We start from the raw sequence: 72,089 nt of genomic DNA on the forward strand, positions 1-72,089 counted from the left end.
GTACTTCAGTGAAATACAAGATAACACTCATGCTAAAAGATTTTCCATATTCTTGATAGTAGATTTCCTGTGTAGTAGTTTTACAGAATGTATTAAATGCCACACAACACCTTAAGTTACCAACCCTCTAAAAAAAGCTATTAAGACTACAATGTGAAATACATGAAAAAAATAACATTTCAGAATTCAAGAGGATTATGAAACCCTAACAGGATATCCCAGTATGTGGCATGATCCTTTCCATTATTTTCTTGTCTTTTCCTTTCTCCTCTCCTTATTTCTGCCTTATTATGTACTTTCTGCGAAAGGTTAGAGTGCTTTTTTTCTTTTCTTCTTTCAGTGTGTGGCCATGTGCATTATCAACTCCTTGTTACTCCAACCCTACAATAAAAAGCCATGTTAATGTGCACCTAGACTTCTGTATGACACTGTCATCAATTGTGGTATTGTGACAAGTATTAATGAATTCATCTTTAAATCAGATCTATTACAGGAGACTCTGTGTGAGAGGGAAAAATGTGTGTGATTAGATATAGATACCATCCACATTTCATATGGGAGGCTGCAAAGTGCAAGGCTAATACTATAAAATTCTCTGACATTGAAGGCTCAGTTTGGAAATAGTCTTATTTTTCAAGTGTATGTTAGGAAAAACATTTTTCTTAATCATTAGGTGAGCGTTTGAGTGCTTGTCACTAATGGAACTCACTCTGTGGGTATTGGAGTTATTCAGTGTCTGTAGGTGTAGCTGGTGCACACAAAACATTAAAGGAAGGAAGTTAGAGGTGCATCAGTGCTCAGTGGTCTGCTCCTGATGGATTAGTGCAGGGCATGGACAGCAAGCTGGGATAAATAAACTCCGTAACAGACGGCTCTAGAAGTTTGGTGCTGTGCTTAAGCATATGCATTAACCTACCTTGAAGCTATAGCTTGTTTCTGCCTGGTATGGAGTGAAGGCAGAGGTAACCATATGATTAAGAGCAAGGCTGTAATTGCCCGAGCAATATTATCCTGCCTGCTGTTCACTTTTAAAAAATGTGCTAGATTTGCATGCTCTTGGATAGAACTTCTGAAATGATAAACTCCTAAGAATTTCTGTGTGAGAGAGAATCACTTCTAGGAAGAAGTCACCACCAAGATGTGCTGTGCAGATCTGTACATCTTCGGCTAAAGGAGTAACATGCTTATGAGAATAGGTTACCAAAAAAAAAAAAAAAAAGGTACTTTTGGTTTTGTGAGAAAGGAAGAATCACAGTTCCTGGTTTAATTTGCAATTGTGTAGCAGTGCAGCTTTCAGAAGAATTTCTTTCTGCCACAGTAGCTTACAGGTGTTTCTGTTTCTTCAGCTCCAGTACTTATCTGTGCCCTTTTCTATGGCTTTCTCCTTTGCCTTTTGCCAAAACTTCTATATTTTAATGTGGTAGCTGTCATTCCCTACAGACCTACTTCTCTCTCAAGCTGACCTGGATGTCTTTCCTTGCTCAATATTTCTTGATTTCCCCCCCCCCCGCCCCTGTTTATCTAATGTCCTCCTTTGGCCTTCCTTTTCCTTCTCTACTCTGTTAAGAAGGAAAGTACACTGGCTCTTCTCTCTTCATTACTTCTTAATGCTGAAGCACTCAAGCTGTTTTGATGCAAATTTCAGCACGAAAAATAGTTGGGCTTAGTAGACAGCAGCATGGGCATTCAAGTGAAAAAATTAGGATGGAATTATTTGAGCAGTTGTAGTAGTAAACTTCTTCCTTTGACCTAACGCAATGTGTCTAGCTTGGAATATATCTGTAGTTAATGATCCTGTTTATTCTACACTTTTGGCCATTTGGAGAAAGTTTAGGAGTACATTGCTTTAGGGATATGAATGCACAAACCAAGCCACGATTTCATACCCAGAATATTACCATGATAATATGATATGATTTGTGTTATAGATGCTCTAGATGAAATACAGGGTTAAATCTAATGCATTTCAATGCTAATTAAAATCTTACACTGAAGATGATAACAGGCAGTGGGTGTCCTCACTAAGTGGGTCAGTTGCCCCCGTATTCCTACCCATTTTTCCTGGATCTTACATCAGAACTCTTCTCTGATCCTATAATCTATACTGTCAGTTTTTAGTAACAACAATGAACAGAACTGAATTCAAAATGACCTTATGCTTTATTGAAGTGGTTTGCATTTGAATTTGTGCCTGATGGTGGTTATTGATTTATTGTATTTTGTAATATTTCTTTTTTAAGGATCTCCCTTTCTAATTCTTAACCAAAGCAGTAGAGATGGCAGCTTCAGTTGCTGTTTGTTACTGATTAAAATTACTGTGGCATTAATCTTACTAAGGACATATAACTTACAGAAATGCCATTATGGTTAACTAACATACATGTAACACACTAGAATAGAGTTTTCACTGGAGTTGTCAACCGCACAATAAATTTTAGCTTAACAAACTGACAAAAAAAAAATGGCTCTTTGGAGCCACCATGAGATGCACTATTACAGACTATGCTGTCTCAATTTGTGCTAGCTGTAAATCTTAGTTTTTAATAGGAATACACAGAGATAAACTTGACACATTGTGTCAGCTAGTGGAAAATAGAAGCTATTACCTTCTCTTAGAAGTAATGGTGACAAGACCTGATAGCAGAGAGCAACTCCAACAATATGATTAATAATGTATAAGGCCAGAAAGATCCATTGTTTTCACATACAAACCATAAAAATTCATTAGGTAAATTCTAGTTTGAACTAAACTGTATCTTCATTTAATAACTGCAGGTGATGGAGAGTCTACCATGACTGCACTTATCATAAAAAAGAGAAAACTGTAAATCAAGCCTGCAACTTAGAACTAATTCATTGGTGATTAAGTATAAGGTCTTTTTGACCATTTCTTGTTCACCTTTGCACAATTAATATTTCATCCACCATGCATGAAGATTTTGACCAGAAAATTGATAGACCTTCTTTTGACTGAAATGTCTGTGCTCTGTTGTCAGAGATTATCAGCAGCTTTTTTTCCCCTCGCAGGCTGACAGATGCAGAGTCTCGTATTTTAAGTGGAGAATGTCACTTTTTTTACTGAGAAGAACAATTGTGATTTTCACATGGTGAAAGGTGATCAGGATTCAGATCTAATCACTCTAAATATTTTTTTCTGTGTGGTCATTACTGGAAAAAAAATCTGCATTGACATGACTTGTTAACTCTCCTAAACAAGTGTTGTATCAGCAAAACCAGAACATCTGTAAGTGCAAATAAAGGACAGGATCTGATGTTTTATTGTAGTGTAATAGTTTCCAAAGCCTGTAGCAGGTGTTGGAGGGGAAGGGTCAGAGCCAGGAAAATATTTTACTAGAAGACTTTTTGGTGTGAAGAGCAAAAATAATGGGGGGTGGGGGGTGTTTACCAAACACATTTTTCCTTTGCCTTCTGGAAACAGAACTTTTTGTTATAACATATCAAGCCAGATTTCAACTCTGAATGTCTTCTGCCATATAACAAGCATAAACGATCTGCGTTCTGAAGGAAATTATTTGATTTTACTGAAACCATGTTTTGACCTGAAATGTATTGTTCCAGAAGCTTGTGGGATAGGAAATGGTAACCCCATGTGGTAACAGTTCTTGGAGCTGGGCTTGACTGAGACAAAAAACAGGTTTGGTGGCTGCTGTATTCCTCCAGCAAGGCTGCACTTTAACCAGGGTGAAGGGAATTGTGCAGCCAGGGAGGAGGACGAAGTGGTATAAGTTTTCCCTAATGACTTCATATGTGATACCCTGTGCAGAGGGCTATCTCCTCTGTTTACCAAAGGCACTTGTGAAGGATTGGAGCAAGAGGAGAGACTTTCCCCTTGGCAAAAACAGTTCGGAACTCATACCCTGTCCTTGTCAGATGAGTACTAAAACTAATTCCAGCATTCCTGTCAACATAAACACAGTAAGAGCAAACTGGAGCTTTTCCTCTCCCCTTCCTGCATGCAGCTTCTGTCTCTTTGTTTTGTGCTGTGTTATTTTTTCACCCCCATCACCTGCAGAGCTACTCTTAATCATACTCATTGTCAGTTCTGCTGCTAAAGCCACTTTGAGCTTGCTGTGCTGCCAGTGCTCTCAGTTTCTGTTCCTCTTACTTTCTCTGGCTCACTTTCAGTGTCACATCAATCACAAACTAATAATTTCCTTTCATTACACGTTCATTAATGGCCTCCTGCACTGACTGCCCTATGACTTTGAGAGACAACAGTACTGCAAGATCTAAAGAACACGCAGAGAGCTTGTGGGCAGAAAAGACTGAAGTGAAGCAAATATCTGTAAGAGGTGAGAGAGAATAAAAAGACCACCCCCACGAGAGCATTTAGACAAGTTGGTTTGGAAATCACGTTAAGGACTGAGAAAGAGGTGGGATGTACTTCCATGGTTGGCTTAAAGTGATCTAAGTCGATGCTGCTCTACTGCAAAGGGATAGTCACGCTCCTTTTGTATCAGCAGCAGCTTTCACCCAGTACAGGTTGAGCTGGGTCAGCTCATGGATTCAGCACAATGTGTAACCAAGGCAGGAGTGAGGAAGGGATAGTACTTTCGTTCCTTCTAGCAGCTTGGCTTCAGATTGGTTTGAAACTACCACAAAACCAGTGCTTTAGAAATGCAGATTTAGGGTTCAGAGGAAAATAGAGGCAGCAGAATGCCTGGAAGAGAGAAACTTCATAAGGAACTCTGACATTTTACTGAGTCTTAATCTCTAGAAAAAGGGGGGGGGGGGGGGGGGCAGGGGAGGGGAAAATTACATCAAAGTAGTTGAAGAAAGGAGTAATCTGGGTTGGAAGGGACCTTAAAGATCATCTAATTCATTCCTCCTTGCTATGGGCAGGGACAACTCCTACTGGACCTGTTTATTCAAGATGCTCAATCCAACCTGGCTTTGGATACTTCCACTGTTGGAGCCTCTGCAGCTTTTCTGGGTAACCTGTTACAGTGCTTCACCACCTTCATGATGAAAAAATTCTTCATAATGTCTAATTTAAATCCAGTTTCTTCCAGTTTGATGCCATTACCTCTCCTTCTATCACTAAATTCCTTTGTAGAAGTCCTTCTCCATGTGTCCTGTAGACCCTCTTCAAAGGCTGCTATAGAGTCTCCCCAGAGTCTAGTGTTCTCCAAGATGAACAATCAAAATTCTCTCAGCTTGTTTTCATAGAAATGGTGCTCCAGCCCTCTGATCATCTTAGTGGCCCTCCTCTGGACCCACTCTAGCAGTTCTGTGTTGTTCCTGTGTTGAGGACCCAGTGCTGGACTCAGTACTCCAAGTGGAGTCTTGTGAGAGTGGAGTAGAGAGAGAGAATCGCCTCCTTTGACCTGCTGACCATGCTTCTTTTGATGCACCCCGGGATTGGGTTGGCTTTCTGGGCTGCAGGTGTGCATCGCTGTCTCGTGTTGAGCTTCTCATCAACCAGCACCCCAAAGTCCTTTTTCTCAGGACTTCTCTCTCCATTCTATTCCCAGCCTGTATTTGTGTGTGGGACTGCCCCAACCCAGCTGCAGGAATTTGCACTTGGCTTTGTTGAACTCCATGATGCTGTCAGAGGCCCACCTCTCAAGCCTGTCAAAGTCTCTCTGGATGGCATCCCTTCCACCCAACCTGCAAACCTTCTTCAGATTCTAGGCATCTGCTGCTAGAATTGGCCTTGAAGTGGTAGTGGTGGGATTGTGATTGAGGATCCCCTCCCACAGCAACTTTACTTTTAAACCCCTTTTCACTAAACTGGCAAGCCTTTGGCCAAAGGTGCTCTTCCCCTTCTCTAATAGTTGTACTTTTTCAGCTCCCAGGTTGCCAGGTTTTTCAAAAAGATTCCCATGGTTTAAGTAGCCAAGACCCTGGCTGTCTGGCTACAGACACTGCGTCTGTAGCCATTTGTTGATTTGTTTGTTGGTTGGGAGGATTGAAGACTACCTGTGCCCCAGAGCCCTTCACTGCTGCACCTAATCCTCAGATTGTTTCTGGCTCTATCTCTGGTGGCCACATCAAACAGCAGTAGTGAACAGTGGCCAGTGGGATGCACAAAATTTGGTGACAGCTCTGCTGCAAGCCACCATTAAGCAGTGAACCTCTTCAGAGATGTCACTTGGAGATTATACATGTGGTATATAAATACCACATCCTTCCTTCTCCTCCCAAAATTGAGTGGGAAGAAAAGTGAATAGTTGTGTTAATTGAGCAACTAAATTAGTCGAAGTCTGAAACAGTTGTCAAATTTTACAGATAACTTCAATCTAAGTGGGAAATTATTTTATCACCACTTTGCCTTTCTTCTTCACCTCTTCTTTTCTCATTTCATCCATCTGTTGTGCCCTTTTATTCCTGAAGATACTTTTTTTTCCTGTTTCTTGTGAGAGTAGTGATGATCCTTTAGTGTATGATTATGAAATGCTGAAGATAACAGGACCTTGATCTCTGCCTAGGGCCTCTACCTGTCTGTTGTGACATTTTCAGAGAGTCAGAGTATGCCCAGACAAGGATATCTCTGTAACCAGAGTCCCATTAATGAAAGACTAAAAAAAAAAAACAAGCTGTGCTCACTAAGGACTTGCCTTAAGCTGAGACAAGGTCACCTCCAAATGAAATCATTCGTTTAAGCATATGGCTACTGTGAACTTTTCTGAGTGTTAGTTACATTAGTAACAAATGTGTCCACCTTGAATAGGGCCTGATACACAGGAGTAAGGAAATCATAACTCACATACAACAGTGGGCTGGACCCTGGAAAAATCGGCATTATGTGGATCCAGAGCTGTGAACCCCCTTTGGGCCAGGAGATGGCCTTGTCTTTGGCCAGCTGCAAGGAGGGAGCTCCTTCTCTTAGCAGAGTCAAAGTGTTCACCCAGAGTTTTGGATTTGGGGATAAAGCAACACTCTTATAGTTTCCTTTAACAGACACCAGCAACTAAATTAGTAATAGTTGTTGCCATTTGTTTCCTTTTTCTGAGAAAGGATGGATTTCTTCAGATATCTGAGCGTTTCTTTCAGCCAAGGTAATTTCGGTGTGACAAATTAACCAGTTGCAGTTCTGTGTTGACAACAAGTTGAACATCTTGGAATAATGGTTTGTCTTGCAGAAGCCAAAGATTGTTTCTTTAGTATGTGATCATGCTATTTGTTGCAGCTCTGGGTAGATTTGACCCCAATATGTCTGTAAATTTTTTTCTCTTATGCATTTGTTTTCTCATTACTCTTAGGAGCAGAAGAGATTCCTAGGTGGTTTCCATGAGTTCTAATTATCTTGGGAAACAGACTCTTATCTATTCAGAAATGTTTGCATAGTGGGGGGGGTGTGTGAAGGGGATGTGCCCAGCAGACTGGTAAAATGCCAGGCTGTTCAGCTCAGGCACAATCAGCTGTCGCCATCCTGGAAGGGTTTGCCCCAGGCTGAATGCAGTGCTGTGTACAATGTAACCCTTCTTCGACTATGTTAAAATAAATGATTTATAGATTGTAAATAATCACAATTAAATCTTTACATATTTAAGCTCCTAAAATGTCAGTCAAGAATTGTAAAATGCATTTTAAAAAATATATGATTTGGTAGTAATTTTAGAGAAAAATATTACTAAATTATGCCTGACTACATTCAGCTGCACTTTTTTTGTTTTCAGTGTCTGAATGGACCAGTGCACTGAATGACAGTGATAGAGAAACAGCCTTGCTGGTAGTTAAGAGGAGAGCTCAGGATGTGTTCCTTGCTAGTTTTACCCTGGTTAAACATGTACTGCAAAGCAGCAAACTGATTAACAAATACAGCTGGCTGTCACCAAAACTCAATTAAAGGCATAGACACATGACAGTGAATTTTTACAAGTATAAGTAAGAGTAAGTGGTGTTATGAGTCTGCTGAGATGGAAGCCAGCCCTCTTTTGCATTCCTTACTTGATAACATCTGCGGTATGCTCTATAAACCTCCCCATGTAACAGTATTTTAAGGCTACTTGTCCTTTGCTTGAAAAGAGAAAGAAATATGATAGGTAGACAGGATGACAAGCTAAACAACTGCCTTCTAAAGTGACTGTAATGCAGTGAGGAATTGAGTGCAGTGGCATTTTAATGGAACTAAAAAGATTTGTTGGCACTTCGACTGAAGTATTATACAACAGTGTTTCCAAAGTGGTGTCCTTTTGTTTGGGAAGCAGGAGCTGGTGTTTCTGAGATGGTTTTATTGTAAAAACAATTAAAAATGTGTAGTCCTAAAAATATAAAAATATGCCATGTCAAGCAAATGAGACTTGATATAAATAAGGCTGCTCCTGATGGAAATGCAAGTGGCAGATTCTGGTCCTACAAAGTGAATGATATTTTGAAGGAAAATGGCATAATCTATTTAAGGGCTTTTTATCTTTAATTGTCTGTCATAGAGTCATAGAATCGTTTTGGTTGGAAAAGACCTTTAAGATCCCCCAGTCCAACCATTCTCTAACTCTACCAAGTCTGGTGCTAGATGATGTCCCTAAGCACCACATCTCTGCCTCTGTCCTAAATACGACCATTAAAAAGGCTTTAAATAAAACCACTACCTTTATGAATGCAAATGATTAGGAAATTGCCTCTATATGATAAAACCGTATCACCTAAAGATTTTGTTTTTCCTGGCAGAGCCTTAAGTAATATTTCCAGGACAGAAATAGTAAACCTCTTAGCTAATGATTATTCCCAGTGTTAACACAAATATGCTGTCAGGAGAGTACTAGTTTGCAAGGTATCCATTTTAGAAAGCCTGTATCCCTTCACTGCAAAACAGGAACATCTGACTGTTCCTTTTTTGCACATAAATTTGCTGCAGTAAATTGTAATTCTGTTGTGACTACCTGGTGTCTGGACCAGAAAAATAAGTATTAATGTTTTTTCACTACATTGAGGGAAGTGAGATTTAAAATTTATGTTCCTTTATCTCTTTCTGTTTTTAGCATTAAATTTCACTGACATATTTTCTGTCTGCTGTTTGAAGAGCTTACTGCAACTTCAGAGAATCTCAAGACATCAGAAATACACTTTTTTTTTTTTAGTGATCCCTTTTGTTTCTTTATAAAAGATTACTTAATGGAATTCATTCTTTCCAACTTGCACGCTTATTTAAAAGTCGAAATCCAGTTGCCAAGCAAAACAAACACAGCAGGATATAAGCTTCTGTGGAGAAACAAGGCATCAATATGTAATTTTGTTGAACTGACAAAGTGAAATCATAATATTAACCTAATAATAGTTTCATAGAAACCCAATCATAGTATTATTTAAATATTGTAATAGATTTTTGAATCACAATAAGCCTTATAAGATAAATTCCTTTGGTTCTGCCACAGGGATGGATGCTTTCTTCTTCACTTACAGATGTTAGTGATTTATAAATCAAACAACTTGTAGTAAAGTAGGTAAGGCTTTGTCCTAAATATTCTGTAATATCCTTGGCTGCCTGGCGTGATGGCAGTCTTGAATACCTTGCTTGGGAAGAAATGTTCTGCAGAGGTGCCTGCCTTGCTCTACTTGGTCTCAAGGAGTCTTCAGATGGCTGGGGTCAGAAATGTGGGAGATAGGGGGTTTTAATTTTACATTGGTATATCTGTAGGAGGATTTCAGATGGATCTCAATTTTATTCTTTTTAAGTAAAATCGCCATAGAGAGGGAGATACTCCAGCAGGATAGAAAATGTCACTGTTCGTTATACTGCAACAAACCTAACTGAACATGCAAGTAGCAAACTTGCTTTGCTAGCTTACATATATTAGATGGTATTTTTTCCTCTGATCCAATTTATAACACCAAAAACTGTTATAAATGGATCTTGCCAAAACTGGCAACAAAAATTGCTAAGAAAGGAAATTCATGCTAAAATAGAAAAATTGCCTGTCTTTCTGTCTGTCTTTAATTGGGAAGCTAAGGAAGAGGTTCAGTTTTTCCAAAAGGGCACTGAGTAAAAGTTAGCAGGAGCTGAAGCCTTTATTATATTTTGGGAAGTATTAATTGGGTTTTGTTTTCAGGAGCTTTTCAAATGCTGATCTGGAGAAGACCTGTGTTCAGCCCTATAAAGTGGGGTTTGCAATTTTATTTATTGTTTGTTTGTTTTCATCTCTATATAAAGCAGCATACTGCCTCTCCCAGTGAATCTATATTAATGAATTTTTAAGTCATTCTATCAGTGTGAATTATCACGATTCAAGCTCTGCAGAATCATTGAGTTTATGAGCAGTGTTTTGTTCGTTTAAGTCCCTTCCTGTGCTCCCAATGTGAGCGCTAGTCAGTGAAACTTCAGTGTCTCTTCTCTGAGATGTAACTAGGTAGATTGCTCTACTCCAACCTAAGTGCATAGCTCTGAACTTGACAGAAATGGTGAGCCCAAATGCTACAATGTTACTGAAGTGTTTCCTTCAACTTAGAGGATCTTGAGGAATCAAAAAAAGGAGCTCTGGAATTGAAGCTGCTCTGTTGTCCTTACCTCCTCACTCTTGGCAGTTGGTGTATTGACCCAGTGGAAGTCCATTTTTGCACAAGATAAGCATGTTCAGAATAAAATTATAATCTAAGAACCTTTCACATGGGTGAAACCACATTCTGGTTTTGACAAATTCATTCAGAATTTTAAGGCACTAGGGTTTAAAGGATGTATCTATTCTCGTGAAAGTACGCAAAACAGCGTTGGTTTCTGTGTAATGCTCAAGAAAAACAAGCACTTCATCTCTTATTTCCTTTGTGCTCAGCTGGTAGAAGATCTTTGATGTTACTTTCCTGGCAGCAGAATTGAAAGTGTGATGTCTCCTCTGAATCAAGATGGTCTCATGTACTCACACTGGCTTTCTGGGATTAACAGAGTGGCAGTGGCTAGTTCTGTTAGTGGAGCCCTGATAAAATTGAATGTTCACTGTGAGCTTTAACATGGTAGAGATGGAAATGCTTGGGTTAAAAGAGCAACCAGAAACTAATACTTGAGAGGTTGTGTGGGTTCTCCTGCTAATCAAAGAACTAATGCCTTTCGTATTATGCAAATCCCATTGTATTACATGGGTATAAACTGTACAAATATTGTAATTCCCTAAGTAATAGAAATAATGTGATTTAGCAGGGAAGAGGCCTTTCTTAAAGCAATATGGGACTCTGTGTAGAAGATCAGAATAAATCAACATATATCTTAAATTACTCTATTGCCAACCACTAAACTGCAAGTTACGTTTCATGACTTTTTGGTTACTGTAATAATATAAAGCATTCCTCTGCCTTTCTTTCATACCTTAATCGTGTTATTTCATGAGAGATCAACTGCCAAGAGCTCTTGGTGCTCCGCAAAGCCACGTTTCCTTGCATTGCATCGTAAGAAAGGGTGAAGGAATCATGCCTGTAGTCTTTGCAGCAGCAGATGTGTGGTTTACAGTTCAAAACACTGCTATACTTTCAAGAACTTCCAAATTCATAATTGAAAAAAGTAATTTTCCTTTTCCCATAGTTAGATTAATTTATAAGTGATTTGTAAATGCACTCATTTATTACTGCATTATAAATTACTGGTACCAGACGAAGACTTTGTCTTATTAGAATAATAGATGAGCTGTGAAACTAAAAATTGAGTGAGCTCTTCAAATATGAGTATGTTTCTCCTGTAGCTACTATGTCTTAGCACTTGACAAAAGATTGACAACCCAAAATGTTCATCTGACATTCTCTCTCTGATCCTTTCTTTTATGATTGTTCTACAGAGTTCAGCCTTGGCAAGCTGCAGCACCGATAAATACCAGGCTGAAGGGTAGAGCAGGCAGCACAACAGTCACAGAATCTGAAATGCAGACTGTCAGGTTGATGATCTTTTGTCCAGATATGTTTTATTTCATGCTATAGAAAAGGGGGTGGGATTTGGTTTTGTTTTATAGGTTGGCTTTTTTTTCTCAAGAGAGTAAAAGAATTCCAAACAACCAAACAGCTCACCAAAATAATCTATTTTCCTGTTCCAGGCCACAAAAACTCTGCTCTCAAGTACTTTAAGGTAGTTGGTTCGGGTCTTTATTTTTTTTCTTCTTTGTCATTAAATTAATTCACCTCTTACAGAACTTTGTTCTGCTGTGCGTCACACAACAATGAAGCATGAATCAGCATTAGACCCAGGTACAGAGACACATGAAGTAGTTAAAATTCTGCTGTTGTAATTACATGACATTATCTTCAGTATAGATGGAGAAATAGCTTCTTTGGACTAAGTTTATTCTCTTTTTTAGAAGTTATGGTCACTTCACAACAAATCATCTGTAGTAATGCAGGTAGTAGGGGGAAGCAGTCTTTAAAGAGCTTTCATGGGGCCTTTTTCATAAGGAGGGAAAAGTTACTTACAATAAGAACAATTTAATGTTTTGGCATATAACCCAGATATAAAAATATGTTATTTAGGAAGTAGCTAATATTTTTATTTTAAAATAATGTGCTTTAATTTTGTGAATTAATTGCTTTAAAATTATGAATTGTAATTGAGGTAAAATAACAAACAGTGCTCAATTACAAAGAGCCTCTGAGGATTTTTCCTTTTGTCCTGCTAGCGAAATGAGGTGTGTGATGCTTCAGTTTACTGTTGAAGTGTGCAGCATCTTGCCCCTGGAAATTACTTGAGGGTTTGGGGTGTTTTAGCTGGGTTTTGTGTTCTTTTGTGTTTGTGTGTTTGTTTTGTTTTTGTTTTTTTCTTACTCCTTGACACCTTCATAGTCAGATGCTCAGCATGACTAAATTTAAGAAACCCAGGTTTCAGCCTTTGTCAGGAAAAGAAATATTACAAGCAACTGGCTGAAAACTCACAAAGATTTTACCAGGGAGCTATGTGGAATATAAACTCCAACAGCAGTAAATTGGAATTGTTCATTGCAAATATGCCTTTTTCTGTTTTAACAGCCCACTGAAGAGGGGCAAGGGAAAAGTATATTTTCGTGGTAGCTTAAACAGCCTATAAGCTTTATGAGGTTAAATATGTTGAGGAAGTATCAATTAATTTACAGAAAAACACATCAATGACTATGACATTTAGATATACTCCTAATGGCAGATATATGTAATTCAAATTAGTGCCTTATTACAGCATTGCAGACTCTTATTTTATCTGAAATGACTCATATTTGACAGCCTGAAAGGGTACTTCTACATACCCCTGTTTAAAAAAAAAAAAAAAAATTCAAATATGGATAAGATCCCTTTATTTAAACAGTCGGATAAACCTATCCAAAGACATCTTCTAATGTAAATCTATTTTAGTTTTTTATTATCTTCTCATCCTCCACCTTCTCACAAATGACACTGAACTTGAGGCTAGGTCAGTGAGTGGGCTAGGCAGGTGCAATCAGAGGAGCTGTTTTATGCAGGCCAGAAAAACTGGTGGTATATTATCCTGGCTTAAACCTTTCCAGGGTTAATGATCTCAATATGAAATCAGAGCGTGGGGGTGACTGTTTTTGTGATGAACAAGGGAGAAAGTTTGCCTTACCCAATTCAAACTAAAGCCCTTCTCCAGTCAATAAAGTCATAGAGTAATTCAGAACAGGACTGTGCATGACGGCTTTTTTGTCCTCCCATAGAGAAAACCTTCCTGCTATGTACTAGAAGGAGTCAGAAAAGCTGCCAAATTTGCTATGCGGTTTAATCTTCAGTGACTAATTTCTCCAACACTTTGCTGTTTTCCAGAGACTATCAAATTGTGTCTCAGGATGAGCTGGAGTCTGCTTACACATAACCCAGCACTTGAGGAAAACTTACAAATTGCAATACTGGACAAGAAGGAAAATACAATTGCACTAAACAAAGAGACAAATGGCCTGTCCTGTGATATAACTATAATGCAGACTGTATTCCTTGCAAGTATGTTAATTAGTAGCCAGATCTTTCTGTCTACATCCTAAATGTTAATTGTCTACTTAAGCAGCAAATCTGCTGTGAGTGTATAGGGAGTTTATGGCTTCATGTTGGATTGTTAGGTATTCTTCACTCTGAGGAAGGAAAAATTATTTTGGAAAACTTTAAAATATGACTTTTTTTTTTTTTTCTCTAGGTAATTCTGAACATACCCTTATAGATACTGACCATAAACTTGGTATATCCCAGCAAGTTTTAAAAAAACCATAGTGGTTTACATACTTAAGACTAGCTGGTTCCCCTGTTTATCTTCAGTAAGAGATGCCTTGGACTACCACTAACTACTATAATAAATTTCCAGCATGCTCAAAGCGTGTTTTCTTGAATGGGGGTATTGCTGCTAGTGAGGTTGTTAAAGAAACTGTGCTGAAAATAATTGGAAAATATCATCTTGTCTGTCTTGGTTAGTCCTACCTCTCCTAACTTTTGAGCATAGAGACACTTTGAAGCTTATTAGCAGCTTTGCTTTGTGCATAGGGTGGAGTTCAATGGGGAAAAGAAATCCAAGTCACCATAATACTAAGACCTAGAGGAGAAGATCCAACTGGCATTAAAAAAAAAAAAAAAAAATCTGTCTTCTTCCTGAACCTCTCCTTATGGACCTTTGTGTGCTTAACCAGCTAAATACATTTTGCTTCTCCAGGAAGAAACTTTTATTTGTATTTTTCCCATAAATCTCTTAGGGCTTTTTTGGTGGTTTATCTTCAGTTTTCTTTAAAAAGATATTTTTCTTCAGTTTTTGGATTGTGACCTGTTAGACAAGGATGGCTTGTTGCTTAGACTTGTGACTTAATTACCAGCTATATTTGCCTTGCAGCTCAACACTTAATTAAATATGATTATATTCTGGTTTCAGCTGTGCCTTTATTTGATGATAACATTTCCCATCAGATCAATAGAAACAGAGAGTAGTTCAAGCTAAGCAACAGATTTCTTGAATGTTAACATCTGCTTCACTATAATACATTTCTGAGAAGAAAGTACTAAGTAAAACTTTTTAAGAAGACCAATTGATATTGACTCAGCCTTGTGAAAACTTGGAGCTTGTGCTAACCTGCTCAATGTCGTAATGTCGTATCATGCCTCATACACAGAATAAAGCAAATTCTGGAGTGGAAAATGCTGTGGCCCCTCTTCTCTAACCCAGAGGCTCTAGCAAATGCTCCTTTTCCTTCACATAATCCTGTCCCAGTTCTCAGAAGACGTGAGCTTGTCCTACTCAGTGTTTTGCTCCCTCTTCACTGTATTTGTTCAAAACAAGGTCAGTATTGCCTGAGGAGATTTAATTCAGCTAAGGTTTCAATGTAGTCATGGCCAAGTCTGATCCCAAGTATAAAACCTGCTCTTGCCATTGACGTTTTCTACTCAAATGTGATTTTCTTTTGAAATTCTTCCCAGCTGCTTCAAACAGGATAGTGCTTATTGGTTGCATCCCTGAAAGACAGACATTTGTATTCTCTCTCCTTATCTTTTCCCCTAGAAGAGTTTTATTTCATATATAAAAAGATCAACAGGATCAAGGAAAGAACAGCATGAGGTAGGGGATTCCTGTAGAAGATTAAGCAGTTACTTATGCAATTTAAGTAAGACTTGCAGTAAATTTGTAGAGGAAATTAATTAGGATGGCTAGCTTTTCCAGAAAAGGGATTGATTTTCATAATGCTTTTTACTATTCATTCCACTAGTAGTTTTTGTTTCTTCCTCTTTTTTCATTTTTTTCTTTTCTTTTCTTTTTTTTTAATTTGCATAGGATTAGATTCTAACTAGTTCAGTCTCTGCACACATTGATTAGTGACTTTTAATCTTTGCTCTTTCCTCCCCCTCCTTCTGAGGCTAGCTAGTTGGTTCTAATTTTTTGATAAATTACTCAGAGGCAACAGTATAATGAAGAATAAAAAATTAGCTTTCCCCTTTTCTGTTGTCAAAATGTGTTGGGCTTTTGTCCACTCATTGCTGAAAAAGGCTACCCCTCAATCCATTCTAGTACCTGCTAAATACTTACACTGTTGCTATTAGTGGCAAAGCCCTATTTATAGACATAGGATGTTATTACTGCCTTGGTCGTAGGTGAAGCCCTCATTTACTTGGAGGAACAGCTTTATTGTTCACTGAAGAAGTGTATCAATCATCTTGAAACTACAGTGAGGTTGCCTTAGGACTGTAATAAGAGGGGCTGTCCAGTCAGGCTTTCTTAACCGTGTTATCCCATAATAGTGTTCCTGTGGCCAGCTGACTCTAGTCGTATACATCATGCCAGGGATGAGTGGTGCAAACCCCTTGGCTCTATTCAAGGCAACATTGCTCATGCTGTGCCTACATGGATCATGGCTGCAGTGCTCTGATGTGAACCATGCTCCAGGTGAAGCTGCTGCTTTTCTCTGGGATACTTTGGTCTGACTTTTAGTATTCCCACTGCTTACCAGGTGGGAATACAGACTGATATCCTCACATCCATTCTCTCATGTCCTCAAGCTTTTTACCCCAAATCCTACAGAATTACTTTGATTCAGATAGATAAACTCAGCTTTATCTCCTGTCATATCTGATACAAGAATGCTCTAATGTGGCTAAATCTGCAGTATTGTTTTGTCTGAAGTATCCCTAAAAAGTAAAATGTCTCTTTGGGCAACTTCTAAACTATTTACAGTGTACATGTCAGGATCTGGGCCGCAAGCAACCAGCTGGCTTTCCCTCTTCACCGAGAGTGAGCATGGGTTTGGTGGAAGGAGGGAACAAGCTAAAATAATCAGGTGTCTTTCAGGATGGTAATAGCCATCATTTTGGTTCGTTATAGGACAACTTTGACACCTCAAGGAATGATTGCACAATGTCTGTTTAGCTTCATGTAACAGTGTGAGCTCACAGCTCACTCTTACAGCTGATGTGCACTAGTCTGTGGTTGGGTTTATTCATCAGTTTTGATAAAAAAACCCACACAAACAGACACAACAACAAAACCCAAATAAACAAATAAACAAACAAACCCCAAACAATTGAAAGGCATATGATGCTTATCAGCATCCTTTTTGCTACTAGCAGTCATGCCATGATGACGAAACTGGAAGCTACTGTCATCACTCAGTTTGGGTTTTTGCATAATGGTCCCTGTTTTATATCTAGTAGGCTTGTATGTAGCATAGCCAATTGGAGTGGAACCGTGGGCTCATCTACTTTGTGGATTACAGTAGAGCATGAGTCTGTGACAATGCCACCACACAGATCATCTAGAATAAAGGAATAAACTGTGTAACAGCATGTATAAATTTTCCTGCTTATTAGTTCTCACTTTCTCCTATGAGTGCATTCTCAATTTCCTTGCACCATTTTAAGATTAAAAAAAAAAAAAAAAGAAATTGCTTTCAATCACACAGAAATTGTAGGGCAGCTTTGGTAAATCAAAATATTTGCAAGTGTAACACTAAGATGTTAAGGGTTATTTTTTTTTTCTTTGAACACACAACACATCCCTTCAAAGTTATCCTGCTCTCCCTGTGAGTATAGAACCCCTATTGACATCAATTGGAGTTTAATACAAGCAGACATTGTAAAATAGACTTCAAGGAAACCTGTGTGATCATCAGAGAAGAGAATTTAACTCTTAGTACTTAGCAACTGAGAAAAAAAAATTATATATTGGAACCTCCACTTGCACTCACAGCTGGCAAAAGCAGTGTTACAGGTATTCTATGGCTTTCAGTGGAAAGAAGAGACACAGCACTGAGCTCGAACTATTCAGTTTTAAATGGGGGCTTTAATATCAGAGAAAGCCACAGGAAATGGCAGGAGTATAGAGGCTGGTGTGGCTATAGTGTGAAACATATGTTGCCTTATAGGAAGAGAATCTAATTATCTCTCCCAGACAGGAGGAAACCCTGAAGTCTGCATGTCTGCCCTTTTAGATCTAATGCTTCAAAAGCCAGTGGGAGCAATATTGCCTCTGTATATAGTGGTCACTGTATCCCAGCAGACCTTATACCAGATCAGACATCAATAATATGAGTTACTCAAAGCTTGTGAGAGATCTATCATAAAAGTATAAAGCCAGCAGAAATGCAGTACACGCTATGTCTAATTGGGTAGAACTGCATTAGTTCTCCCTGGCACAGGTCAGACTAGTAACTCAGCACCACACAGGTCTGCTGCCCATTAATTGGGAAACAGCTACATGCATCTTTTACAGACTAGTAGTAGAGGAGAGAACATCACTGATATTCATGCAAAACTTTAGGCAACTGTGCGCAAATCTTATGAAAGGGTGGCCTTGTAGCTGGCCCCATATGCAAAAGGTAATCAGGACAGGCTGTATTTGGCTACAGGCTAACTTTGGAAATTACAATCTTGCATTTAAATCCTTGGGCGGTTAGGCTGCAGCGAGCCTCTTGGGGTAATGTGTCTCTTCTCACTCATGTCAATAAATGCTTTTAATTATAGTATTTGCCCCATGCATTGTTTGCATATTCAAAGTACAAAAATTGTAGATGCCCAACAAGCGAATCACAGAAAATCATGGTGCGAGACATGTGTGTGACATACCTCAAGAACCTAGAGCTGAACTAATTAGTGCTGACAAGAGAGTTTGTGTCATGTCATGCTAACTGTAGGCTTGATAATGAGTTGACTGTGGAAAGCAGGAAAACAAACCTTTCAGGGGTGTGATCATGATTGGAAACTCCAAATGTTTTCATTCCTTGCATTCAGTGAGATTCTGTACTAGTGACCTCTGTTGGCTGCCGCTGTTCTGAATAAAAATGGAATGTATATTATACAGTTTTAGCTGTATGTTTTAATAATGGACAATAATACAACTTTTCTCTCAAAATAAGAGGGAAAAACAAACACTGTCTCAGCTGTTGCTGAAGGTTATAGCCAGAATATCATTACTTTATAATTTGGTAGAAACAAAGCTGGAAAAATATTGATATGCATGTTGCTTTATATTTTTTGTCATATTCATAGCCACCTCCTCTCATAATGCTGAATTTTCCCCAGTGCTGTCTGTCACTATGCTTTGTGATTAAAAAATAAAAATAAAAAATTAGGAATTACTCACAAGATTATGTACAGCATGTCTGAGTGCAGTAGTTGCTATAAACCATTCTTATTACTAGTTTTAATGGCAAAATACCACAATGGGTAGGAGTAAAGAATAACCTTCTTCTTTTCATCATATGGCAGAGGGAGGTTGGATAAACGGATATGAGATAAGCTGAACATAAAACACATGTCAGTGTACATTGGTATTTAAGATGTGCATTAGAGTTGCAGATTTTTATATTTCATCAGCATAGAGTAAAATTCAACAGGCTTTCAATAAGACTGCAATTCAATCGTAGATTGACTTACAGTGTGAAAAAATCAGGATAGTTTAGGTTTTATTAGCATTTTTTTAAATGCACCAAATGTTGACTTCATTTTTTGTATTTTCTTTTTGTAAGTACAAAGATGCTTATTATGATTCTTCTGCTCCTTATTTATCATTCTTATATGTTAACTGCTGTGTTGGTTCATCATTTCCTTTTTAAGATGCAGAGAAAAGACCCAAGACAAAAATTCTTGATCAGAATAACATTTTTATAGAGTGTGTATGATCCTTTAATGCATAAATACTTGCACAAAAGGAGCTGGTATGGAAAAATAGCAATTGTAACATCTCTGACAATATATGAATGTAAGCATTATTTTTAGACTAGATTAAAATGTTCAAGTAATCAGTTCCATAAAGCAGAAGCTTTGTAACCTTTAATAGTGTATAGGTATTTTATGTTTTTTCTAAGTATGCCACAATGTAGGTATCTACTTCAGTAAAAACAAATAAAATACCGTCTTACAGATGTTTTTCACAGATTTCTTGTAGCGATTGATCTTTTATTCATACATTTCAATTTGACAAAAATGCTTGATTATTAAATTACTTCAAAATATTTTTAGTGTGGACTGCTGCTATTGGTGTAAGAGATTTGCTTTGTCACTTCAGTCTCTGATTAAATTCTGCTGTGAATAGATGGGTGGTTATGCATAAAAGTATCCAAGTCTGTAATTTCTGAAAACTGGTAGATCCAGATTTGCAACTGCTGTAATAAAGCCAGTGTTACAGTTTTCAGAACTAGTAGATGGAAGTATTGAGGCCATAAATCTCTCGCTGATAGCTCTGTTACCTCATGGGTTAAGTCAAGGTAACTAGCTCTGAACCCTTCTCAATTTAATCTGTATCTTGTAGCTAAAGCCAAATGTGGTAACAAATGGTTTGGTTTAGTTTCATTTCTTTCCTCTAAATAATTTCAGATTACCAGGGGATGTTTCTTATATTGCACAGAAACTGAAGTTCTTTCACCCTTATAAGTACCTTTCATTTGATGGGACAGATATACCTTATATTAAAATAAGTTTAGAATTGCTCATATCACTCATTTATCAGACTCATTACTCCAGAAGAAGTAATCCTGCCGTGTGTGCTCAGATGTCATTGCAGGTACGTCACTCTCTAACAGCAAAACCCTAACTAAGCTCTAGGGAAGCACTGCTGTTGGTTGAGGACACTGGCTTCAGCAAGTCAGAGTCAAGATAGTCAAGATGGGGTTGTACTTCAGGTCAAGGGACATAATTTTCCAACTCCAGGCAGAAATGGCTAACTTTACATGGGTAACTGGATATCCCTGGTGAATAGCTTTCATGGGAAGTAATGAGGTGCAGAGGGATCTGGGAATCCAGCTGGCTGTGATGTGTAACAGTGGCAATAATGACGTCTGGCTGGAGCAAGGGCCAGCTCATGTGAACGCTGCCGGGAGCCTATACCAATGTTTAGATATGATGAAAAATGCTGTTGCAATTTGCTGTGGTCTTTTCAGGGATGAGGGTTGAGTTGTTTTGTTTCTCTCTTGTAACTCTGAAGAACTCTGCTATCAACTCAAGCTACTGAACTGGGCTGTCACATCTAGGGATTGTGTGGGTTTGCCACGTGTAACTGTCTGAGATAGGAAGGCTATTTCTCAGATCCTTTCCAGTTCTGTACTGAAATGCTGAATGTTGCTGAACAGTCTCTTGGCTGCAGGGGATGGAGGGAGAAATGAAGGCTCCGTTAAGAGCCAAACTACTTTGTGACGTTAAAACAACACAAAAATTGTATTCGTTTTTGCGTTAGAAATCTGCAGAGGCCTGACATCTCTTGGGTAGCAGAAATGATTGTACAGTGTGTTTATGACAGATATGATCTTGCTCCAACCCTTGCTCCAAGTTGAAAGAAATGTTTTGGTGCTTAAAGTATCCCTTTGATTGTATTTCCTTTATTCACAAAGGATAAAAAGGTAATTGTGTAAAAGCCTGGTTATTTTTATTTTTTAGCATAATATGAATCAACAACAGGAGGTTCTTTTGCTAAGTGTTTCACGCCTCTTGTAGTGAGCTTCTTAACAAAAAAAGCTTTTTTGTCAGATAATGCTACAAGGATGGCTCTGCCTCTAGGTTTTCTATTTTGTTTTTCCTTTCTTTTGGTGATGGTGATGAATATTTGTAGAGGACCTTGAGTTTATTTTTAGGAGATGACTTGGTCTGGTTAATCTGCTTTGGCTGTCTTCTGTGTGTTTATCCTTAATGATCACATATTGCTCCTTTGCACAACTTCCCCAGTTGATACTCCAGCAGTACACAAGCCATTTGCCTACTGTTTCAGGTTCTGAGAAGATACTGTCTTTGATAGTTCTTTATTTGCTAATTCCTACAGTTCCAGGAAGAGGCTTGGATTTTATCACATAGGTCTGAAAGTAGGTGCATGCACCACTAACATAAGGAATTGTGCTGATAGAGGGTATCCATCAGTACTCTGGTTTTTGTGAATGCACTTGTGTCTCAGAAAACACAAGCTGCTGCTCTGCAGCGTCTGGCATTGGGAAATGCTTGGATTTTCCTTTTTGTTCTCATATCTTGACTTTGTTTGCCATAATTCACGTGCTGCCATGTGAACAGCAGTCCCAGACAGCCACAGGAGAAATTTGAACAGCTCCATACTCAGCACTTGTTAAAAAAAAAAAAAAAAAAAAAGCCTGATGGACTCTGGGAAACAGCTGTTTACTTTTCAGCTAGAAGCAGTATTTATTTTGACCAAAAAAAAAAAAATCAAAATTAAAGTTCTCACTATTGGCATAAAAATTTTAACATAGCCTTAGGTAAAAGACTGGGAATATATTACCATTCTTACACTGTTAGAAAAAATTCATATTAACTCTTTAAAGATCAGAAAATAAAAATATTATGGAGGTGCTACAGTATATGTTAACAAGTGCTACAGTTAGTTTTAAAAGAGAAAAAGAACAGTGGGAATATCCCTCCAAAAGAGGGGAGTTATGGCTGTGAGGTTCATGGGGGCAATTCCTCTACTGTGCCTCAAACCAGACTCCTGAACACATCCCAGGAAATGGGGTTAAATCCATTGGGGCCAAATGTGGAGGTTCTGCAGCCTGTTCAGCCTGCAGTGTGGGCCTGAAGGAGGAAAGTGGGAACATGAGGCAAACTTAAAGATCTTACACTTTTTGAAGCAAGATTTTGCTCCTCAGTCTCTGTAATCAAGTATGTGGTCAGCTTAAGAGCAGAAGTCAAGCCAGCAGGGCAGTATTTGATATTTTAGCTGAAAAAAGCAGAAAGGGAAGAGATTAATAAACAGTCAGGTTTGTCTTTGCTACATGTATGCTAGTATATACTAAAGAAGAAACTTCCTTCAATATTTAAAATGTGTAAACAGTTGTGGGTTTTTGTTATACTCTGGTTTGTATCCTATCTGACAGAATTTAAAAAATAACATTCAAATTATATTCTGCATTGTTTAGAATACTTGATTATAAAAGTGAATAATATTTCAATTAAAAGAACTTTAACGACCATGGAAAAATTGAACATATCATTTGATCATTACAGCCTGCTTTTCTTCTTATCCTATCTGGTAACAGCAATTTATCATTATGTCATTGCAACTTGAGATTTTTTATTTGACAGAAACAGGAAAACTTCTCACTTTTTTCCTTTTTACACTGCTTTGTTATTAGATTATAGTCGCTGCACAGTCGGGACTTGTGTAGTCGTCTACATTTATATAGTACTTGGTTTCAGTTGTACCCACAGGAAATATAAAGAATTCAACAACTATAAAAGTTCAATGTTTGATTCATATGTGCCAATGGTGCAGCTAGGATCCTGGTGACTCTGGAAGTGGTAACTGCAAGGGTAGCTGGTTCTCAGACCTGCTGTGTTATGGGACTGATCCTCCAAAACATGAAGAGTCCACTTTGACAGTTAACTCCTTCTCCACTTCAGGATGTGCCTAGTACATCAAAGTCAGTTGTGAGTATTCAGAAGGCCTGTGAATGCTTGGTTTGTCCCAAAGAATTGTATGGAAAATGACCAAGTGTGATTTAAAACAAAAATTACTTTGCTCATTTTTGGAGATGTTCAGCAAATAAAAAGTAAAAATGATGTCAACATTGCCACTGGATTTAAGCAATTTAAAAATTTTATAAATTAAAAACAAAAAAAAGAAGTATCAAAACCAGTTGATCAGTGTTGAAAAGCACGTATTTCCATGTCAGGAAGATTTTTAGGTGTTTTCCACTCTTCTTGGAACAAAAATAACATGAGCAATTTAGCAGAAGGGAAGAAAGTTGCTTAAAAACTTTTAGGGCAGATGAATCTGAAATGTTTGCACTCAAAGAAATGTTTGCTGAAACTATGTACATTGCTCTAAGATCAGCCTTGTTATTGTGGCATTTGTCTTTTATCTCAAGGACAGATTGAACAATTCCCACCATGCTCTTCATTCACTGATGGTGCTGGCAAAGTCCTGACAGCAAACCCTGCTCCTCCTGGAGCTGGTGGGTGACAGCTGAATTGAAGGGTGGCTTCAGTTTGAAACTCATTTGCAAAAAAATACTTCCAGAAGGTAGAGGGTGTAAGAAACACACCCATAAGTAAGGGATTCTCTTTCAAAATAACTTGGATTTTTTTTTTTATGGCAGTATTTGAGTTCTGTCATTCTATGCATGCATCCAAGCACATAGATCTACCATTTCTTGGGAGCTGAGAGCTCTAACTTTGTATGAGAAAGAGATTCAAAGTCTCGTCTGATTTGAATAATTCTAGCATAAAAGTAATACAGCTGTGTTTGAAAATAGGCCAGATGAAAAAAGACTCTCTTCCATTTTCTTCTTTCCTCCCCAATGCATCTCCTAAGGCAGAACACAGAAGGGGCTTGCTTGCAGCAGGCAACTAAAAGTGATTTGGGCAGAAAAAGGGGCTTGGCAGCTCAGAGCCTTTCAGCAGTTCTGGGTGACCCAAATCCTGCAGCCTCAGGTCTTTGTGGTCTGAGATGCTGTGACATCAGGCTCCCCTTGCATTACAAGAAGTTTTTAAGTTTTCATAATGTATGACTTTCTCGAAGAGGGGATCTCTGTATCATAAAGAGAAATGGGCTTAGTAAATTTGAAATATTTTAAAAATAGCTCCAAGTCTACCAAGACTTCAAGAATACCAACAGAACAGGGAAACTCTTTCACTACTCAAAAAATTAGTCCTCAAGTAGCACATTTAATACTGCCTTTGCACAAACTTAAAATGAGTTGTAACAGCCTTAGTTTATAGGTTCTAAGTGATTTTAAAAAGCAATTATTGGCTGTACTGGTAATTCATGAATGCATGAAAATATCCAATTTATTTTTTTTCTTTCCTTCTGGTTTATAAATCCTGAATGTAATCTTTGATTTTGTGTAATTTAAACCACTAGTATGAGGCTTTAATGCTGAATTGTTTTTAATGCTAGGCATGTTTGTCAATTTAGGACCAAATATAAACTGGAAATACAGCTGCTTGAATTGTCATGAAAGAGACATCATAGTCTATAAACATGAACACAACTGTGAAATGCAGGGACTACTTTAGAATGTTTGATTTTTTGAGGAAATTAGGGGCTGGTGAAGATTCAAGATGCTTTATTGAGTATTCTCTCAATCTCTTGAGTGACTCCATTCCAGAAATAGCCCTCTTTCCATACTTTTTAAAGCAAACTCATACATAAAGAGTATCTCTGGAACTGCTACCACTAACTTCACTGCATTTCTTTTGAGATTGAAAATTTTATTTTTGTAGGGTTTTGTTCTGTTTGTATTTTTCTTTTTTTTTTTGGTATTTTTCTGTTATAGTGGCTTGTATTGAAAGTATAGTAAGAGTAATTCATACCCTCCTTCCAAGCATCACTCTTAGATGAATGCACAGTAGCTGGGAGTGTGGGGACAGAGACCAGCAGGGCCCAGGTAGCCAAATAATTTTCCACTGAATGGGATGGAGAAGCATGTTCCTCATCAGTGTGAGTTGCCAGCCCAGGCTAGGGATGAGTATATTGATTCCTGAGCTTTTCTAATATGTGCTTTGACTTTCATATTATAGTATAGCATATGGCAAAGCTAGTTAAGATACTTTATAGCTTGTAATGGGGATTGCATTCAGTGTATGAAGTTTCTGAGTTTGAAGAAAGCAGGACGAGCACCATTGCTTTTAATGGTTCTTATCATGCACAATGATGGCTCTGTGGGGAACACATCTCACTGTTTGGAAATGCAAAGGACATAAAGCAAGAATGGGATGCATTTTGAAGAGCCATTCTGCCTGATGTTTATTTGAAACCCAGAGACTGACTTAATCAAAGAAGGAAAAGTGAATTGAATAGGTTCAGTGTACCTTGGAGTAAGTAATTAACTATTGGTTTTCTGACAAGATCACACTTGATGGGCAAAACCTTTGAATAAGAACAGAAAAGAGAATATTGGCTTGATTAATTAAACCTCAGGAGTGCCTTCCTCATCACTGTTCTGTCAGGGAATCATGAGTCAAGATGGACTAGAAAAAGTAGATCTGGCTCCTCTCTTCATTTGAGGAGAGACTGTGAATGCACTCACTGCATTCCCTGTCTAAAGGAGCATTAATTCTAATAAGGGATAAGCTTGAGAAAGAGACTCACAAAATGCATTTTTTCCATGAATATTATTCTGATTATCTCTTATGTTCTATATTGAATAAAGTTAATAACCTATACTGTAATCTCAAATAATGTGGGCAGCTTGCTTGTGGTCTTGGAGCTGCACAAACTGGAAAGCAATGGAGCGTAGCCAGAGCCTGAGTGCTGGAGTCAGCGGACACTCTTACCTCCCTGGGCAGGGGCTGTCTTGGGAAGTAATACCTTATACTGCCTCTGCTCTCCCCTTTCTTCCCCTCTGCACAGCTCTTGGGACAATTGTTTCAGATTGTTATTTTGCCCCTTATAAAAACAGGAAAACTTTAAAATCTAATAATTTTGCAAGATAATTTCTTGTATTTTTCATCTACTTCTCCTTTGCAATATGATCGGAGAACTTTCAGTTTAAAAGCAGAAAAATGTTAAAAGGTGTAACATTACATAAGTAAATGTCAGGTGTATGAGACCAGGGCTTTTTAAATTAGTGTTCTAAAAAAATACAATGCCAACTTTTAATAGGCATCATGAAAAAAGTAATAATTTTCTAAAGCTGGTATTTTGATCTGGAGTTCCCTATTTTCTTTCATGCTTTTTTTGTTGGTTTGTTTATTTATCTGTTTAATTAGTTTTTTGGTTGGTTGGGTTGGGTTGGTTTTTTTGTTGCTTTGTTTTGTTTCCTTTGCATAATGTCCTCAAATTGGCCATGATCCCCATAACACTTGTGCTGCAATCCAAGCTGAAGAATTCAGGTCAGGCAGGACAGGAATCATCCTGTACCTATGTACCCGTCCATCTGTAGCCACAACAGCACACTGGTAGTTTCCTTCTCCCTCACTGCGTGTTTGGCATCTGCCTTCTATGCGCTCATGTGGCTGTATCATCACCTTTCATGATGGTCCCTGTGGACTCTGCTCTTTAACATACATCACTGAGGCTGAAGGAGTTGTCTTCCCCACTAGAGAAGTGTTCACCATGGTGATGATTAGGGAAACTAGAATTAATGAACACATTTCAAGTTCTTGCTCAGCTGCTGTTTCTTGTAATGTTTCCCTTCTGTTCCATTAGGGCCATATCCTGCATCTGTACCTGCCATGGTGTGTGTGTGTCCATATAAGTATTTTATGTGCCCGTTTGTATACATGTGTTGCCTGTAAACCTTACTTGCTTTATATATTTTAACTTTGAATATGACAAAAGAGAGAAAATAGCAAATTTCATAACTTTAGTTAGATACTTGGTGTGTTTAGTTTCTGTAAATGTGATGCATTGCTGAAAGAAAAAAAAAATTCTTGTGCTCAAACAAAAAAAAAAATCTGTCTTGTCATTGGCAAAGCCCAGTTTATACAGATTATAGCTTGAATTTATCTAAAACCGAAATGCATAGATAATAAGCCCTTTTATGTTCTGTTTGGCTGAAATGCATTGGAAAATATTATCTCCTGAAAAAAATGTATTTCCTGGCCTTCATTTCTGCTCCATTGCCAGTGCAGACATGCTCTGCAGTATGGTAAATACCAGTGTTAGAAAGATTGTCACTTAAAGAGCAAGTTTAATATTCAGTTTCTCCTTTGTAGATACATACAATTCAATTAATATAATTGAAAAGGAAACAGTGACTTTGACTTTAGAATTTGCCTTTTAGGACCAAACCATAAAATAATCCCTGAAGTTCACCTTTCTTGGAACACATGAACTAATCAGACTTGCCATTTCCTTGTAGTTCAGAAGAAAAGGCAACAAAGTCAGAAGAGGTCTGCTGTATGCTAACTCTGGACTGTACTGCTGGAAGTTTTCACAATACATACATGTACTGGAGCATCATAAAATAACTGGCTGTCACACTAGGAAAGAGGCAGATGCCTTTTTCTTTTTCTTTTTTTTTTTTCCCCCTTGAGTTTCTAAACCATCATCAAGCTGTTGCAATCTGTAGTGTGTCTGGTTTTACCACGGAGTAAAGGCTGCTGCAGGCTATGGCTTCCAGGAGACACAAGCCACTTCCCCAACTACAGCAGCACAGCATCCCTTGCCCAGACAGCACATACCCTTCCAAAGAGGACATGTGAGTCACTCCTTGAGCCACTGCCTTACTGCTCTGCACTTTGTGAGGATGGGAGAGGAGTGCTCCTTCCTTCAGCCTCTTGCTGAATCAAAGGCTCAGGACAGGTTACTCTCTTCCCGTTCTGGAGCTGCTGCAGAGATGAGTGGATTGGTGATGTAGGCCTAAATATAAAACCAGAATTACTTTTCTTTTTTTTTTTATATTGTCTTCTGCACGGCTTTGCACCCATCTGAGGTAGAAACCATAGAATTTGTTAAGTATCGGGTTATCCTATGATCTCTTTTACACAATATATGTAAATCTATTATAACAGCTGGATTTATAGAGTGCAGAGGTCAAAATAATCAGTAATCATACAGGCAGTTGAGAAAACAACCCCCTACCCCTGGAGTGGCTGCTTCTTGCTCTTGCAAGCCTTGTGTTTCTGTAGTCCACATCTCTCAGCTGTGGTCCACTGTCCCTTCCAGCCAGAAGCAAAAAGACACTTTCGAAGCAGCCACATTTCTTCTTTCAGGTATGCTGTGAGGTATAGCTCCTACGGTGTTCATTGGGAGGCTTCCCTGCCACCCCAGTAGAGTGCTGGGGTTGGAGGGGCACCAATGGCTATTGCACAGCATGGGTTATGTTTTTACATGCAGCCCTGGCATGCATGTTGTTTCACAAATACTAACCCAAGTTCATGGTTTAAGCTTGTCTTGCACTTCTCTAGTTTCTCAGGCAGGACAGTGCGAGAGAAGAGTGTTGCTTCATGTTGTTTCAGATGTAGATGTTTCAGTGGTGTGAAGTAAACACAGCTAGTTTTAGTAAAAATAAGAATAAAAAAAATGTTGCTTGCAGCCAAGCTAACATTACTATAAAATCTAAATCCACTCTTGTTTTTCAAAATTTAAGCTGAAAATGTGATTCCAAATTATCTTATTTATCTTTGTACTTAAAGCGTGTCTAAAAATTAAAAGCCACTGCTCCTTAGAAACAAATATCAGTCCACTTTATCCTCCTGATGTACTGCAAACTGCACACACAGAGGAGGTTAGTAGCTGGATGGGGGATGATTATGAAGATGAATGAGTGGCCGGGAGACAGAGTCAGTTTAATGAGCTGAGCAGTAAGGAGGCTGTAATTTTTATAGATTAGCACTGAACTTGTCACTTACCAGCTGATACGACAACTTAGTTTCAGAATTACAGTACGTCAGAAACAAGCTCAACAAGCTCAAAACCATTGACAATCTGATTATCTCCCACATAATCCAAATTACAATTGTAGTTCTCCTGGATGTGTATTGCATCTTCTGAACATTTTATCTGTTGCAGGTAATGAGCAGAACCCAGAAAAGTGCACTGTTAGCCATATGCCAGATGATTTTTCTTTAATTTCATTTCTTGCACCTTGCTGTGCTGGCAGAGCCTCCAGGCTACTGTCCCTAGGCTCTCTTGTGTGGAGTCAGCTTGGCACATCATTGGCAGGCATCTGCCCTTAGGGAAGCAGCAATGTAAGGATCACTTTTCCTGGAGGAGCTCTTGAAGATATAGTACTTTCCCTTTTTTTTTTTTTTTTTTTTTTTTTTGGTTCTTGTGCTTTTCTCTAGCTACCTCCTAATATGCTTGTGCATTTCTGTATGGATTTGTCACCAGGCTTTGTGGCCTTCAGCTGCTCAGTAAGAGCTCCCAGCCCAACAGGCTGGATGTAGAGTTCCTTTCCCTGCACTGCTGGGTTTGGAGGCAGAAGCAGCTTGTGATTCTTTAATCTGTTACCAAAACCTGCTTGTCCTGGTGTCTTCAAGAAATCTCTGCCTACTAGTGTCATTGGGCACCCAGTCTCTTAATTAGCCTCAGGTACAAGAAGCGTTCCAGGTTTGCTCTAGCTGCAGGTCTACTTGGTGTGAGTGAGAGCAGGACCTCGTTCCTGTTAGGGAAAGCAGTAGCAAACACCTAGGCTGAGTTGCTTTTTACGAACTAAGTGAAAGCCATGAGCCCCCAGTCTGGCACCATTCCCAGAAATGTTATTTTACAGGCATGATGATTTTGATAACAGCATTGCTTCTGGAGTAGCATACAAGGGATAATTATTGTTCTGCAAGCAGATCACAGTGTTAATTTCCTCCCCTCATAATTTGCTCCAGTTACAGGTTGGCTTGTTGGAAGGAGTATTTTGGTTTTAGGCAACTCTGGGATAGGAAAGGGGTAGGCCAGATTTGGGTTTACTAAGATAATGGGTATCCGTAATTTTTGAGACTGTTCTTTCAGCCAGCTGTACATAAAACCGTTTGGGCTCTTCTTGTCTGTGGAAATCTGAGTTTGGCTTTGAGCCAAGTCCTGGTCAACAAACAGTATTCTAGTCCTCTGTTCTGGCAGTGTTTTCCTTAGTTCTTTATAAAAGGATATAGATTATCCATGTGAGGTTTTTCATGTAATGTGGCAAGATTTTGATACTAGTGTCTAATCTCAAGTTCTTCTGAGTGGTTAACCATTCCAGTAAACATTCGAAAATCTTGGTTTTTCTCCTGATACTTACACTGTACAAGTGCAGGAAAGGCAGTAAAATCCAGTTAACACGAACATTGGTTTCCCTTTCCTCAGCCACTTGCCTTCCATTTCACCTGAAGAACACCTCTTACCCTTTGTTTCTCCTTTTCTACCCATAAAACTAGAGGTTGCCTGCCTTTATTCAGCCCTCAGAGTTTTCAGCCACCACAGGGTGTTATATAGGTACTGTTACCACTATGTATCTTATAGATAAATAATTTTGCTTGTAGCAAATAGCACTAACCCAGTAAAACTGGTTTTAAATTGAGTCACTTCTTGATCAAACAGGTTGGCTGATGGTTGTTAGCAGCCAAAGACAGAGGGCTCTGTGTTGCCCTCAGGAACACCATGCTTCCCCCGCACTCATCCCCTCTCCTCATCCCATCTTCTGCTTCTGGATCATGTTCTCAGGTGCAGCAGCTCCTCATCATCATGCAGATGTAACTACATGGCTCTTGATGACTTATGAAAGCACATGAAAGCAGAGCTTTTTTAAAATAATTTTGCCATGCACTTTCTGAGAATTAGTTAAGTAACAACGTTAATCTGTCAGGACCCGAACAGATGAGTCAGTGATATTTTGTGTGTGTGTGTAATCCTGTCTTTTTAAATAGAAGTGCTTGGTTTTTAAATGACCCATTTGAAAAAAAAAAAAATGCAAAACACACATTGACCTTTTAAAACCACTGTATGCCAGACCTTCTTAAGAGATTTGGCTCTGACATTTTTGTCATAATGGAAGATTCATTAAGGTCAATGATAAATTTGCTGCAATAAATACAGAAGAATTAAGAGCTCATCAGCATTACCACAGCGTAATGTTCAGTGGATTGAATTATGTACTTAGAAAGATGAATCTGTGGCAATTGGCAAGCTTCAAGAGGAAAGCTGTATATGTGCATGGACACGTGTGCATGTGTGTGAAGCGTAACACTTTTCCACTTATTTTCTAGCCCAGTAATACTTAGACTAGACATGACTAGTATGGTTGTGCTCTCATTTACTGCCTTGTAATCAGCATTTCTTTTGGTAAATACTGTGGTATGACTGGGTATCTGTCTTGCTCTCTTCCCCTTGCAGAGTACACACTGTCTTTTAAGCCATATTTAGTGCAAACAACAGTACTGATTGTGATTGATGAAGCAGAGGGAGAGGGTCAGCCCTTTACCTGTCCCCTAGAGTAATTGGTCTGCAGTTTGTTAAAGGGTAACAGAAGAGATATTAAAAATGAAGAAATACACTAAGTGGCTGTGAGCTGTGTTCCCAGCTGTTCAGAACATCTATTCTGTAATATGGAGCATCAATCTAGTTCTCCACACAGGGTGGAGAATGCCGTCGATAGGCAGTCCTCACCAGCAAGATACAATGTTCAATTTAAGGAAGGATTGAAGAACATCAGTCTTCCCTTGAAACAATTTGTACAGAATAAATTTGGCACTTGCCAGCTATTCCCACAGAGGGAAACTGATAATAGGACAAAGAAAATCATGTAACGTGATTTAGGATTCCCAGAATGGGATTACTGTTGGTAATAAAACAGGAGGGAGGTGGGAGAGAGAAGAGCTGACAGTAAGCTTCATGTTAATTCAGAATGCTCTCAAATGCCTTGAAATTCATCAGGGCTGTGAGTGCTGGATACCTCTCAGCATCAAACCTCAGTCAGAATGTGGGTTCAGCACAGTAGCAAAACCAGGCTCTGAGTGCCCCAGATGAAGCTGCTCAGTGCTAGTTCCTTTAAAAACCTGGCCCTTGGGGCTTGTGTATCCTACAAAATAATCCTCTGCTGAAAACTAGTGTCAGCCACTGAACTAGTGCCACACATGGCTTGCATTTTGTCTTTCCTTTTGGCAAAATCATTTGCAGAAGGGGTTCAGCTGAACCTATGCTGACATCTCATATTGTTATTTTAAAAACCCCATCTTCTGTGATGCTTTAAACTAGAGTCTGCTGTAGGTCACCCACATCAAACCCTACTTACTACCTGCAGCAGACTGAGAATCTGCTTATACAAGGTGGCAGTTAATTTTATTTGCTTTATAGTTAAAGGTAGATGTCACCCCATTCAAGCCTGTTTACTCCATCTTCTGAAAGTGCAAAACGGAGGGTAAAATGTAGCAGATGTTGAGTGTACAAATTTACTTCAGGACTTAGCTAGCTTTAGAGTTCCTTGTGCAATTATTTACACAACATAGCATATAAAGCACGTGCCCAAGACTCTTTTTTGTGGATCTGAGCTGTGTTATGGTATAAACAGGAAGGACAGGTAATGCTTATAAATATCTAAAAGTTGAGTGTCAGAAGGATGGAGCCAGAGTCCTCTCAGTGGTGTCTAGTGACAGGACAAGGAGCAATGGACACAAACCGGAACACAGGAAGTTCCACATAAATGTAAGTTAAAAGAATACTTCACCTGGAGGGTGGTAGAGCACTGGAACAGGCTGCCCAGAGAGGCTGCAGGGTCTCGATCTCTGGAGACATTCAAAACTTGCCTGGATGCATTCTTGTGTGATTTACTCTAGGTGATCCTACTCTAGCAGAGGAGTTGGACTAGAAGATTTTTTTCAGAGGTCCCTTCCAATCCCTGACATTCTGTGAGTCTGTAATGGTACTGAAAGGCATTTTACATAGAGAAAACAGAACTAGTGCTCTAATAAAGCCTGGTACTGAAGATCCAATGGTTAGAGGATGGAGGAAGGTATAGTCAGCACTAAAGTTAATCCATCCATTTAGAACACCTTGTTGGTCTAATCTTGCAGCAAATCCCAAAGTTCCACAGGACAGGCCATCAAATACGTGCTTCTGTGTCCTCTTTTTCTTCTTTGTTAAGTTGCATCTCATAACCATGGCACTGAGAGAAAAGAGGAAATTTGTTTTCCTCACCATAAAATCTGTAGTGTCCACTTGATTTTAAAGTCTCTGCTCAGAGAGCAGAAACTGTACTCTACATGGCTGAGGAGCTGAGTTCTACTGTGCCTTACAATGGCAAATCTTAATATGCATTCTTGCAAAGTTTGGTTATAACTGAAATCTATTACTCTGCTCCTAATTTTACTATGTTTTTGTAAATAAGACTTTAAAATTCCAAAATCAGATTTTTCTAACAAAAATAATTGTGCAAATACTGAATGCCATTTATGTGTTTCTGAACAATATTAAAATCTTTTAATTTCCATTGGAATAGCAAACTTCATTTCTTTGATTGTATTATTTAAATTACAGTGTTTTGAATCAGGGGTTTTTTTAGTGTTCATTTTGTTTTCATTTTCTCCAGGCTAACCATGATTTGGAGAAACAGAGTAGAAAGCATTCTCAGTAATGTATAGCTTGTACTGATGTATTTCCTGTCTCTCACACAGTGAGCAGCAATGACATTTTAATCATTGGTCCTTATGGTCCTTGTTGAATATAGAATATGTTGGGGTATCTATATGTACACTACTTGTAATGCTAAATTTAGTACTGTAAAGAAAGGCTCTTAACGTAGAGGAGCTTCCCCAAACCAGCTGCTGATCAGAATGTTCCCAATATGTCCTGTCCTACAGTCTTACTTGCTCTTGTAATCTGTCCATGAAGTTGATGATGTGTTAACTCTTTAAACAAATAGGTATTCTCATTGTTCATCTCATGTGTTAACTTTTGTAATTAGTTTCAACAGAAGGTCACTTGCACAAGGTAACTTCGAGTACACAAAAAGCAGATCTTCTTTGGTGCATTCCTGTGTGGCCTGTCCTAGGCTTTGGCAGGGATGTTGGACTTGATGACCTCTGGAGGTCCCTTCCAACTCCCATTCTATGATTCTTTGTGTTTAAAATTGGTAAACTGCTTGCAAAAGCTACTGGAACTAAATCTCGAGCCACCTAAGCAGAACTGAGCTTTATGATATTTGACCTTTGTTATTTGTAGAAATGCAGGAGGCTGGCCTGATGCCGTCTGCAGAATGGAGTAGTTTCTGATGTCCCTGATCTGATAGAAATGAGGGGCCATCAGCTCTATCCTAGCCATCAGGTTGTGCACCCATGAGGGCCCACGTATCCCTCCTTTCCATGTAACTCCTCGTGTGTAGTATACAGAGCTGCTGCATCTCTGCCAGGATGCTTCAGGATCTTCCATAGGCCTTATCTTCTCTGGCCCGTTTTCCTGCCTGAATAAAATGGAAAGGCACACAGAGGACATCACTTGTGTGCACTTTTGCCTTAGCATCCTGTTTTGGCAAAAATAAATTAACTTTATGATGGAAGAGCAGGTAGAAAGAAACCATTCTTTAATACTGCTGTTTAAGGTTTCCTGACACACGAGAAAGCTGCAGTCCTGAAGCTGAGATGAAGCAGCACAGCATATGTGCTGTGATCATTTGTATTTATAGAGAGAAATTTCATCACTGGCATTGGAACATAGGTTCTCCTTCAAGGCATGCTCAACACCAAGCTGAGAACAAGAGGCCTTATGGAATTAATGCAGCTCAGCCTCTAAACACAGTCATGAGTCTAAAATCAGAACTTGAAAGAAATGGCTGGATTTACTTAATGTGTAAATTAATTCTTCATCGGCTTTAAAAATTGGCCTTGGAATTGATGTGATGATTTTCATCATTGGACTGACTCTTGGACAACTTTTCTGGAGTCCATGAGATAAAACCCCACTATGTATGCCATACAATATATTCACCTTATTTATATGCTGCACAGCAATCTGCCAATATGACATTTTCAGCAAATGCTTTCAGAGGTCCTATTGATCAAAAGAGCACAAAAGCAACAAAAAATAGTTCATTTAATCATAATAAACAATAATGTGCTAGTTTACAAGGAACAAATGATATACTTAAAGACCTCCATTAGTTTCTATTTCATAGCTGAGGCACATTTTTATTACTTTCAGAAGAGAGATTTAGAGACATATCTACCAGGCAAGTGCTGTGTACCATTTGTCCATGTGTTTTACAGTGCACTGAAACGTATAATTTCGTCATTCTTTTTGACTTCCTTTTGCCTAATACACTGAGATAAACTAGTGAGGCAGAAACAAAATTAGGGACTTCCGTTTAGCTGCATTAGTCACAGAGTAAGGTAATCAGCTAGTTAGAAATAGCATCATAGACTTACCTCACTGGAGCATATTTACTTTTTCTCCCAGCAGTCATCCTGTTGGAATAAAAGCTGTAGTTGGGAGGAAAAGGGTGACTAGCAGAATTTTTAAGTATTTAAGGTTTTCCATTATTAAGTAATTACTGCCTGACTCAGATTACTGAAATGATGATGACAGTAGTAGTACAATTAAAGAAAAAAAAATTAAAACCATCTCACTCTTTGCTGCTTCCTTTCCCCTAAAATAACCAGAGTCTAGTCTTGAGCATGGATGAACTGACACTTTGGAGGAAGGTTATCACATCAGGCAAAGCCAGACAAGAAAGTCAAGGTCACCTCTGGTTTCCTCTGCTGAGTTCTCCCTTCACTCTCATGCAGATGTGTTCTGCTTCTTCCACAGCCAGCACTGCCCTGGCCTGATGCTGCTGGGACCTTCCCCCCCAGTGCCCTCTCAGGCAGCCCAGTCCCAGTGCCAGGTGATGCACTCATCACTGCTTTTCAGAAAGGTGTGGTAGCTGGTGGGATGCGGGCAGCACCACCACCTGTGAGGGCTCTGCAGCCTCCTACTTGGTGGCATGCCTCAGTGAAGGAGGCATGGCAAGCAGAACTAGATGCTTTCCAGAAAGTGCTTCCCAGGATGTGAAGGAATAGTCCTAAGTTTATTGAGATATACAAAAGACTGTTTTTTCATGAATGAGGCCAGATTTTGCCTGCTTTCAGCCAGTAATTAACAGGAGAGCAGATTATGAAATGTTCTGTAACAAAATTGCTAAGGCCTACTCTGATGTCTGAAAAGGTTTTAAGTAGGAGATTCATGAGTTCAGTGTGCTTCATGATCACTGAGCAACTGAAAACTGAGGGCAGGTACTGGTTAATTACTCTCAGTGGAGTACGGTGTGGATGACAATGATAATTACAGTCTGAATAGGCTGACAGACCTTGCTGCTAGGCAGAGAAAATGATGATAAATGTCTATATAAAGACATGTTTAAAGTTGATCTGACTTCTCATTTGAAGTGCGTTCTTGAGTGGTCAGAGGCTTCAGGTGCTTCTTGTCCATTTACTATATGCTGAAATTCTATATTTTTCATTTTGTTGTTCAACTATTTTTTGTCTTTCTGTGGCTTCTTTTGATGGTGAAATGGCTGTGAAGTATAATAGTGTGGTGGGTTGAAAATTCCCCCCCCCAACATTAACTTTACCAGACTAGCTCAGTTTGGAAGAAAATGGAGCTGTATTTACAAGCAAAACTACAATCTACAATGAAATGCAATGAGTGTACAAATATACAGTATTTACAATATTTACAGGTATTTACAATCAATAAAACCACACAAGGACCCCTTCCCTGGACAAAAGACCAGGGAAAGCTGCCTCCCTGCCTCCCCCTGGCTCCCCTGTATGAAAGGGAAGAGAGAGAGAAGCGGAGATATGTTAGACTTAACCAAAATAAAAGTGATGTAGCCAAGGTCAGCAAAGCCTGTTAGTATATCTCTCCAGTGAAGACACAAGAAGAGAATCATAGAATCAACAAGGTTGGAAAAGACCTCAGAGATCATCAAGTCCAACCTATCACCCAGCACCTCATGACTGACTAAACCATGGTTTCAAGTGCCATATCCAATCCTTTTTTGAACACCTCCAGGGATGGTGACTCTACCACCTCCTTGGGCAGCACATTCCAATGGCAGATCACTCTTTCTGTGAAGAACTTTCTCCTCACTTCGAGCCTAAACTTCTCCTGGCACAGCTTGAGATTGTGTCCTCTTGTTCTGGTGCTGGTTGCCTGGGAGAAGAGACCAAACCCCTCCTGGCTACAACCTCCCTTCAGGTAGTTGTAGAGAGCAATGAGGTCACCCCTGAGCCTCCTCTTCTCCAGGCTAAACAATCCCAGCTCCTTCAGCCTCTCCTCATAGGTCTTGTGCTTGAGACCCCTCACCAGCCTCGTTGCCCTTCTCTGGACACATTCAAGTGTCTCAATGTCCTTCTTAAATTGAGGGGCCCAGAACTGGACACAGTACTCAAGGTGCAGCCTAACCAGTGCTGTGTACAGGGGCAGAATGACTTCCCTGCTCCTGCTGGCCACACTATTCCTGATGCAGGCCAGGATGCCATTGGCTCTCTTGGCCACCTGGGCACACTGCTGGCTCATGTTCAGCTGCTGTCAATCAGTATCTGTAGGTCCCTCTCTGTCTGGCTGCTCTCCAGCTACTCCAACCCCAGCCTGTAGCACTGCATGGGAAGAGCTAAAGATTATTTTGGGAACCAAATCTTGTGGGAGATAGCCCTCCAATGGAATTGTTTAGAGTAATCATTATTTTCCTTTTTACACCCAATAGTGATTTGTTTACATTTTTACTGCTGATTACTGTGAATCATAGTATAGCCCTAAACTACCACAAATAGTTACTTTGTAGAGGAAAGTAGATGGCATAAAATACTTTGAAGTTCCTTATTTTATTTGGTTAAACTACACATTCACATGAATAAATTAGGTGATCCTGTGTTTTGGGTGATCTGTGGAGTTTTGCATTTCAGTAGTGAGTTTTTTTTAAGACTTTCAAAAGTCTTCTGGGAATGTAACTCTTGCACTCTCATTCCTGTAACTGTCTTTAATCCATGCAGCTTATAAAAGAGGTTAGTAACTCTACCAATAATAGCTGATTCTTTCACCTCTCAGGAAGCAATTAACACACAAGAAAGAATAGAGAAGAATGCTTGAATAGTCAGGTTGAAAAAAATGAAGCAAAGGAGTTGCAAACAGTAAATCATTTGAGTGAGAAATATGAATTCACTTTGTGGTTTCCTTATGTGGATGTTTAGCTGCAGTTCCGTCACACTTTTCTACATGTGGCAGAAGTTCTGCTTTAAAAAGGCTAGACCTGTGCACTGTTGTCCTGGTAGTGTGTGATGTATTTTTTTTTTGCTTTCTGTTTCTCCAAAGGAAACTGCTGCCTAAGGGAATTTGTATGAGCATCTTGCATGGGGTTCTCCAGAGCTCCCAAGCTGGTGAACACAAAAAGTCAAATCAGTCATTCAAAAGAAAACATTTTTTTAATATCCCTGTGCAAAGTGTAACATGAGTATGTATGTTTTATCTTAGTAGTAGATTTCATCAGTAAGTAGAACTATTTCATCCAGGTGTGTCCCATTTGTTGATCTGGTAAATAGTTATTGGTAAACGAAAGAGTGTGTTTTGTTGCATGAAAATTAACTTATACCTGAATTAGGCAGTGGAAGCTATATAGGAAACAATAAAACAAATAAGCTTGTACATGTCCCATTCGCAAAGAACTGCAGATTTCTAATTTTCTTTTCATGACTTTTTCAAAATGTTCCTCTTGCAAAGCGGATTTGAACATGACTGCTTGCAGTGGCCTAGCTTGGCTTCTACTGTGATGCTCTCTTTATTCAGATCAAGCAGTAATTATAAACTGTTTGTTAAAGTGTTTCAGCCACTCCTTTATCTGTAACAGGAGAAAGAGACCTTGAACAAGACAGCAGGATGAAATGATCGATGCTCTCTAGGGACTGCCTGGTACAATGAGCATAGCCATGATGGTGGTGGCTGCTCCTTGTCGCACATGTGCTCCTGAATGGGAAAAACTGTGTGTGTCCTGCTCTAGAGCCAGAATTCTGAGATCATCCAAGGAGCCCCTATTCAGTGTTGACCACCTGCCAAAGCAGGACTTCAACTAGTGATTGTGTGAAATGTGCTCTCATACGAGTTTTTCGCTAGAGCTATAACAAGGCCATTTAAATAACAAAATAAACTTTTGTTGTTTCAAATGCTAATATCTAGAAGGAGAGCAATCAGATCTTCCTGGAGATCTTCCTAGCATATGTGCCATTACGTCATGGTGTTGTTTCCAGAAGCTCCTGTTTTCTCTGTGAAGATTCCTGGTTCATCATTCCTGAGATAGCTACCACACAGCCTGCCTTACCCTCCATCCTCTGCACAACATCATTTAAACTATGCCGGCATTCCAAAAAGACTGAATCTTGAGATTTTAGTTCAAAGCAAACACAGAGGTAGTAATCTCTAAGCCATGAGATGAGCTCATAAGGGTATAAAATGCAAAGAAGTTGTATCTGCATCTCTCCTTCCATTTAAAAGAACAGAACCACTTTTTCTTTCAGCAATAAAGGGCATTTAAAGAATTATTAAGATTTTATGTATTCTGTTTGGCAAAGAGGATTAATTATTCTTCCTACTTAGTTTCTATTCAGACAATAAATCAAATGACATTAAGCTAGTTTGCTCTTCACTGTTTAGTTTAAAAGAAAAGAGATCTGTTTGTTTTTCACACACAATGCCTAAATGATTAATGTTAAAATTTAAGCAATGTCAAATTAAGCATTTCAGTAGAGTTTTTGTTCCATTAAAAAATGGTTTCTATTTCCCTTAACATCTGACTCCTGCAAACCAGGGTTTTTTTTGGTGTCTCTCAGTAGGTTTAATTTACTCATGAAAAAAGGTGCTTTCAAAGTAGTTCTAGAATAATAAGCACTTTCTTAAAATAAATAGGATTGGTGGTGTTGGGTCACAGCTGATGGTCAAAGTGCTCTCAGGATGCCCACTGATACCACAGCTCCAGCTGGCAATGAGTCCAAAGGCTGAATGAATTCCAGCTTGCTTTCTGCTCATGAGCACAGTACAGGCTGTAGGTGCTTAGAGGGGCAGCATACAGAAATGTATCTTTATATTGCTGTTCTGGTGTGCAGGGGACTGGAGTGGATGGGGGAGAAAAAGAAAAAATGTTTTAAGTTCCTTCTAAAGGGCCCAGGGAGCCTGATTTCTGGCAAATTAAAGTCTGTAGGAGCCTGAACTCTTTATTCTATGGGTTGTATTTTATGAAGGACTTCCTGAGAAGGTTCCTGGCAGACAGCATGTAATAATCTGCTCACTAAGTACACAGAGGAGAGCTGAGACCCTGGCTGCTGCCTCGCATGCTCAAAGGACCACTCTTGCTCTGGCCCTGCCATACTCCTCAACAGCTTCCTGAAATCCATCCCTGCCAAGGCTTGAGGCCCCAGGGTGCTCCCTCTCCAGGACAGGACCCCATGGAAAAGCAAGTCTGAGGCTCTCCATGCTGTGAGGAAACATGCCCAGGGCTCTCCTGCAGGAGGCTGTGCTCTGGGGTGTTTTCTTCTTGCTAAACAAATGTCATTCAGAATTAAAGGACTCTTTGGTCTCTGAGTACAGACAGGCAGAGGTTATTTGTCCCATCCAGCTCATTTGTGCTAGTGAAATTTAGTCCCTTTAACAGGTTCTGGTAGTTTAATCTGCCTCTTATCCCACTGATCTTCCAAATAGAAAAATGCTAACAATATATCTTACTTGAGCTTTTCAAGTGATCCTTGTGAAACACTTTCATTTGCAGTGTAATGAGAATTGTCAGGTATTATTGTTAAGGGCTGCTTCAGTCTTAGCAGGATATCAGTTCACCTCTTGAGGTGAAAGAATAGCACATTTCACTCCACATCATCTGTTCATATACGAAGAACAGACTTTGAAATACTCATGTTTTTATCTTTTCTTTTTTTTTTTTTTTTGTTTAGCTGGAAGGATTGACACTGGAAAAGCACTTTTCATGAAATAAGTAGTTCTTGAAGTGATGGGAGACAAAGGGATATGCTTTAAAGTGAACAGCCACACAATTCTCTAGTTATCAAGCCTACAATGTTAGGTCTATTCACGGAGTGCTGGAACGGCTGGAGTCAAACTCCCATGCAATCTCTTACAGGCAGGCTGTGCTCACTCCAGCATACTTGCCAAATACATGTTAAGCAATCTGCAAAGCAAATATATATCACTTAACTTCTCTTTCTCTCTTTCTGCCTTCTCTAAATCAGGAAAATTATTTTTATCACATACACTGGTCAGAATGCATTTATATGTAGGGAACCAGCATTACCTCTGTTCAGTATATCAGGAAATTGTCTCAGAAAGCAAAAAAAGATTAAGTTTCTTCCAAGGGGAGGCTTTCTGGGGTTGCTCAGGGTGCCTCACAGGTTTCTGGTTTTGGGCCTAACATTAATTTTGACACTAATTTGAGTCAGCAAGTTGTCCATCTCTCATGATCTCAATTGCATCATCTTTTAGCTTAGCTTGATTGGTTTGGTTTTTAAATGAGCAATCTCTTTTAAATCTTTTAAAATCACATCTCTTGCAGATGCCATGCTTAGTTCCTAGCTTTGTAAACAAAATTTTTTTGCTTGCCCGAAGAACAAATGCAACCCTGCAAGTCAACATTGCTGCCCTGTAATCCTCCTCTAGCTAACACTGTCATAAAAAAACCAAGTGACTAGAGCCAGGTTGGAGAAGTTGTCATGGTGAAAAGGGGAGAAAAATTAAAGCTACCCTGCCCTGGCAGAATCCCAGCTGGAATGCAGTACTCAAACACCATCTGCTTTCTCCTGCAAATAAGCCCTTGCAGGGTGCAGTGTGTGGAAGAGGGGAGAAATTCTATCCCTGCACATCACAGTCCCTATGGATTTAGGCTCAACCTTTGCTAGTAAGTGCAAACTATTAACAACTCTATGTCATGTAATTGAGTCTAGAACTTGATCCTAATTAGGTCTTCTCTCAGTTTGTGACCATCCAATGACATCAACAAATCTCTTTTTTCGCAAGTTTTTAATTTATTTTTAAACCAAATGTCACTCTCAGATATTTTCTAGCCATCTGAAAAAAACAAAACCAAAAAACCAACAAAGTCCAAAAACTCCCTCCAAAATTTTATAGGAAATGTTTTGGGAAAATATTAAACTGTTGCAGGCTTTCTGTTAATATACAATAGAGTATCTTCAGTGTCTCAGCGCCCCAAACCTCTGAAAGAAATTTATTTACAGAAATATTATCCAAAACTTAGAGTGATTCTGCAAGTGACTATTGGTCCTTGCAAGTTTCCTTCATTCATCTCCATAAAGACAAATTTGGAGGTTAAAATAAGTTTGTATTAGCAACCACAGCTATGAGTGACACATTCAGGTATCCACTTCTGTTGAGGAAAAATGGATAGTTGATTGTATTATGCATATCTAAATAATAATAATAAAAGCTTATGTCACTGATTAACTGCATCTTGAAGTTAATTTAAGCAGTCAATGCATCCTGTGGCATTTCAGTTAAGTATCTGGAACTGGTACATCAGTAGCTGCATTGACTTCGAGACTTGTTTTAAGGCTTCTTCATACAAGGTCCTACCATATTTGAGCTCTGTCCTCAAAGGACACTACATATTCCTCTCTATTTTATGGCTAGAGATTTTTTGTGTTTCTTCTTTGTCTGTTACTGAAACAAATGGGTGTTTTGTTTAACAAATCCAACCTTTAGTTTAATATCCACTCAAGCTCTCTCTTTTTCTGTGGGTTTTTTCCAATTATGTGTTGCAGAAACATCATCTTCCTGAGTAATTTAGTCGGTGACTAGGGATTCTCAAGCCCTTCTCTGATTTCAAAAAATCATACAGAGTGCTGCCTCTTGTGTAATGAATAAGTACTTATCTCTTCTGCCTCATATTCTTACCAACCTGAGAACAGGCTCTGCTCTTTTGTCCCTCCTAATCTTAGGCTATCAGGAAAGCTTCTATTACTTCAGTCCTGATATCACTTGAAGTACCATGCTTTAATCCTATTTCTCTAAAGCTTCAAGGGATTTTTCTTCATGGATCTGAAAAAAAAAATTATTTTAAAATAATTTGGCATTAAAGTCTTGTTTCGTCCCTTTAAAGCAAAGGGATAAGAAAGGCTCACTAGGCAAATAAATACCAGCCCCAAATTGCTATTTCATTAAGTTCTAATTCCATTATTATGGTTGGTGTTAAAACTTGAGGAAGGCTAGAAGAGTTATCAGTAACTAAAAGAAAAATACTATATCCAGGCTCTAACATTTTGAGTGGTAGAAGCAGAGGTTAAATATGTGTGAGTAAAAAGGGTCTTGGCATCAGCAAAACCCCAAAGGTTAAATAGGTCATTAGTAATACATAATCATAGATTATAATTATTATATATTGCTACAGGTTAATCATAGATAATTATTATTACCTGTTACTATTGAGTACTACATATTAGCTAAATGATTATCACTTTCATGGAAGAAATTCACCATATACCTACATTCATGCTAATGTAGGTATGTAGCTCTTGCTTAAATTCAGTTACTCTTCTTTCTTAAAGTGCTTTGCACCTGTTTTCTATTATTATTTTTCCTGGCACGTAGAAGCCCCTTAAAAATTTCATGCATTCATTTAAATCACATTCTGTTATTCTTAGGGGTTGTATAATTTAACAAAAATATTATTTTTTTCATCAGTGTTTTTTAAATGCATTTTAACTTCTTGTTCTGTCATACAATTGCCAACTAAATTCTATATGACAGTTAAAAAAACCACTGCACAATATAAATTGTCCTGTGAAGGTTTCTTTATGTGTTACATCTTTCTCTTTATTAGAGTGCATGACTCCTAGGTGCTCATAGTTCCTCCAATCTGAAATGTAACAGGAGGCACACCATTTACCCAGGTTGTACAGTACCATTTAAAAAAAGAAACTAAACAAAGAATCTGATTCTTCTGAAGTGCTGCCGTGTGCTTCGCAGCCCCAGCCAAAGCCCACGAGAGTTAAACGTGCTCTGCGCTTCTGAGTCGGACCACAAACTTTGATGCTTAGGGCACTGTGCGTCCGAAGAAGTGTACAGCAGCAGACCTGGGTGCAGATGCAGGAAAAGACAGACTGGTCCCCTCTCCTCTGAAGATGCAGGCATGCCAAGAGCCTTACTCACACCAGTGTTTTTGTTGGCATGCTCATGAAATTACTCATACATTAATGTTTAAATACACGTGCGTTTTAGAAAAGTGATGAACTTGGGGTTTGAAATTGCCAAGAGTAACATGTAGGGAGGAAAAAAAACATTTGTTATGAAGTTGTTGTGGAACTGTTTTTGAAAGTTTATTTTTTGATATTTCATTTCCTTGGCCTTTGGTAATGAATGTCAGGAGAAAGCATAGAATAGTCTCTTACAAAATAAAAGGTTGGGGGTTTTTAAAGACACCTTTCTAGTTTAAAATATATTAAAAAAAAAAAAGAAAGGAGAAGAAGTAAAGTTAAGACAAAACTTTTAATATGAAGGGTTTCTTTTGGCAGAGGTAAAATTTTCAAGGAAAAAGTTTACTCAGTCTCTGAGGAAACATCCTTTCCTCCACAGAGTCTGTAACAACAGAATTTTGGTATGTTTTAGAAAAAAAACTAGAATTATTAATTATGGTTCTGGTTTAAACAATTACCATTTTATGGCTAACATCTGAAGGGGGACATTTTTTTTTTTACACACCCAACATGTACCAGCATATAACATGGTAACATATTAGAATATTTTTTAAAAGTGAGATTTCTCATGCCACCTGCTACTTACTACTTTTAAATGATTGTTCACAATATGTGGTAATTATATTGGTTCATCATTCTTAGGTCTTTTAGACCTACATCTTTAGATCCTATCCATTCTTGTTCTCCTACATTTCTGAGTTAATTCCCTTTGATTATTGCATATGTCTCAATTATTTTGTGAATACATTTTGTCTCAAGTGCTCCTTACAATCCACACAGTCCTCACTATGTAAATTACTCTATCTAAAAGCAGCCTTCATGAAAGCCTCTTGCTGGACATCATTCCACTAATATTTAAGCCCGACTTGGGGACACTACTTCTACTTCCAATGGTACATGTCATCTGTTGTACATTTTTGTAGATCTAGAGAAGAGCTACAATTGGCATCAATAACATTTGGGGTATTTTGTGGGGTTTTTGTGACAGTAGATTTTCAGGTAGAGGTTTGAATCAGTTATCTTCTGAATACCTGCTGGTATTTGAATGTAGTGTTCATGAGAATGAGAAAAATCTATTTTCTATACATTTTTAAGATGCATCAAAACGTTGCTAAGAGCACCACCAGCTGGTGCTGGTAAACAAGCACAGGGTATGCAGTGCAACACCTGCCACAGATCCACCATGCCTACTTCTCACCAATTCTAGAGCACCTCTTGCCACAACATTGCTATTCCCCATCTTCAGACATGGAAACGTCATTTCAGCCTTCTCCCAATCAGAAAAAGCCTCTGATAATCCTGTTTGTATCTAGCTGGATGCAGCTGGTGGCTCAGCCTCTCTGGGAATGTTTCTTTCACAAGGTCCATTAGGCTTCGTTCCTTGTGGCTCATTTTATCCCCACCAGTCTTTCCAAGTATAAACTGGTTTCAAATACAATAAATGCTTTCCTGTTACATAGATTTCTATACCCCAAAAGTTCCTGGGTTTCCCAGGCACCTGCTGTAATTCAATCTGTCTTGGTGGCAACCAGAAGCGTTTATGTACAAAATGATATTTGGCAGGCGAGGACAAACAGGTGTCCTTTAGTATGAAGAGACACATGTTCCTGCCCTCTTGTAGCCCCCTGTGCCTGAATAAATCATTGCTCTGTTAAGCATAAGGCTGAAATTAGACCCATATTGCAGAACAGTAAGGCATAGGAGTTCAGACAGTATTAATGAGGCTAGACAGTAAGTTTGGAAAATAAAAACAAAGAGCAATAATATTTATTTTGTAGCTCTGACTGGCAATGAAATCTGCATTTCCTCATCTGGAGTGATGGAAAAGCCACAGGGAACATGAACAAACCAACTTTTGTCTTTGTGGTACAACGGTACCATATAAGACTTAGGACTGGATCCTCTCTTTCATTACAGGGCAACAAACCTCTTTCAGTGATAACTTCACACTGAGATTTTGGCTCTAGTTACTGTATTGGCAACAGAGCTGTGTACAAGCTACAGGCAGCTCTGGGGAAAGAGCAGGAAGGCCCCCAAATATATGTATTAGAGTTATCCAGATGGGGCATACCACAGGCTGTACAAGCATCTGATGATCAAGGCAGGAGATAATGATTCATATCTTGGACCCACTCCTAGAATTATTGTGGGGAAGCTCAATAGTGTGGTCCTGTGACCCTCAAAACACTGGAGAGGTGTTAAAGCAAAGACTGAGAAATTTCATATAAGGAAAAATAAACTTCTGCAGGCAAGCACTTGTGAAAACAGGAAAGACTTTAAAGGAAGGTTTGACCCTGTTAATACTCTTGCTTTGTCAACATCTTAAAAGAGATGTTTAGCATCCTGACCTTAAAGCACAACCTATGTTTCAGCAAGAGCTAATTCTGAGATCTGAGGAGCAAGAGTTCCCCTCTGTTACCTTGATATACAGTGTGTATGCAGTGTTGAGGATACTAAGTCATAGGAAATGTTCTACTGCTCAACAGAAATATGTGTTTACAAAAGCAAGTTGCTGTGCAGAAGTTAAACCAAGGCTAAGATAAATACCTTGCTTATCTCTAATAAATAGTAAATGGGGAGAAAAACAAATAAATTCTCTGCTAGAGAAAATCCAATGAAAATCCAATGGAGAGACACGAGGATGGTTAGGGGACTTGAACATCTCTCCTGTGAAGAGAGACTGAAATCCCTGGGACTGTTTGGTCTGGAGAAGAGAAGACTGAGAGGGGATTTCATCAATGTGTTTAAATATCTGAGGGGTGGGTGTCAAGTGAGTGGGGCCAAGCTCCTTTCGGTGGTACACAGTAACAAGACAAGAAACAGTGGGTTCAAGCTTGAACATAGAAGATTTCACATCACCATGAAGAGAAACTTCTTTACAGTGAGGCTGACAGAGCACTGGAACAGGTTGCCCAGAGAGGTTATGGAGTCTGTCTCTGCAGACTTTCAAGACCCACCTAGATGCATTCCTGTGTGGACTACCATAAGTGATCCTGCTTTGGCAGGGGGGTTGGACCTGATGATCTCTTGAGGTCCCTTCCACTCTCTAAGGGACTGTGATACTGTAAATTGCAAACTAACCAAAATCCAAAAACACCAGGGAAAAAAAAATCTTTGGAAAAGATCAAAGTAATTCCTGCAAGTTCATGCAAGTAATTATATAGTCACTACCTTGAAACAGTAGACTCTGGATGTGGTCCCATGATCGATGTGCTCTGAGAACACAGCCCAAAAGGAATAACTTGCATTAAAGTCTGTACCACAAAATTTAGCGGAGGTGGTCAGTTACTGGCAGAAAACCTTGGCAGGACCCAATTTATTTGTAGCAGAGTGGGTTCCACTGCAAAACAATTGTTTCAGTGCTCTGGATTAGACAAAAAATATTTTTCCGTAATCTGCCCTACAGTTACTAAAATATAGATATTTCTACAGGTAGGGAATAATGACATGGTTAGTAAAGAAACTTCAGGGAAAGAAATTAATGACTAGCAAGGTGGCTTTGCTGTAAAATTGATCCCAGTTCAGGTGTAGTCAAACAATGGGGAGAATCAGCTCTGAGGAAGCAACAGATAGTGCTGCTAACATCAGTGTTTGAGCTTCTCACAAGCAGCAGGCGTGTATGTAGTTGCCTCACTAATCTTGATAACCAGTTTGCTTCGGTGTACTGCTGAGGTGGAGGAGGAAGGGGGTGCACTTGCAGCCACTGCTGCAAGCCTTGTTGCTTGAGCACAGACTTGGGAACTGCCTGTGACCAGGTGGCAGTTCTGTTCTGAAACCATCTCACATGCTTCTGGCACATGCATCTAGATAAAACCTGGTATTTCTTAGCAAAAGCCAGTACTTGCCATCTTTTTTAAGTTTAAGAAACTATACCCATTGTCTAACTTCTGCTGAGAGTTGAAGAATGGAGAACTGACCAAATGAAGAACTGACACCATCTCCTGTACCATTTACCTTACCTTAGATTCTGTGTCTGGATTTCCAGTGCTGGCAAGCAAGCAGAACAGAAAGCCCCACAGAAGCAGTGCTGCTCATTGTGTTTTGCACACTGACCACAAGCTAGTTACTGCTAGGCACCTGTGCTCCAGGGCACAGGGCCAGCCGACTTGAGGGCAGCCACTGGTCTCTCCTGACAGATGAGGATTAACATCCTCAGTTATGATATCATGTACTCTATACATATCAAGTATCCAGGACATAATTTGCAGCCAGGGCCATCCTACATGTAGTCCATACTGAGTTTCTGCTACTCACTTCAGGAGATTGAGCTCTCACTAATCTGAACCCAAACTGATTTAAAAAAAAAAAAAAAAAGGAGTTTTCAGATAAGCCTGCCTGCTTTGGAGGTTTGTAGTGTTGAGGCAGTGTGGTAGTGGGGTGAGAAGGGAGGTCTTAGAACTACTTTGAGATGCAGGGGCAGAAATGCTTTGGTTGGTAGGAAAAGAACTTGTTATGATGTCCCTCCTCAGAGGTCACACCTTCGGGGGAGCTCAGGGCATCCCCCTGTTTGCCAATCCCAGCTCTGCAGTGTAGAATTAAGAATAAATGTGACCAACAGGGAGAGTATGTGTATCATAGTGAGTACAATCCAGAAATACACCTTTTGTAGAGAAAGGATAAGGACCTAAGGACGAGTTCATATTTATTTGTTGCTTTGGTTTTGGCTTCTGTCTGATAAAGCTCAGGTATGGTAGGACTCATCTTCAAGATTGTAGAAATACACCCAAAACTTATTAACTGATTTAAAAAATTAACACCGTCACAAATAGGACAAATATAAACTATGGTGGACCAAATAATCTGCTTAACACACATTGCAAAACATAAATTATAGTGCTAAAATACCAGTGCACAGCGGATATTGGCTAACCATATGGGATTTGTCGAGGGTGTAAAATTTTTTGATACATGAACTCAACAACAACAAAAAGATTTGTTCTTTTTCTCTAGCTCTGTTGCTTTTCTGACTTAATGTTTGCAGTCTTATTTTTATCTTTTGCCATCAAGATTTAAAATATGGATCTTAAGGACCTTGGGAATCCTGCCACCGTAGCAGCCCTGGATTTTAATGCAGTAAGCACTAGCAATAAAGCAGTAACCACCAAAGTTGGCGCACACTATTCTACCAATGGGAGTCACTGAGCAGAAGTCAAATTGTTCTGCTTTCTTCTGAAAGAACCTGGACATTTTCTCAAGACGTTCTCTGCCCAAAGCTTTCAACTGTTTCATGGGAACGCAGCTGTGTCATTTTAGAAAATATTTACAGAGCTGTTATGGAGTTCCCACCCTGAATATGGCAGTCAGAATTTGCTCATTTTTTAGGTGAATAGATGGATAAAGCTGTTCTGGATACAAAAGGAAACCCCAGTTTCATGCAAAATACACACTAGAATCTAGGCTTTCCATTTTGACTGACCACCCCCGTGAGGCACAGACTGCACTGTTCGCTTTTGCTATGCACCTCTGCACAATGTTCAAAGACCAACCATTTCTTGTGTTTTGGGTTGTTTGTTTTTTTTTTCAACACCTCTGCTTATTCAGCTTACTCATTGTAGCATTCTTGACCCAGGAAGTAATAACAAAATATCACTTTTTAGTAGTCTGTTCCTGGAAGACTTGTAGCTCAGTTTTTCAGTTTAATAGCTCAGTCCTACACGAACCAAGCCAAATGTTTTTTTTTTTTTTTTCCCATGATTGTGTCAGTAGTATGAGACCATCTGTAGGGTGGGCTAAGCATCATGAACTTCAAAGCCTTTCCAGGTTTGCTCATTTGTGATACAAAATTATATCTTGCTTAGTGAGATTCTAAGTCTTATGAAGGAATTGCAGCTAATGGAAATCTTACACAAATTTCTACTTAGCACTGCCACGTACATAATTCTTATAAAAATTTGAAAGAGTTAAAGATTTTTAAATGGCTTAAGGAATTTGGAACAATATTAGTTATTGCATCTGTTTTCTCTTGAATGCAGAGACTCATTTCTTCTGACCAAATTCCTCAGTTGAAAGTCACCAAGAATAGCATGGTTTAGTGTTGTCTTCACTGCATGCAATTTTAGTTTGATAGCATTGCACCCATTCATTTACACTGTAAGGGCAAAAATAAAATAATGTATGTCCTCTCTGAAAATGTTGAAAGTTTTAATTCTGCTAATACATTAAGGATAAAGAAATAAATATTCCCCTGCAAACTGCTAACTTGAAATTTGCACCTCGGTGCTGGTGTATTTCTCAAGATGAAAACATAACCCAGGTTGTTTTTTTTTTTTTTTTTAGCGACAGAGAAATTTTGACTATGCTTGATTTGAATTCTACATTATGCTTTTGCTTTGGTATAAATGGGTATTGTGAGAGTTCTTTCAAGAAATAATACATCATTTCTCTCAAGAAATGAAAAAAGAATCTTGGCTAGTCTGACAAAATAACAATTATTTGAGTACTTAGTATCTTGTAAATACAACTTGATTTTTAGAGCTGCTACTAAAATTATGAGTGCTTGAAAATACTGTTGCATCTCAGATGCCACATAAGCACAAATTATTAATGAATACTGACTCTTCTATCCCTTGATCAAAAGAAGTGGAAATCATAGAATCATAGAATCAGTCAGGGTTGGAAGGGACCACAAGGATCATCTAGTTCCAACACCCCTGCCATGGGCAGGGACACCTCACACTAGATCAGGCCGGCCAGAGCCTCATCCAGCCTGGCCTTAAACACCTCCAGGGATACCTGGGACCTCATACATACATAAATGGTCACTCAAGAAGTACTTCAAAATCATGTTTAGAAGCATTTACTATTTCAGTTCAGTAAAATATTCTAGAGGATGGGTTCTTTTGCATAAGCATCCTACCACCTGCCTCTGTTGGATTATACAAAGGTTCACAGTGACCCTCCCGGTTTGCTATGGATAAGCTCAGTAGCTGCCATGAGCAACAGGGGTCAGCCTCCAGCTCCACTTGGTGGTCATACTCTAATCATGTAGTTCATGGACTATGACTATATTATGTGGCTTATTGAAAGAAAGGCTGTGCTCTCTTAGGAGCAATGCAATCTGTGCAATCCAGAACACAGATCTATGGCAGACAGTGAGGCTGGAGGGGCTTCAGAAGCTAAGATTGCTGGTTTGCTACAGAGTCACCAACGGGTCTGGGCAATGTCATCTCTCAGTAGTATTAGTAGACACCCACCTCAAAAAAAAACCAACAAAACAAACCACTGTCAGAGCTCACTTGTGAGCAGCTCTCACAATCCCTCCTCTTCCCTTCACTTTTCCAACACATGTGGCATGTTGTATGACAAACTTCTAGCTCTTTGCAGTGTGGCTTTGGAAGGCAATTTACGATCAGAATGTTTGGTCTTTCCTATATAGCGTTTGAGAAATTGTAATTTTGCTGGAGAGGGAATTTTTTTGTTTGAAGCTCTGTTGAAGGTTAGGACTCTGCTGGATCAGGCTTACTCCCTGAAAGGAGTTTTTGAGGCAAGTTATCTTTAGGAAGTTAATAGTATGTATTTTTCACGCAGCAATTTAATATCTGGAGCCTACTTAGGACTGAAATATGGTTGATAATAGCATAATTCTGGGTATTATATAAATGTGGCTGTGGAAATATTTCAAACTGATGCTTGGGAGGGCTGTTTGAAAACCTGTGATATTACACAACAATTGTGAATTTCTAAAATCTCTGTCAGTTAACCCTATCATTCTGAGCAAATTAGATTGAAAGTAAAATATTCAGATGCTAACCAATCTCTAATGATTTTAATTTTTCTTTTACTTTCAAGGAGACAAAATGACATTAAACCTCATGAAATATTAAAAGGTTGATGCTGAAATGAAAAAAATTAAGAAATGCACTTGCTGAATATCCAAATCTACATTTTGCCATTCTTTGTGTTCTATGATGTTTTTATCACAGATTACTTAGATGGATTTTTAATAGAGTATGGATAGAAAATACTTCTTCCTATACAGCTTGAACAAATAAAGTTATAAGAATCTTCGTATTGCTGTTTGTGAATTTCTTTTATATTTAGATTTGCTTTAATGTTAATTCAAAGTTGTCTTTCCTTCCATTAGAAAGGCTAAATTTTTGTGAGGGAGGGAGGAAATTCTTCGATGTAGGAATATGCATAAGTGCTTCAGAGTGCCAAGTGTCCTTGAAATGTCCCTGAACACATTTTGCTGATCCCAGTAAGTTCTGTGCTGCATCTGCCTAATAGGAAGAAGGTCTCATTATCAATACTTTCCACCCAATTAGACAGATCCCTATGGTGGACACAATGTCATGTTGTTGCTAAGTGTAATCACTAATAGGAAAGACCAGTCAATGAGAGGAATAACAGTTTTCAGAAGTCAGCTAAATAGCATCTTTTTAGAATATATGTTTGAGGTGTTGTGGATATGTGATCATGGGGTGTATCCTTATTTCAATGATCTTTTAAGAACATCTTTGTAAATTTCAAAAGTTTACCTGTGGAGACAGTGGATTTCTTCAGAATCTCAGCTCTTACAGATTCTTGCCCTTTTGCCATCTGGCTGCACCTAGAATTACCTGAGAAAACAACTCTAGGCTTGGCTTCAAGCCTTTCAAGTCAGGCTGGTAGTTTCTGCATTTGTAAAAGGTGCAAACCCCCCAGCTGTCAAACCAAAATGAATTTATACAAGTATGTATTTGTGAAGTTTGATTTTAAAACAAAATCTTGGTCCAGACCTCGTATGAAACTCTCTGGTTTTATAACAAAGAAGGCTTTTAATATTATTTAAGTAATATTTCCCAGGGCAAAACAATATTACATTTGTCCTTTAAGTATTTTTTAAATGAAATCTTAATGCAAGGTATTTTGGAATTTTTTTTTTTTTAAATCAAAGATTTGCAGGTAATTGAACACCACAGTTACCAGTGAAAAATACGTGTTTGGCTTTTCAGTTTTCAGGAGCCACTGAGACTGTTTTACTCATAGAGAAGGGGCACATTTCTCTTAAATACACCCTAGAAAATGGCTACCTTTGAGAATGACATGACTATAGTCAGCATTTGCATATTTTCTTTCTTCCCTAATGCTTTTATATTAATATTTTAAATATATATATATACACACACCTATATGTGTGTATGTAATTATCACAGGGAGCACATGAGGAACTGATAGTGGCTTCTGAGCACAGAAGTTTAAAAGAAACTTAATTTTAAAATTCAGCATGACAACTAGACTAAACTTATTTCACCAAATAAATGGGGGTTTTAGTCCAAGTTCCTGGGATGACAGGAATTTACGTTATTTGGCTGTCTCCCACATTCAAATATTAGGAAGCTAATGGAGGTTTTCTGATGAAATACAAAAATTCATCTGTGCATACAAGACACGTATAGTTAATAGCATAAGGTTCTATAAAAAGGAACATTTGCAAATTCCAGAAGCACAATAACAAGACTACTTCAATATAATCTCTGTATCATTACAGTCTAGTCGGAATTGGAGTTGTAAAAAAAATTCTCTTCTACTGTGACCATATAAATTGTTGGAAATACAAGTTTATGATTCAAAAGATTTACAGCCAAGTGAGAAAACTGTTAGAGAAATAGGATCAAAATATCTTCTGTGGTCATGCTGAATTCTTGTGGTCTTCAATGGTAAAACCAACTTATATATTTAAAAAAAAAAAGGCATATTTAATTTATTGTTCATGTTGGGTTTTTAGTTTTCTTCTGGTCTGGGTTTTCCTTCTGGTTTGAGGTTTTCTAAACTGAAGGAAATGTGTGAAAAAGATGAGATGTCTTTTTTTTTAAATTCTAGATCAGCTGCTTACAATTTACTTCACTTAAAGCACTTTTTTCAGATCTTTCAAGCAAGCCATACATAATGTTTGCCTATGTGAGCTCTTGTGTGATGCTGTTGAGACACTAACACAACATACTTATCTGAAAAATAGGAGAGCTTGTGAGAAGCTGAGTCAATGAGTTGTGAATTTGTTTTCAGGGGTGTTTCTGTCTAGCTTTTGTATGATGTTTTGCCTCATGCGTCACACCCAAATGATGAATTACTAATGCTCTTTGGAGGATGGTTGCCACTACTATACTTCAGGATTAAGAGATGGAAAATAGTTGATTTCTTTTTCTAGGCCAAGTGTTTGCAGATTGAATAGTGATGGCCAAAGTGATAACAGATGAAATGAAACTGAAAGAAGGACAGGAAGAGAGAAATCTGACTAAGAACAGACTTTTGGTTAGTAGTAGGGATGGACCATCATGTACAGAGAAGTATCTCTCTATTCTTATTTTAATGTTTTCCAGAGTAAAGAAAATCTGCATCTTTTAATGTTTGTCTCTGATTCTTATTTTCATGGATTAATTAGGGGAGAAAAGTTTTTTAAAAGTAACACTGCAAAAAAGCACAAGTGAGGAGAGCAGCCTTTTCCTTTGCTGTTGAACATCCTGCAGTCAGGATAAAGCAGAGTTTCTTTTAGTGACAAATTTGACTGCCACATGAAGTATGCTACACTTTCATTTTTATACCAGGAGGCCAGCTGAAGTTCCCCAGATCACACTATAAATCTCCAAAATACATTTTCAATTACAAGTTAAACACATTCAGACAATACTGTTCCATGAATACTTACTGGCTTTCAAGAGACAGGAGAGAAACCTTTCTATAAACCTGAAATGATGTATTTTTTAGTCAAAAAACCCAATTCTTATGCCTTTGCTTATGCCTTTCCTGCCCATGACACCCAGATCTATTTTCTTATCTGAGAATGAGGACTTCAAAGGACAAGGCACAGTAGACTCAAAGATTTGAATGTTCAGAAATATAATTTTTTATCTTCAAAACCTGTTTTGCACTCTGGTCAGATTTATATATGTATAAATTATTGCAAATGGGAGAAAGATATTTGCTAGATATCTGATTTAATTTCATTTTGCTTATTTTTATTATTTCTAAGACACAGCTAATAACAAAAGTGGCATTGTAATCCATGGCTTCTCTTGATTATTTTCCCCCTTCACGTCCATCTAGTATGTCTTAAGCTGTGTCACAAGGAGTTTTTATGAAGCTGAAGTGAATTAAGAGGCACATACAACTGTGATGTCAGAGTAAGACCCAGAAAACCTGAAGGACAGTAACTAGCTCTTCAGCTGCACTGTCATGAACGACAATTTTCAGAGGACTGTCAATCAATTTAAGCCATAAATGGGCAGAAAAATCAGGGTTTATAAACAGGCACACAAACCAAAAAACCTAACCTGAACAGAAATGCTTTCACTACTGAAAGAGCTACTGCATTTGTCTTTGGTATGAGATTTAAGCAGTCTCCTGGAGTTTTGGAGTGCTGGCAGCACTGTATCAATGGAAAAGGATGTGGAAAAAATAAAGGAAGAAAGATTGAAAATGGCTGAAAGCTCAGTTAAAATAGAAAAGTAAATACTTTAGCTTTGCTATCCAAAGTGGGTGAAGTGCAAGGAGGCAACGCTGCAAAAGCAACAAAATAATTCACGTTGTGTTTTCTTCAACACGTATTCTTTTAACCTGGACTAAAACTATCTGTTCTTGACTGAGTAACTTCTAAAATGCTTCATTCAAGATATGACAAATTCTGATAAACTCTAATATAGGAAAGGGGCTGAAGGATCTACTGCAGAAGAGTCATGGGTGGTGCAATTTTTTGTTACTAATTCCTTCCTCGTATTGGGTTGTTCAAAGCCCCAGGTTGAATGGGGCTTTGAGCAACCTGACCTAGTGTAAGATGTCCTTGCCTATGGCTGGAGGGGTTGGAGAAGATCTTTAAAAGTCCCTTTCAACCCAGACCATTCTGTGATTCTACTCTTAATACTGCCTTGCCAATTTTGCTAGAAGTATTTGAGCTACTATGCAGGAAAAACAAATATGGATTTCCAGACAGATGTAAATGGTCTCTTTACCACTTTGCCTTGCTTAAGTTCAAACATTTGTAAATGCCAGAATGGAGCCTGTAACAACTCCAAGCTTCGGGTATAAAGTTCACCATGCACCAGCAAATATTTCACTTCATGCAACCACTAAGTGAATTATTGAAAGGAATAAATCTGTATGCTATGTGGACATAAGTACAAAATAGGTTGAGATCAGGTTCTTTCATTTTATGGTGTTCTAAGCAGTGCTCTCCTTAGCTGGTAGATAGTAGGACTTAAAAAACACCCCATATCCTTACTGACCCCTGAATCACCAGCATACTGTTGGCTCCATTATGTTCTGTGCAAACCTGCTGTCCTCACACAAGAGGAAAAATTACAACAGTCTGTATTTCTTTAATTGAGTTGGTTTGGTCTCAATATTAGTGGTAGTCTCAGAGGTTGTATGAAGAAGTCTAGATTTGGTGTATAGAGAAAGAGTAAAGGAAGTAAAAGGTCTGCCTTTCTTTTTTTTTTTTTTTCCCCTCCTTTCACTTGCATTTTAAATTCTCCTGGATCTGTAACAGTTTGTTTCTTGCTTCTGTGGCTCAGAACAAAGCCTTTGTGGTTTAACTTGGTGACAGTCTTGTTGCACCGTCAGTGCCAGTAGCAAGAAGCACTGGTTACTCCTGTGAGAGAGACAGCCTTAATTGGCAAAAAAACTGTTGGTTGCACTTTCAGTAGGCAGGGCAAGTTTCTGTGTTCCTAGAAATTAAACCTTTTGAGTGTGCCTGGCTGAATGTGTAAAATATGACATTTGGCAATTTTTACTGGAGTCATAAACTATGTATAAAACACAGATAACACTAATTGTTACTTGAGGGATTTATTAGCCAAAATAGTTACTTTTGTTGAGTATCTTGAATTCAAAGTTTACTGACAAATCCTGCTTGCACATATACCTCAGGGGTTATGAAATCTTATTAATTGGGAAAGTCTAAGACACAGTTAAGCCATGAACATAACGAAGATGTTTCTAGCAAGACACTCCTGGGATACGGATCTACGCATTTCAACGAGCTGAAAACTTTCTCTAGCAATTCTTGTTCTGTGAGCAATTACTACTTAATTCATACCACTGAGCTTCCTTAATCAACAAATACAAGTGTGATGAGATCATGAGACAAATGAGTACATTAGAGATAAGAGAAGACATGTAATTTTTCAAATTACTCTGAATTTGAGAATCAGACATGATGGAAAAGCTATTCCATATGTCAAAACTCAAGACATGCACCATTTTTTCCAGCTGCTTAATGATTTAGCTCCACAAGTTTTCAAACATTCAAGTGAACATCTGTCAACATGCAGGTGTGATATTCTGCTATTTTGTGGTATAAACCACGATTCCTAGGTATCGCATTGCTGGCAGCCCTGATTTAAATGTAATTGTGTACTCTTCTCCACTTGTGGTCATAGGGAGGCACTGCATGTCTTGGCAGGTTTGCTGCTGCCTTTCTTCGCCCTGGGATTATTTTAGATGCAATGAATGCGTTATTTTTCATTTGTTAACACATGGGGACTTGTAACTCTGACAACTGAGAAAAATACACTCGTTTATATGATGATTACTCTTGTTTTCTCAGATGTAATCTGAAAACACACTCTCTTATCTTTACCTTCTCTCACATGCCTGCATGGTCCTAAAATCTGCAATCACAGGACTAATTATTTGATGCTTTCTTTGGCAGCAAGGGGACCCACTCACTAGGAATTCCTATTACAGTGAATTCCATGTGTGAAAATAAAGATAATCCATATCCTTCTAGTACAACAGGGGGAAAAAAAGGAAAAAAAGAGCAGAATTATAGCAAAATGCACTTATTATTTTTTACTTTGATCAGACAATTATTTTACAGCTGTTTCTGGCTTGAGTAGGTGAGTAGTTAAATTATTCCAATTAAAACCATTGGGATACTAAAAGTATAATGATCATAGAGTCATAGAGGTTGGAAAAGACCTCTAAGATCATTAAGTCCAACTGTCTGAGCTACCCTAGGGAGCTGATGCAGTGCCAGCTGAAGTATTCAACCACAAGTGAGTTTTATACATATGTCTTGATAGGTCCCAGAGCTCAAACCTCATGAGTAGCAATAATAAATGTCTGATAATAATTAATTGTTTATTGGATCTGGCACAAGGATGCAACTGATTTAAGAAATTAAAATAAAATTGTAAATCAATATTGCCTCTTTGATTTTACAGTGCAATCATTCTGTTTCATATCCCTAAAGGCCACCTCATAGTGAGATCATTAATAGTTTTTTTCTAAACCCATCTTTGAATTATTCCTTTGGTTTATCTTGTTAGGTGTATATCTGGTGATTATTATATGTGCCTTCATTACCCTGAGGTTTGGCCTGTACAGGGAGAGATACAGCCTTCACCTGAATGGAGAGACTGACCACAGGATGGTATCAGGGATGCAGGAGTCCATGTGTTGGCACTAGACAGACATTAATTGGGAAAATGAGGGTTAGAGTCCCAGTACCCCCACTGCAGCTGTGTTCCAGGAGTTCGTTGTTCTTAAGGAAATGTTTTAAATTTCAATTTTGTGATCTTGCACAATGGGCTGGGTCAGTTAAAAGACACATTACAGCAATGCTGTTGAGTATCTGGATGGAGTTTAAAGTGCCATTTTTGAGCTGTTAATCAGTAAGTGACTTTGGCTATGATTTCATTACAAAAGCTTTCCTTCCTACATAGTAGCATAACAATTATGACCGCTATAGATATTCAAGCTAGTTCCTCTGCTAATAAGGGGGGGGGGAAGGCTTTAATGTAAGTCCCGTGGTAGAGTTTACTTTATTGTCCTTTGGTCCATGAGAGCTTTAATTTGCTGACTCTTATCTCATGCTGAAAGATTCCTCTTTTCCTCAGGCTCCAGGAGTAGGGAGGGATGACAGTTCTGAGGGAGTCGCCTGGAGGCATCATTTCTCAGAAGTTTCTGTGCTTGCAGTTTTACCTGTTGTTTTAGTGCCTAGCACCAGGAGTTAAAAGAAACCCATCCCTCTTTGAAGGTGAAAAAAGTCTTGTCCCATGCTTCTTGTAGGTTTTATTTTGCTTCTGTCTTCAATGTGGAAAACAGAAACCTCTGTGTATGCCAGAGTTACCCGAGCACAATTCCCTGCTTTACAGGCTTCCTGCTTGGTGACTTCCACTGTAAAATCATGAGCCTCTACAACCAGGATGACTGCTCTGTCATAATGGCAAGGTCATTGCTGAGTCCACTTTTAGTAAGTTTGCAGATGACACCAAGCTGGGAGCAGGTGTTGATCTGTTAGAGGGTAGGAGGGCTCTCCAGAGGGACCTTGACAGGCTGGACAGATGGGCAGAGTCCAACATGATGACGTTTAACAAGTCCAAGTGCCAGGTGCTGCACGTTGGCTACAACAACCCCATGCAGAGCTACAGGCTGGGGTCGGAGTGGCTGGAGAGGAGCCAGACAGAGAGGGACCTACAGATACTGATTGACAGCAGCTGAACATGAGCCAGCAGTGTGCCCAGGTGGCCAAGAGAGCCAATGGCATCCTGGCCTGCATCAGGAATAGTGTGGCCAGCAGGAGCAGGGAAGTCGTTCTGCCCCTGTACACGGCACTGGTTAGGCCACACCTTGAGTACTGTGTCCAGTTCTGGACTCCTCAATTTAAAATGATATTGAGACACTTGAATGTTTCCAGAGAAGGGCAACGAGGCTGGTGAGAAGCCTCGAACACAAGCCCTACGAGGAGAGGCTGAGGGAGCTGGGGTTGTTTAGCTTAGAGAAGAGGAGGCTTGGGGTGACCTCATTGTTCTCTACAACTACCTGAAAGGAGGTTGTAGACAGGTGGGGGTTGGTTTCTTCTCACAGGCAACCAGCGCCAGAACAAGAGGACACAATCTCAAGCTGTGCCAGGGGAAGTTTAGGCTCGAAGTGATGAGAAAGTTCTTCACAGAAAGAGTGATCTGCCATTGGAATGTGCTGCCCGAGGAGGTGGTAGAGTCACCGTCTCTGGAGGTGTTCAAAAAAGGATTGGATGTGGCACTTGAAGCCAAGGTTTACTTAGTGATGAGGTGCTGGGTGATAGGTTGGACTTGATGATCTCTGAGGTCTTTTCCAACCTTGTTGATTCTATGATTCTATGATCTGCTGCAATCTCCATGGGTTTAAGTAATTCTGCTGCTTTTCAATCACTTAATATTTGCCCTTGGTGCATTGCTGAGAGGTGTACGAACCTCAGCAGAATTGGCTTGAAGTCACCATGCTAGTGAGAGAGCACTGAACACAAGCAGTGGAGACAAATGAAACTTTCTCATTTGCCTTCACTGGTTTTAAATTAATTCCTTGTATATCATACATCCTTGACCCTTTCCCAGTAAGCCTTCTGCCATGCCAGCAGCTAGCATCTCTTTTTGCTTTGCATTGAACATGTGGGGTTACACATATTAGCCCCTGAGCCCAGATTTGAGAGTGTGAAAAGTTAATTTTACTCATGAAAGTGAACAGAAAATACTGCCTTTCTTATCCCTTGGGGTGTTCATCAGTTTTTGTATACAAGACTTCTCAGGAAAAGGACTACAATAGCTGCTTCTAGTAGGGCTTTAGTGGCCTTTAATGGCCAGAAGACCACTAACTCATTTACTAACTCACTCAACTTGCCATCTCAGGAGAGGGAAGAGCGAAGTGATCTTTTCTATACACTCCTGTTCCATCAGTCACATTTCTTCTTTCTTAGCATCTGTGGGACTTCCCACTTACTATAAATTGTATTCTTTCCTCCTTGTAGCCCTTTCCCAGGATTTTGATTTATTCACTTATATTCAGTATTTGTTCTGTACTTCATGTTCCCAGAGCACCATGAAACTAATGAATTCACCACAAAGACTTTTAGTGTCATTTTTCAGAATTCTTAGTGACAGAATTAGGAGAATGGTGTAAGAATTCAGTCTGATATGTTGATATTTCTCTCCAAGATAAGCACAAGCATCGTAACTACTGCAGCTGGTCTGTTTGGACACTGATGAAAAAACAAAGCATTTTCTCTGTTGTCTATTAGAAATGTTTCAAAAGCTGTTTGATGCTGCTGGTCATCTGTTCCCAGCAGAGTTTTCTGCAGCGCAACACGCTGCTTCTCCTTCATTCCCTGTTAAGCAAACTCCTCTACTTTTTGGGTTGCCCTGTATACTTGTACCAAACTGCTCTATCAACCAAGGGTCAGGATCTCACACTGAACATCAGTATTTTGATTTCAGCAGATCGACTGGTGTTTTGTTTGGTTTTATTGCAATGGCTTTGATCTGGTTTGAAGCAGTGATTTTCTTGTTGGTATTAATTTTCCTTTATAAGATGAATTACTCATTCAGTTCATCTCTTTAGCCAAAGTCTGACCAAGATACTTATCCTGTATTTGTTCTTAATACATCTAGTATTAGATACTGCCATGAGACAACATCCAAGTAGTGACTCCTTTTACCTTGACAATGGTTTTGCCAAAGGCTAACCTGAACGATTCATGTTTCTGACTACTTCTGAAAGAACTATAAGCATCAAGACCTGATCATTTCCTTCCTATTTGCAACTACTTCTCACATGTCTGTTGACTATCATCACATCCCTCTCCACTCTTCTCATCTGTAGATGAAGCAGCTACATTTGTCAATCACGTTGTTTTTCTAGAGTTTATGCATCTGACTCTGACTAATTTTTCAGCCACTGTACTATTGCATTGCAGTGGGCATAATATTAGAAAAGAAGAAGGGAGGCATTTAAAAAAAAAAACACTCTTAACCACCAGTGGAGGCAAAATCATCAACGCACATGGAATGAATATGAGTCTATATGGTCTAATACCTGCTTCTTTCCAATGTACATGGGGTAAGCAGCTTGGGTAACCCTGTCATAGAAATTTGCTTTTTGTACTTTTTTATTTTGTCATCTTTTAGCCAACACAATCTGTGCAAGGTGGAGTCTGAAAGCAGGCACTGAACCCAGAAATAGGATCTTTGCAGTCCTGTTCAATGGTTGGATAATTTAAGCAGAAAACAACAAACACAGCTGACAGGATTTTTTTGCTGTGTGCGTTTCTGCTTCTACGAGACTGAAAGCATGACTGCCTGTCCTTTGTAGCTTCTTGTGTGCCCTCACTTTGTCTGAATTTTACTGATAAAAACTCCCAATACTTTTGCATTTTGCTAGTTACAACAGATGCATCTTTCTTTAATTGTGCTCTACAGCTTTCAGAAATAAATTTAGCCATTTGTGGTTGTAGACCAAGTACATGCCTTTTCTTAGCATGTTAGCAGTATTAATGTGACTAATCTTTAGCACTGGTTCCTGTATCATTACAAATAAACAAATAAGAGTAGTTGCAGCCTGCAGCTAGCAAAATCCTTTGGTGGTCTGTTTAATAAGAAGTAATATGTTCTCAGTGACTTGTAAAATGGAAAAAGGAGCACAGGAACTCCCATTAACAACATTAGCGAGTTGTATGGATCTCCACTGTAATCTGCTGCAAAATTAACACAGGCAGTTGGTAATGGCTTTCATTGCCATGGCAAAGCAGGAGGCACATCTTTAATAAACTGATTGTTAAATGATGGACTCTAAACCTATGCTTATGTTAATCCACTGTGATCAAGGGAAATCATGCTCCTCAGTTGCATTGAAAGAATTCATTTGGTCTGGAAAAATAGAACAGATTTGGAAATTGTTTGTAGTTAATGGTGTTTGTTGATTCAGCTAGGACACTACTACAGGCAAATTCATCCTAATTGGTACTCAATTAGGCAAGAGCTCTGAAAGTGTTTTAATTTGCTGAGTGTATGTTTGGCCTTATTTCTGTATTTAAAATCTCTACCTGTTTTGGAGGCTAAATTTGGTTTTGCATGCACAAAAAGTCAGCTATTTATTTACAGACAAAAATATAAGGCACACTTTAAGTAATATGTACATCAAGACAAAGATGCTATGATTATAAAGATATACAATCTTTAAGTTATTGTTTTCTTTAAACCCTCGTCAGACCAAGAATTATCTGTTCCCTATGAAATTACTTCAAGTCCAAAAATAGGGGAATGCCACAAACCAATATTTGTATTGCCCATCTCAGCAAAGATACATACACATTAATGAGATCTATTTAAGAAAGGTATTAATATTTTAACTTTAAAAACAACAACAGCAACAACAAAAGCAAAAAAGCAGGCTAAGAATAATGTTATTTTTAGAATACACATTTGCCATTAGATACTTGAATGAGTGCTTTATGTTTTGAGGCTTTATCACAGGGATCAGGTTTAACATGTCACATTTTGGTCTGTGTCCACAAATGGGAAGATTTCTGACTTTAGCCTGCCTTGAATATCATTTCACCCCAAGGACGTGGGCTGCACAAGCAGCCACAGGAGGCACTGGAGTACCAATAAGGGCAGTAATAGCTCAGAGTGTGAGGGGTGATGAGACCTTCATGGGTGAGGATAACTGCTCGGTGGTGTTTCTGTGAGATCACATCCACCACAGGTTGGTGGAGAAAGTACAGGTTGAGGGAGATGTAAGCCTGTGTATCTGATCTGTAAAGCTTCATGCCATTCCTGAAGTGTTCTTCCGACCAGGACTTCCTCACAACACTGTTGATCCTCTCTGTCCATCTCATACATTGAAGCTTCACTCAGTTTCAATGTTTGTTCTTTATAAACACAGATTGGTTAAAATATATTCAAGATGGAGTTTTTTTCCCCTAAGTGGTTCAGACAAGAAGAATACACTGATTCAGAGGGACCAAACACTGATGTAAAATGAAGAGAAAGATCAACCGGACAATTGTATTAGTACGCTCATATCAAGAAAGAGAGGCTAGATTTATATGAACCTCCTCACTTTCAAGGTCAGAACAACTTCGTGTGAACTACCTTTTTTGAACAATTTACATCAAAAGATAGGGGATCAGTGTATAGAGGGGTTTTCTGGGGACATTTTATAGTGGAACCATATATCAGAGTAACAGCACTGACAGGGAAAGACGAAGAGATGGCTTTAGGCCATGACAGAAGCATGGCTTTTCTGACATGCAAAGGACCACGTGAAAATCCACTGTGATATGTAGACCAAAAGTAGGAAAGTGCTAGGAATTTGTTCTCTCCTCTCCCTCTCAGATGTTTGAGATGTAACATCTTTTTGTTTCTCTTACCTTGTCCTTCTGCAAACTATGAGTAGACCTTCACTTATGAGCTGGGTTGTGGCTGTTTTTTTCTGAGGATGTCACTGAGACTCCAGTGCAAATCTGATTTTTCTCTTATCTGTTGAGGGTAAATGATAGCAATTGTGCAAGTTAAGGGTGAAGGAGACAGCAGTTCTTTAGGGTCCAAAAGCAAGCATGGTGCAACTTTCCAGCTTAGGGAAGCATCTTAAGTAGCAATTTGGTTGCATAGCTAGTAACTAGTGTGGTAATCCCAGCTGTATCAACAGCTTTTTTCCATTTTACAGAATTTATGCATTGGGATTTTACATCAATGTAAGACAAAAGATAATTTAATATTATAACATCAAAAAAGCAGAAATTAAGTAAAAACTATTTCATCGTATGGGATGTAGTTTAAAAATTATCAAAACCAGCTACATTCTGTAAAATACACTGTGGAACTTTCAAAATACAGATTGCATGCTTTTCCAAGGGTGGAGTATGACCTTTAGATTCTACACGAGAGTGGAAGCAATTTGATTTCCATCAAAGGAAACAGCAGGCATATTTAATGGCTTTAAAAACAGTGTTTGGATGCAAGAAGCAATATCTTGTTTTCTTTCTGAATTACGTTGTATGTATTGACATTCTGACATTCAAGAATCAATGTCCAACAAGCTGAGAGCCCTGGAGTGGCCCCCTGCATGTCAGCCAAAATGGAAGCAGAGTGTCATTCCAGTAGCAGTTCTGAATACTGCTACCTACTGTCAGCACACTGACACCAAGTATGACAGTAAAGGTGGAGCTGTGGGTCAAAGATAACCATAGAGGTAGTCTGTTGGATGTGATAGTGTCTAGTATGAAATAAACTTTTTGAGAGACACAATGCGAATGAGTTACGTACTGCTTCCTCTGGCATTGTCATTTAATTTTAAGAATCCCGTGACCGCACCTTCCCACAACAGGGAAGGCTAAAAGTTGGTACAGTGGTGTGATGACTGTAGAATTCCCAGCTTTTGAATGAAACCAGGTCTGCAGCACACACCTGTATCTTTCTTATACTGAACTTTTAAGAGTAGATTCACTCTGCCCAAGCTACATTTCAGTCCATGCAGAAGAAAAGACTATTTTCCTCATCACATGGAATGTGAAGTTACAGCACACTTGAACCAAGTGTTTCATTAATTGCTTTGGACTGCTTTAAAGATGAGAAGTTGATCATACTTTTACCTTATGATGATCCAAATTAATCTGGACCTGAATAAGTTTCTGTCAGTGTGATCATGCTGAGGTTGTCAGAGATGTCAAAGGGAACATCTTTGATTATGAGATGAAGTTGAAAGAATAGGATATACCCTGAATAATTTTCTTCTAAGGAGGTAGCAACTTTGTCATCACCAACTCTCCTGCTATTCAAGTGTTTGACCTTTCTTTTGGTCTCTATTAAAGGATAGAAGAGATTTATTTTTTTTCAGAGTTGGATTCTGGTGCTATTTTGCTTCCAAAAGCTGAAGGCTGTATTTGCAGAGAATTCATGAAGGTGCATAAACTTTGGAATAGATTTGGAATTGGAATTTAATAAACTGATCATTGTAATGCTTTTACTCTTTAACATCTGGACTAATACTAGGTTTGCAGTTCAGTTTCTAAATGTTAAGAGTCTGCTTCAGTGAGCTACTGAAAGCCTGCAATTCCCACTGGTTTCAGTCTTTCACATTTACTCAGCTTCCTAAAATTTGACCTCTTTCATTTGAGAGTCTGACACTTGGCTCTCAGCTTTCCAGCATCCGTCTGCATTTTATTAGCACATCAAAAAGCTTTTTATGCATTCTTACTGAGATGTGATAACTTTTCCAAAAGGCAGATTTTGAAATAATATTTTAAATCTGCACATGATCATAGATGTTATCTCCTTTTCATCTGTTTAGAAGCCAACGAAAATCAACATTTCCAGATTTTTGCACATGGTGATACTGATCTTCTTATAGTAGTGTGGTGATCATTACACACTACTGATTTTCTCACAACTGAAAACTCAGCAGGCACCACTCAGCATTAGTAAGTAATATAACTGGGCAATAAGCTTTTAAATTGTTCTCCATGGTTAAAACAATGCATTTTTCCAGTTTGAAACACTCCCTATAAGCTCCCACCCTTCTTCTGAAAGAGGTCTGACTACAAAGTGTGAAACAGTAATTTTCCTGTTGAAGATGGCAGTTAGACATCATTCTCTACTTTCTTACAGTGAGAATATTAAGTTCATTTGAAAGGTACTTGTTTGTTTCACTTTCAGTACACCAGACCTCCATCTCCAACAGGGGTGCTCCAGTGCCAAAGTCTCTTGTGGTATTCTTACCCAGATAGAATCAGAATTTTTTCAGTTCAAAAAGACCTTTGAGATCACCAAGTCCAACCATTGTCTAATTCTACCAGCTTCTGTGCTAAATCAAGTCCCTTAGCACTACATCTGTGCATCTTTTAAACACCTCCAGTGACAGTGATATTCCTCCATATCCATCAGATAGCAGCACTCAGAAAATTCATTTCTCTTGACTTTGTGTTCCCTGAGATAGTCCCAATTTAGACTTTCTATTTGTTTCACAATTATGAAAATGTTCTGCAAAATGTTATAGTTTCTTTAATGAGTGAAAAAGAATATACAGTCTTCTCTGTCAAGTAATGTGTGTGCTGCTGTAAAGCAAATGTTGAGATCTCTCTGAATGGCATGAGTAATTAACAGCCTTTATAGAAGCTTTGTAATAACCAGTAACATCAAAGGGTAGTAATAAATGGGAAAATAAACTAATAATTAAAACGATAAATCTTTTAAACATCAGAGGATTAGAAGTTCCTTTGAAAATAAACCTGTGCACTAGCCAACATCTAATTGATGGACTTTGTTCAAGGAGCTCATATGATGCAGAACAGAAGATTCAATAAATGTCCAACACATAAAGGGATTGGTCTTGGTGGTTTACATGATAAGAAACTCATACTCTGCCTGGCAAGCATTCAGTACCAAAAGGCCCATATGTTTTGAAACCATGAAGGTTAGGCTGGTACATCAGTGAGTAGTGCAGATCAGCAAGAGCAGATCTGCAGAATGGAACAGCTGCTGCTAAAAGCATGAAACTATCACACCTTGTCATGCATTTTCATGGTTTTACTTGTCCTGTGTAATAGATCTCTGTTACTGATGGGAGTGTTGTAGATGCAGTGCTGAAGGGTATATTCCAGCTTTGTGTCTTTTTCTGAAGGAATCCGGTTTGTGTACTTGAACACTGCTATGTGAAGCAAAAATTAAGGCAGCAGGGATTATGGGGGGCTTCAATTCAGTGTCACTCTCCATCTGAGCTAAAGTTCTAACAGTGGCATGTTCTTCAATGAGTAAAAACAATAGGGAAAAATGCTCTTACAAATTTTCTTACTTTGCATCACACTTTCTTATTGAGGGGTCATAGCTGCAACCTTGATTACTGGTATTGCTTGGATCATGTATGGGGGAAATACAAGGGTTTTTACTTAGATGCCATCAGGACTGGGCTTAAGGATGAGTTATATTCTATAGCCAGAAGGCCAAAATACAGGGATCGCCCATGGGCTGCTGTTTACAACTGGTGAAGGGCACGGTTTGTATCATGCCCCAGGAAGCTGCACGGCTAGTGACCACTGCAGCACACAGGGACTGGCCACGACTCGCTGCAGACAATGTGTCTATAGACACAGTGAATGTACAGCCATTTGCTATGACGGAGCTGGAAGTCTGACAGGAGCTATCATACAGCATTCTATGGCAGGACTTTAATTTGGTATACTTGATGTTTACATCGAGTGAGATGTTATGATTTTTGTGAAAAAGATATTATGGTATTTGTATTCCGAAGTTAAGACTCTATCTATAAGTAAAACTATGTGTGTTATACAAAACTTGAATAGCTGGATAAATATTGCTAACTGCTGCTGAGAGAATGAAATGCAGAGATGCAGTACACCCACACACAAATAAAAATACTATCTGGGAGTTCTTTATTGCATTTATCAGAGAGGTACAAATGCACATTCAAATAGTGATTTGTACCACTACTTTATCCTGTGTTTAGATTTCTGAACATACAGAAATCAGAGCCTTGTAAGCTCAGTTCGCTCTTGAATACCTGAATGCATTCAAATAAGTTTCTTGCAGCCTTGTGTAAAAACAAAAATTAAAATCTTTAGTTAACTTTCTTAGGATAATCCACCAAGATTATGGAGTTTTGGGTCCATGACTGATCACAACAATAATTTCAAAAAATAGAAAAAGAAACAGTGCCAGGTTACAAGGTAAGCATGGTTGCAGCCAGAAGGGTATATTTAATTAAAACAGATCTAGATAAATTCAGGACAAAACTTTTGCAATCCATGAGCTTTTTCAAGATAGAGACCTCGCATGTTGCCTTGACAGCTTTTGGTTTTGAGTAATTTATTAGAGAGATACTCAAAGAGATTGCTTCATTTCTTTATGAGCCAAATGTGTTTTCCTATCCTTCCAGCAGTAACTCAAGAACTTGTAGGCTTTGAGAAGTTATTTTATGATGGTCCCAAGGAGTTCAAATGGGAATAAATCTGTCCAAAAACTATAAGAGAGGTCATTCATTTATGCTTTCTGTTGTGTTATGGGGGTGTTTTTCTCCATTAGTGAAAAACTGTAAACGATTCCCAGTGTATTCCCTATGAGCCATTTTGCAGTATGGTGCTCGATTTTGCCATTTGCTACTTCTCTGTGATGTTTCTGCACCTTTTATGAAAGTCCACAGGATTTTGATATCAGGCATAACACGACAACTACTTAAAGTGTAGATTTTTTTCATTATTGTCTTCTTTCAAAATATGGCCAAATATCACAATGAGTTTGGAGATCAAATTTACATTCTTTCTGTTCAAAGTCTAAACTTTCTTTAAATGTACGTGTTTACACTGGCACTTTGTAAACCAGAGCTATATACAGAGAATGACACAAGTGATCACAATTTTATTCATCAACTAGAATGGCAGTTTAGGAGAGAAAGATGAGAGTTTATGCTTTGTAAAAATATTCTCTATCATGAATTGCATAAAGTGGGAATAACTGAGAGAAAAAGAATGAATAAAAATGTTCATGATTGCTTGAAGAATGTAGCAAATCAACGTGTATCCCCTCATAAAAATAAAAATGTTCTGATATAAAACTGTTCTTTTTAAAGTATATCCATGGATATGTGTGAGTTTCTGGTGCCTTCGATGCTAGGAGAGCGAGAAAGAAAGTGGACAGTTACATGGAGAGCGCAGAACACGTATGCAGACCTTCCCCAGGGCCTGGCCATACTCATCCTCTCCTCAGCACCTCTTTGTGGGCTGTAGCCCAGCTTTGGTGCATGCTACTTTGGTCTCCATTCCCTAGCATCTCAGGGAAGTCCAGAAACATGATTTGCAGATTTTGTTGGTCTGGATTACACCACAAGTTCTTTCTGTAGACAGAGTTTCATGGATGCGTGCACGTTTGCATGCACACAGGAAAATGACTGGGCAAGAATTAAACTTCTTGTACTGATCTGCAATTTCCATGGTCTAACAGGTGTTGTATTTGTAGATACAGCCCCATCCTTGTCCCCATGGAGGGCTGGGCAGAAACCCAAACTGGGCATGGAGGGAGCAGTGAGAAGGGAGCCTTTTGCAATTAGCCAACCATGGCTTTTCTACCAGACAGCTCTTGTGTTTAGTCCCAGTTGAAGGTTTTTCATGCCTATTTTCCATGCCATTCTTAAATATAAGAAATTTTAATAATTAGGCCTTGAAGTTGTAAATGCATAGAACACCATTACATGTAGAAGAGAGAGCTTGGATATTTTTGCTGTGTCTCTGAGTTTAGTTTTGCTGTACAGCAATAGTAGCATTCTGCAACGTATCTGATCTGGGAAAGGTGTGGGTTATTTGTATGCTTTGTAGCATATGCAGGTGAGGAGATAAGCAACAGATATTTCTTCTGTTCCATTCTAATCTTTGCATTCACAAGATCCAAGAGCAAAATTCTTTCTCCAGGCCAAGGAAAGCATTTCCAGGGCATCAACAGGGTGAAACATGCTCCAGACCACACTGTGTGGGGAAGTGCGCTGAATACAACCAGAAATGCTTGAAATTATTATGAGCGATGAACTGAGGCAGCTCCATGGGATCCCCTGGCTGTCTGACATCCACTGAGGATTATGGCTGATGTGGGCATGCAGCGTTAGCAACAAATGAACAGTGTTCATCCCAGTTAGGTTACCTGGCTTTCTCTGTTCCTGAATTACTAGCCAGAGCCTCACGTGTAGGTGGCTTTCTACAAAGGTACTCAAGGCTGCATGTGAACCCTGGGTAATGTTCTCTTTCTGACCTTTTCAAGCTCCCAGGAGAGATGAAAAGAATTGAATCCCTGCCAGGGGAAGGGTTTAAGTTGACATGACAATTCTGGGATTAAGTGGCTGTCTGCCAATGCTTTTGGTAACTTAAACTGCATCTTCTTCCATTAATTTTCCTGTCCCAGGTCCTTCAGGACTGATGTTAAGAAAAAAGTTTAAATTAGCTATGTTTTGGTCCTTTATAAAAGCTGCCATTTCTTTGATGTTTGCACTCTTCTAAAAGGAGAAAATCAATTTTCCGGTACCACTAGGACTATTGCAAAAGAGAGAGAGACATCTCTGTGTTTCCTGAGGTGTACAGATCCCAATATCCTCCTCCAAGAGAGGCAATGGAGAGTTACCACACTGCTGGGGAGATTCCTGCAGAAAGGCTGAGATGAAGCCAGCTGCCTGCAAAAGGACCTTGCCCCCAGAGCAGAGCCATGACTCATGGTCAGTTGTGCCCTGACTTACTGGTGAGACCTTGTGTCTAGTGCAGATTTAATGAGGAAGTGAAGCACACACAAATGATGATCACGTGCTGTGAACTGCTTGCAGGTTTTTGTGTATTTGCTAGAGAACTAGGAGATCTTTCTCCTCATTGAGCTCTGATTTCCATACCAGATTTCAGGTCCTCTTGATTTCAATATAGGAGATGTCATAAAAAAGGCTAGTTTAAAATAATGTGTTTAATTTCCTTTCTTTTTCTTAAAAATTGGTAAGAATATATGATCAAGTACCAATTTTGATTTTAATGCTTTTAATTTGTTGTTTGGGGTTTTTTTTATTATTTACATGTTAATTCTGTTTCAAGCTAGGAATATGCAAATGTAGTTGATGAAAATTTTCCAAATCACTCTTGCATTTTCCATTGATAAACAAACAAAAAAACACCACAAGGAGACAGTGTGCCATGGTAGCTTGTGCAATCGCCGTGTACCAGAGCAGATCTATCACCAGCTGCCTTAGTTTCTTCCCCTCCTGAATGATACATAACCTTTACTCTTATAAAAGTTTGAAAACCATAAAGTGCTAGAGTGAACAGTTGTAATACTGGGAGATTGTATGTGGTTTGTCAACACAAATAACTCAGATGCTGAAGCCTGTATTGCAAGTGTTGCCTGGGAAACCCGTGTACAGCATAATGGGTTTCTAAAGCTCACTACGGACAGTGTATGGTGTCGTACATAAGGAAAAAAAGAACATGTTTCATGCCAGCT

The sequence above is a fragment of the Indicator indicator genome, chromosome 5 (genome assembly GCF_027791375.1).
Source record: "Indicator indicator isolate 239-I01 chromosome 5, UM_Iind_1.1, whole genome shotgun sequence".
NCBI classification, from domain to species: Eukaryota; Metazoa; Chordata; class Aves; order Piciformes; family Indicatoridae; genus Indicator; species Indicator indicator.